General features: G+C 43.0%; 3 long non-coding RNA genes across 5 annotated transcripts; 2 read left to right on the top strand and 1 right to left on the bottom strand.

The window, feature by feature from the left end:
• Positions 1-38,639: 38,639 nt before the first annotated feature.
• Positions 38,640-44,668, bottom strand: LOC137855190 (uncharacterized). Its single transcript, XR_011095575.1, has 3 exons — positions 44,531-44,668; positions 43,836-43,937; positions 38,640-38,810 (listed from the first exon to the last, which is right to left on the bottom strand). It is a non-coding gene; the product is annotated as an uncharacterized lncRNA (long non-coding RNA).
• Positions 40,332-47,390, top strand: LOC137855191 (uncharacterized). 2 transcript variants are annotated; one of them, XR_011095577.1, is made up of 3 exons: positions 40,332-41,060; positions 45,096-45,204; positions 45,904-47,390. It is a non-coding gene; the product is annotated as an uncharacterized lncRNA (long non-coding RNA). The 2 variants fall into 2 exon arrangements; XR_011095576.1 differs by lacking the exon at positions 40,332-41,060 and adding an exon at positions 44,239-44,445.
• Positions 47,391-57,527: 10,137 nt separating this feature from the next.
• On the top strand, positions 57,528-64,582 carry LOC137855506 (uncharacterized). 2 transcript variants are annotated; one of them, XR_011095771.1, is made up of 4 exons: positions 57,528-57,688; positions 60,459-60,636; positions 62,465-62,553; positions 64,413-64,582. It is a non-coding gene; the product is annotated as an uncharacterized lncRNA (long non-coding RNA). The 2 variants fall into 2 exon arrangements; XR_011095770.1 differs by lacking the exons at positions 62,465-62,553; positions 64,413-64,582 and adding exons at positions 61,599-61,655; positions 61,772-62,128.
• Positions 64,583-67,207: the final 2,625 nt, after the last annotated feature.

Below are 67,207 nucleotides of genomic sequence, written 5' to 3'. Positions count from 1 at the left end.
GTCTGTTGTCCTCCTATAAATTTAGGTGCCTGAGTGAATAGGCTGAACTCCTTAGTCTTCATCTTCTGCCACAGGAGAGGAAAGGCTCTTCCAGAGAGTGTTTTAAAGCAACTGATACAGGCTACCCCTTTGAAGGAACCTCCAGAGAACCCAGTTTATCTCCTCTGGCTTTGGAGGGTTTTAGAAAGACCAATACTTAGCTGCATCCTGCCAAATTTTAGCCTGCCTGAGGCACTTAAATCCTCCCTTCCTCTAAATATTGCCTCATCCTCTGGAGGTGTCTGTGTGTCTATTAGCTAGCGAAAATAACTATACTGACACCTTATGCACATTGGTTCACATATCCGAAGTGAGAAAGATCAAGTTTAATTGATGACCAAAAAAGATGAGTTAAATCCTCTCCTGCTTTATGTCTGCTACAGGGACAGTCACAGTGTGTATTGCACTCCCTGGGGGAAAAGAAGAGCCTATGCAGTATACTGCATTACTGTGCAGTGTGGACATGTGGTCTGGGTGTCCCAAATAAGCTGTTAGCTCCCTCAGTCCAACTTGATTTCACTGCAAAATTATGACTGCTCAGCTAGTCATACACTCCTGGCTATATTTGCTGGCTGCCCATCATCTGATGCTGGAAAATGCTATTCTGGCCTCTCAGCAAGTCTGATGAATGTTGTATTTAGTGACAAAATTTTGGTTTCCAGCTTCCACAGACTTGAACACTGAAATGTTACCATAAAATAGAGCCTGTAGATAACTTGTTGAGAAGTTTGAAAGCCACATTTGTGCTAAAGTGGGTAGATTATAACTTTTCTGAGGAAACAGCTTGTCTGTAGCCTGACAAGGACACCGGACTCTTACCTTTATGTAACCAAAGAGATGGTAGTCACCACCATGGCAGCTGCTATGAAACAGGCAACCAACAATAAGGGACAAGCTATATGAAGAGCTACTACCTCTGTTATATGGACACCAGCAACTGAAGATCATATTCTCCCAACTGTTTTAGTGGTGCCCATCCCACTAGGTTAGACTTCCTGTGCAGAAACAGGTTCATGTGCTCCCCAAGCAAGATGTAAAGTGCCTAGTGCTTGTCTGGTTCTTGCTAAAGCATCAAATGGATTATAAGCATCACCTTTGTTTCTTGACATGTTGTAGCTCCTGCAATCTTCCACGATACTGCTAATAGATGTTTCTGTTTATATCCTAACAAGATGCTTACATGTTGTATTTTTTTTTCCTCTCCACCACATCTATTTCAGAATAAGAACCTCTGTTTCCAGAAAGCATCACAAACTTCTTGATCATCGTTGTAATTTAAATGATTAACAAAAATATCAGTAAGTAGTAATATAGAAAATGCATCTCTAAAGATATGGAGCTGATTTGATGAGACCACAAAATACTGTCACCTTATAATTAGTTTCCTCAGCTAAAATCTCTGCTCTCTGAAACTCGGTCACCTGATTTAGATTACCAATATGGAAAGGTCTCTAGCACTTGCTGGGGAAGAAACTTTGAGATAATGCTTTCTCATCATTCAGTTTAAAGTACAGAGAGAGGAAGAGAAAAACGATGGACACCAGTGTAAATCTTTCTTCCACCTGAGAACCATCTGAGTCACCAAGTTCCCCTTCCTTGGTTTTGCAGGTGATCTTGCAATATACAGTAGGTCCAAAAGGTGCATAATAACATATACTAAACAATGCCAGAGCTTCAGCATTGGTGATTTTGGAGCAATGACACGATGCAGGAGCACAAGAAGAAAGATGTCCTGAGCCCTCGCAATATCAGAGAATTTCCTAAATAAAAATACATGGATGCAGCTAGGAAAGCCTCAATCCTCTACCATGTAAAGAACGTCAAGGAATTACTCTTGGACCCAACACCTGGCAGTGAGTTTAACCCAGCGTATGCAATCCTCAGAGGTGGTTTGGTATAGATAGATATTTTCAGTGTCCCATATCCAGCTGCAACCCAGCTCTTAATCTTCAGAGGAAGGAGAAAGAAAGACAAAAAGGTCAGCCTAAAAGCCAGCTAATGTCTCAGTGGGGGACCATCTACATCCTTGTTATTAAAATATTACATAGCTTTAATACATGGACAATATTTTTAATATTTTGCTTCATTTCCTGAGGAAATGAGGATTATGCAGCTGTGCTGTAGTTGCTTGTTTGTCTGTCAGGTTTTCCCCCTGCTTAATAATTATGGAGACTGTTAGCTTATTTCAGTGCATTTTGATGGAAGAGGAAAGGCATCACAATATTGTGGCTTAAAATATTCAGGAAAATTACCTGTGGGGTACAAGACAGAGACTGGTGGGAAAGGTCACAGTGCGAGCTCAGCATAGTTATTAGACATGAGAGAATCCACATGGAAGGGAGCCACAAGAAGCCCAAGAAATATTCCCTAAGTCCCAGTGTTTAAGGAACAGCTTGTTAATGCACTTTTTTTCCAACCCTACTAGAATTCTAATCAAGCTGGCCCATTCCCTAGGACTCTTTTCAACTCCATGTTTTATCTTCCAGCAACACTGCTTTCAGTTTAGTGCACCTCTGGCCCCCATGACTCTAATCCCATAATCCCTACCTTTACCTGGGGTTTGCCCAAAATTAAACCCTAGTTTTCACCTTGCAAATCATCTCAAAGGACAAAAAAATACAGGTTTGCCTTTATCAAGGTTCAGTGAGCAAGAAGGAAAAGAAAGAAAAATCCTTTTGTTGCATTTTTTCAAAATAATTTTTTTTTTTGGCTTGATGACCTTGACACTTTTTTTTTTTCTTGCTGAAGAAACTGGTTCAAGGTGCTAATGAGCAACATGAACATGACCAATGCCAACTTTGACCTATGTAAAACAAGGCATTAAGGTCACCATTGTCATTCCAGAGTGACTCTTCATCTACTTTTTTAAAGCTGTCCAGATTGTCCTGCTTGGTGCCCAGCACTGAGGTGGTAACTCCCAGCCATGAGATATCTGTGTGCCTTAATAAGTGCTGTTTCAGGCACTGAGTCAAAAAAATATGTTTTTCACTTAATCCCAACTCTTCATTGACTTAATAAACAGGAGGGAAAGTTCTAACTGGGCATAAACTCATCAGCCTTGACAGAACAGCTCTAGAGAAATTGCTTTCTTAGCTCATGTGCACACATCTAATATGCACACCCATTCACCTGGATAAAATGTTTCAGGGAAATACCTAAAGGAAGAAGAGGCATTTGAAACAAATTGGTAGAAGAAAAAAAAAAAAAAGTACAAAATGACTGTAAGTAAGCTCATGTCTGGAAATCAGAAGATGACTTCTAATCATCTGACCCTTGAGATTTTTCAGCAGCATCCCAGTGGAAAGAGCAGAGACAAACGGGTTGTTGCATTGTAAGGCTGTATCATGGGATGGCAGTGGGAGCAGGAGGCTGTGCCCATCCTGACCATCTGAGGAGCCCAAAAAGTCTGTATGAGAAAACCTTTACTGGTGGCCAATATATTTGCCACTTGACTTAGAAAGTGTTAAGCCCTAATTTAGCCTCTCAGCAGCTGAGCTCATATTTAACTCAAGTATATGGCTAATCCCCCGACTTCCCTCCATGCAAAGCTGTGCAAACCCTGAAAGGCTTTGCAGGGATGGCCCTGGGCTTTTACTGCTCTAGCAGGGGACACAGCTGCCACTTTTAAGACTGTCTCCCTGTTAAATAGCACTGACATTTTTCTGGATGCAGGATGCCTTCCTCCACGGAAGGCATAGCATTGTAGCGTACCTTCCTCTTCCTCTGGCCTTGCTAACTTTATTACAAACATAGTTTAAAAAAATGTTTCAATTTCTCTCTCAGATGGAGCAGAACGGTGGATACATGTAATTTACTAAGCAGGTGAATAGCAAAGCCAAGCTGTAATACAACGCATGCCTCTGGCAACACTTTGCCAACAGAACCTAGACCAAACCTGCAGTAGCATCCATCCTGCATTGGGATGACTTGTGTCACACCATACCTGCGGGCTGTCCTACGTATAACTCCTTCTCTTTGTATTAGGGAAAATATATTTCTCCAGGAAGATGGAGAGTGGGCAGGGGAAGAACCCAGAGTAGAGCATAAGCTTACAATTAACTCCTCTCATCCCCTCTCAGCCAGGCAAGTGGGGCAGTGGAGCAGGACAGCTGTCTTTCAGTGCTTTCAAGATACGTTTCAAGCTCTGCACAGCTGGAGCCATTCAGTAGCTTGTGAAGGAACTCTGTACCCTTGCCAAGGCTCCGCAGCTGCCAAATCTGCCTTTATTAGCAGCAGCGCTTCTCATCCTCCATAGCTGAATGCAGAACAAGTCTGACATTATTTTTCATTCAACCTTCCCAAGCATGCTAAGATAATCATAATAATTACTTAGTGTGTGTGCCCATGTTTTATAAATGTTTTCTTCTTTCTGTATAGTTGTATGCACACACACACGTACACACACACTTACAATGGTCTGGATGCAGGGTCCCTGTAGAGCACTGAACATCTCTTTCCTATTCTGGTCAGCTGCATGTCTCAGCTACACTGAAACCTCTTGTTATTCATTATCTGTGGGCTCTCCCATGAACAGGTCTTTGTCTGGGCCATGCTGTTCTTTGTAGGTGGCATTCCCACCCGTACAGATGGCCAGAACAGCCCTTAAGTCCCACTTAAGTCCTATTTTAAGAGTCTAAGTAGTGTTCAAGTGCTCTCCATGCCTCTTCTGGGCTGAGGTAGAGCTAAGCCTGTGCAAATACCTGCCCTGTAGAAGTGAGCCAGGGTAGCTGTGCATAAGAAAACTCAGGCTTTCTTCACGCTCTGCTTCGTTCCGGATTCATTGATGGTCGCTTACTGACGTTGAGATTTTAAAGTGTCTCTCCAGTCAAGGGCTCAAAGCAAAATGAGCTGACTCAGAAGCTAGTCACGTACTCCAAATAATGGGAACTCCATTGCTTGTGTAAGGACCGTCTTGGCTTATTTTGGCACCTGAAGCCTTGCAGACCAGGGCTTGAGCAGTCTCAATACACCGGTGCAGGAGAAGGCATGAAAGTCACCTCTTCTGGATAATACAGGCTTCACAGACAAGTCACGGGCATCCCATGGCTTATCCCAGCTCTCCAGGCAGTACTTACAAGCACATTTTTGGGAATTATGCCCCATTTGCCAACAGCTGAGTATTATTTCTCAAAGCAAATTCCTGTGTTGCTGTTACTGTTTAATAGCTATTCATAGAGTGTTTAGGTATACGTTTCATAATAATACTCTAAGGACCAGAAACACTTGGCAAACAATAGTGGTGTACACTACAAAAACAGCAGAGTGATTAAAAGAATATTCTACTTTCCAATTTTCAGGTAGAAAAACTAAAACTAACTCCTGTGGCTTTCCCATCACTGTTGGAGAAGTCTGATTCAGAGCTGGGAACACAGCAAAGCTACTTTATTCCTGTTAACTGTGTAAATTTTACTGCAGTCATAGAAGCAGAGTAATGTGTGTTGGAAGAGACTTTCAGAAATCACAGTCTGACCACTTGCTCAAAGAAGGGTTAGTTTAGATCAAATTTCTCAGAACCTACTCCAGCTGAGTTTTAAATATCCCCAAGGGTGGATATTGAACAACTTCACTGTGTAAATTGCTTGAATGTCTAAGTACTCTCATTGTGAAAAATAATAATAATAATAATAATAATAATATCCTAATATCTATCTGGAATTTCCACTGTTGGAAGTTGTCTCCATGGCCTCTTGCCTACAGCGCACCACCAGGAACAGTCTGGCTCCTTGTCTTATCATAAAAACGAATTGTTTTATCATAAAAATGAATTGTATCCAGTTGTTTTACCACTTTATAAGATTTTCAGCTTTACTGCTACAATTTTAATAGCTTTGGTAAATTCTTCATTTTTAAAAAGATTACTCCTGATAACACAGCTAAGTATGACCCAGAAACTGTAGAAGAGATTGTATTTTGTTGAAGTCTGTCACTTCACTCAGTAAAGTGCAAAATCAGTGCAATACATACATCTTGTTTGGCTCTACACTTGTTTGTAAAGGTTTTCCTGATAAACCCTGGCCACACAAGTACTTTACTCCAAAAGAAGTTTCTCCTGGGATGCATCTTCTGCAGATGCAAACTGTCATCGCCCTATTAAATCATCGGGACCACGATGACAACACTTGCCATGCTACATTGAATGAAAAAAAGCATGGAACCATATAAGAAAAGATGACAAGAACACTACTGAACCTATATATAGCTTTCTTTTGGTACAATAAATTTATATCTGCTGGCTGCGGTGGGGTCTAATGTGCTATTTTATATTGAACTTGTATAGCTCTCAAGTAAGCATACGAACACTCACTAGAAGAAATCTACTTACCTTCTGTTTCCTATGATAACTCTACTCACTGGCAGTTATATCTATATAGGCATATGCTTGTTATAAGCTTGTAGATGTCTGTAAACTATATAGGTTATATCTTGCATGTTTGTGAAGGATATTAAATTAGCCTTTTGGGGATATAAAAATGCCTTTTTGGCTTGAGGGATGAACAGAAATTTGCAAAGGACATTCCATTATATCCTAATCATTCTCTTGCTAAAGACCAGGCAATAATAACAGTAATAGTAATAGTAATAATAATAGTAATAGTAACACTAACGGTAATAGTAATAATAATACACAAACTGTAGTCATATAAAACAGTAATGATACCCCAGATCTGGAAGGAATGTAAATGAATTCACAATTTTCATTTTTTATGCAACAAATTCCAATGGAAAATGGTGGCAGGGACTGGCTAATTTACAGTGTAATTCCAGAAAGTAACATTCCTGTTGCTGCAGTGAGAGGGCTGTATGACAGAAGTACCACATTCAAGCTTCATTGTTTTTTTCCCATATGTCATGGGCTAGCAGAGGCATTATTATAAACTAAGATTGGCCCTGTGCCTTTTTAGCTCATCCTCCTAATGCAGGGAATTATTCTGGCAACTAATATTCCTATGCCTGCTGAGGTGAAGTCCTCCAACAACCTTTATCCTGCTGTTCAAAATTAGTGCCACAGAGAGAAAGAATAACTGCAACAAGCTGAGCACTTTATAGGACAAGCACCTCTGAGCAAATGCTCCAGAGCTGCTTTTAATGGCAGTTCATTTCAGCTATGAAAAGCTGAGCAAGCTAGAACATCTCAGATGTTTGCAGCATAGTTGCCCTTTGCTTTTTAATTTTTGGAATAGCTTTTCTTTGGTCCAAGAAAGTCATTTATTGCAACTGATGTCCTTTGGAGTAGGAGCAAAATTCCATCAGACTTCAAATGAACTCTAATTACACTGCAAATAGGTGGCAGGAGTGGTCCCAAGTTTAACACTACAGATCTGCAACTGGGCAAAGAGAGAGATGGATTTAATTTTAGTCTGAATATGGATTGTTTGGAGTGTTTCTATTATTATTGTATTTTGCAGCTATTTCTAAAAGAAAAATTCATAACATCCAACACATCTGTGTTACATATTTTCCTTGTGTGGCACTGCAACAGCTTCAGTCTACAAGAATTAATGGACTGTAACAATATGGTTAGAATTTAAATACAGAGTTGGCGCCAGAATCAGGAAATGGACAACATTCCCTGATTGTAGAAACGTGCAGATCACCTTTTCTCACTTATGAAACATAAACCGGAAAGATATTCCTACCAGTGTCCTATTTATGTTGTCAGAATCAACCCCATATATGTACTGCATTGTAGTGCATCTGATAAGATGCACCTAAATGACTCCTGCAGATGATGACAGGATTTTTCCTCAATTACTCAAAGTGAAAATTTGTCTAAGACTATTAACTTCCAAAGAAGAGAGCTCGGCACAGTGGGAACTTCAACAGATCTTTCTGATCCAACTTAGAAATTGAAAGAAGCAGTGCCAGTGGTCTCATGCACAACTGGTCACCCAGCAAGTGATCAGAGGTTCAGGTCCCACATGGGTAAGATTTTTCTCTCCCAATAATAATAATAATAATAAAAACAAAAAGAGAAGAGCAAAGGCATAAAAGAAATGAGTGCTGTACAAAGACATTTTTTGCTTGTAACTACAGTGATGAATACGACAAGCTGTGGATTTAAATTAAGTCAAGATAAGATATCTTTTCAGGTTAAAATAGGCTTTCTGAGGAAAGGGACAGGGTTGCAGAGGTCTGGATTGTCTGGGCAGGCTGCATGCATTCTGTCACCAAAAGTCTTTAAGAGCAGGTGAGACAAACCTGTGGAGAATGACCTAGTTATAAATGATTTTAGGTAACCAGATGAGACCTAGCCAGCTATTTGAAGACCTTCCCCACCCTACAGTTCAACAGCCAAGGACCTCACTAACCATTGTGTATTTTGATAAGCTTATACATACACTAAAGGGTACCTTTTTGATTGCTGCACAGGCTTGGTAATAAGTCACAGAGTCACAGTCTCTAACACCTACCTTGGATGGAGCATTACAGAGGCACATTTTTGTGATACAGATGGATACACCACAACTCCCTCAGCATCAATATCCATTGGATGAGGGGGCAAGACTAGCAGAATGAGACACTCATTTTTATTAGACCATATGGCACAGCTGGAAAAATTAAACAAGTGTTTGGCTGTGCAAGACCTCCGTCAAGTCTGAAATAGAAGCAGCAGACTTCAAAGTGAAATGGAAATGGGCAAAAATTGTTCAGAGTTTGCTGACTGTATAATAGGCCATTTCTGAAAGAAATGGTAGCTGGCACCTGCAGAGGAGAGATGCAGAGGGAAGGAGCTTGAGAGATAGAGGTCCCAAGTCACAGAAAGACTGCAGACAGACAGGAGCACGGTGCTAACCTGCAGTGGAGGGGAAGTAAAACATGAGTGTAAGCCTCAGCAAGAGTCCTGAACCAATGTATTTAATCTGTCAGCAGCAGCAGCAGCCTTAGAAAGCACACATGGCCCATTACCACAGATCAGATGATGCCTGGTGACCAAGTTGCATATTTAAATCTTGAAAGGGATTTTGAACCCATCATATGCAGAAGACATTTATCTTTGTGATCTTGAGCATCTCCTTTTCACCGGGAAAGAGTGAATGGGAAGTGCACAGCTCACATCCCATAGGAAGGAATGATGTTAATTTGCAGGTGTGTCTGTTACTTAAACTTCCCCTTTTTTCACCCAGAAAAAGCAAGAGCCTTGGCCATAGCTGATTCTCACAGCTAAAGGAATATGTGAGATATTCCTCCCTGTTCATGGAGACCATGAAACAGGAAAAGCCAGAGATGCAGAGTGAGAGAAGTGAAGACTGGGAGCTCACAAGACCATTTGTCGTTTCTGCATGGGACTTCTGTGTTCAATTCAGTGCATTTTATACAAATAAGTGCTTCCCAGCTGCAGATCAAGAGCCCCATGGGCATTAGCTGCCATGAATGTGGCCTCCAGCTTTACAAAAATGGCCCCAAAAAGCTGGTGGGTGGGCAATAATCACATTGTCCAGAATACTGCTAAAGGTTACAAGATGTTAGTTATTCTTATGCTTTTTTTTTTTTTCATGATAAAATAATTGATAACCTTCCCATGACAGTTCAGAGCAACGCCTTATACTTGGCTGTTGGACTTGCTTAATTGTGAGTACAAGTGATGTCAATTTGTTGTTTCACTGAGCAGGGCAGCCTGCCAGCTCCTTCTGTGACAAACGGATTTTAACGCTATTAGATTCCCATTTCTACTGCAGTGCATTAAGTACTTTATTGATGAAATATGTGTAATGGCACTAATGATGGATTTACTGTTCCCCTGAGGTGTGCAGGTGGGAAAAAATACCCAGACCTTGGAGAAACTCAGAATCTCTCCTATAGCTGGGTACATGAGTATTTTGTCCTGGAATGGTCCATTTCAGGTTTGACCCTTTGGGTACAGAGTGGTCAAAAGTAAGATACTATAGGCAATGTTGAGGGGAAAGGTAGCTCAAAAAAAAATAAAGGTAGAAACATGCAAGGTCTGGCAGCTCAAGGATAGCATGTATTTTAAATAATTTATCATTCACAGTGTTTTATTTTTAAAATCTAGATACTCTGTCCCTCCCCAAGCCCCTCATTTTGCCCTCCAACATCGCTCAGTTAGCACTTGTGCATCTGCCAAAGCAAAACTCTGTCCTACCTGTCTGAGTGATGAAGACACCGAGCATCCCCAAGTAGGTGTTGGACGAATGGGGACTTCTTTCAGGAAACATTTTTAGCATGTGCATAATTCCCAGTGAAGCTGAGCTAAGCAAGTGCTTAAAGGCTTTTCTGAATGAGGACGGACGTATGACCATGTTTAAGAGATTTCCTGAATCTTTCCATGCTTTTACTGGGTTCAATAAGGTTTGACTGGAAACCAGAAACCCTTTTCCTAAGTTTTTGTGGGTTGTATATTTGCTCAAAAGTTGCCAGCATAGGGGGGTAGAACAGCATTTAAAAATGAAGAAAATGAGTGAAACAAGATACCAATTGAAAACAGAGACTCCACCATGGAGAAAATGGTCATTTAATTTTTCCTTCGTATGTTATTAAATTCAAGAAAGCAATAAAGTAATAAAAAATAAAACCTCCCAATTTCATTAGGTGGTTGAAATAAATGTATATCATCAGTGCAGATATTAGGTTGCATGAGTGTCATCACCGAGCTTTTTTTAACGTCCTTCCACTACCAAAGGGCTGAGTGTTTCTTTCTGGGTGCATAGCCCCAGCTCCATTTAATTTCAGTGGACACATGCTCCCCATCTGTGTGTCTGGGACACTTCCTACCAAATGCTTCAAAAAGGAACATTTCCCACATGCACTCTTCTAAGCTGTCAGAAACAGCCCTGTAATTTATTGATCTGACCTGATCAAGTTAAATGGGTCCAGCTCCAACTGAAATAGCTTTAATAAAAGCTGGGTACAGTGCAGGAGAAACCGTGTGTGAGGCTCCTGAAACAAGGTGCAGAAGTAAAGTAATTCTGGTGATGTGTTCACACAGATGCAAGCAAAGAGGACGGCAGGGTGCAGATTAAGGAGCTGCTTCCTGGAGCTGAGTTGCTGTAAGGGACAATACAGGCACTCAGCCCACTCCAGAGGGAAAACTCTGTTAAAGTCCCTGGAGGAGCAAGGAATGTATTCTCCTGTGGCTCTACTTGTTGAACTGAGCTACCAGGACCACTTGCAAAAGCATGAGTGTTTCTGGACTCTGAGATGTGGCTGGTTGCAGAGCAATTGTACTTCACGTGTATACAAGTACTGCTTAAAAACGAGCTCACTACTTTCTGCAGTAAAAACACACATGGCAAGAAATTCACCTTGATGAGGAAGTTTGCAGCACAGCCTAAGTGCACCTCATAATGGTTCTTTGTGCATGAAGTGAAAACCCACTTTAAGTAGTTTCTCACAGCATCTCTGTGGGAAAAGTGTTGTGATAGAGAGCTGAACACGTCAAGGAAACAGCATGTTCTGAAACCATAAGGATTTGTTCTTGAATTGATATATAGGTACACATTACATATTTTCTTGATTCATTTTTTTTGGTGCAGAGATGTGCTACAAAATGTCTCTGTGGACATGCCACAGCAATATCCATGTTTAACTATGTAATATTTTTATTATGCCCACAGCTTCCTTCCTGGCAGGTATGGAGACCTGGGCATCTGTCTGGGACATCTGTCTGTTCATTTCTAGCTGCAGATTTGGGAGTGGTACTTTGCTGTCTTTCAAATTCAGTCCAGAGTCCACCTGAGCAAATTTTTTATGATTTTTTTTTTTAATGAAGAAAAAAAGTAATAAAAAAAGTTTGTTTGTTTGTTTGCTTGTTTCAGTGTTTGTTAAAATAAACATTGCTTCTTTATTTCAAAGAGGCCTCAGACCTGGCCTAAATTTGATGCCTTTTCTGACTTGACTTCAGTGAATTTCCTCCGGGATTACATCAGAGTCACTCAGCCTCATCTGGGAAAAGGATATTTCACGCACTGTTAGCAATAAGCCTCAGCCCTAGGAAAGGGGTGAAGAAGACACACTGATCTATAAACACAGGCAGAGGACTGAGATAACCAGTGAGAGAATGAGCAGTCTCAAGCTTTACAGGGTGTATTTGGAAATCTTCCCTGATGAAGGTCCTCCTGAGGAGCCAGATATTCACTGGCAGCAACCAAAGCCCCGAGGAAAACTTAGTGGGAAAGTGCTAGCTCTTCATCCTTGGAAATGAGGGATTGGTCAGGGAGAATGACTGTCTCCAGAAAAATCATAAAAAGTCCTGCCAGATGCAGGGTGAGAGCCCTAAGTGCAGAAGACAGAGAGACAGAGACCACCTGCTGAGGGTTATTGAGAAGCAACGCAGTGCTCAAAAGTGCTGCACTTGTGTTACCTATCAAAATAAACCTATTGTGTTTTGCATTATGTGGTGATGCCAGAAGAAAAGGGGGAGGACACTGAAACAGGAGAAAAAAAAAAAAAGTAAAAATCTGAGCTACCTCAGTGGCACCTGAGTCCTGTCCCTGCATGCACTTAGCAGCACCCAGCACCTTTGAGTGCTAGTGCATGCTCCAGCCTGCCCTGTGAAAATCAATCGTTTTGGGCTTGGAGGGAGCCAGGGAATACATCCGGATAGATGAAGAAGGTCTGCTTGTTCTGGAATGTGAGGCTGATAACTTCATGAGGAAAGTCCCAAATTCCTTTATATATCTTACTGAAGTGCCTGGTAGAGCGATTAGGAGTTTGGTTGCCCCACATGGACCCTCTGTACTCAAAGTAGAGAGAGAAAGAGACGCTGTTCACTATCTAATCCATCCTCCGCACTCTGCTGTCTTTATCAGAAAGCCTGGGATTATTATTATATTAGTGTGGGATTATTATTGTATTAGTGCAGACGCTTCCATATGGATCAAAAACAATTTAGCAGTGTGGGAGAAGCTTTTATCTACATTCAAGATACACTCATGAAACTAATTTTGTCCTCTTGAGTCTATAGAGAGCAGCATTCAGGAATTCATGTGTAGCACAAAATGATGAGGTTGTTGAATTTAATAATTTACTGACAGATGTATTTAGATTCTGAGGGTTGGATTTATTTTTATTAATTAGCTCTCCCTATTGACCCACAAGGAGAGGATTCTCTCTTTTATGTAGACATCAGTAAAAAATTCTGCACATAAATAGCCAACGTGGCCAGAATTGACAGACGGCGGTTGGGAGGTGCAGAGCTCTAATTACATTAGAGATGATCTGCGCCTGAATTATTGTTATTTTTTGCTATATGAACAGTCCATGAATATGATACTTATATTTACTTGGTGATCTCATGAAAGAATTATTGTTCTTTCTTTCTGGCAGTGCTGCCAGTGGGCTCAGATCTGTACAAAGATGAAGAAATACACAGCTCTGGTTGCTGAAAGTAGCATGAATTTTGAACACAACCCACATTTTAAACTCCCAAATTTGCTTTCACCAAATAGCTGAACATTTGCTGTCAACAAACTTTCATGCTCAGATAGTTCAGCTGTTGAATATTCACAGAAAGTGGCTGTGGTCAAGTTCAAATTCATGTTTTAACCTAAATGAATGTAAAAAGTCTGGTTTTCCTCCCTCCCTCCCCCTGCATATTCATGCACTGTGCATTTAAGCAAGGCACTTCCTCATCCACCTAATTTCCACTGAGTTTCAGGTATGTGCTCATGTTGAACAACTACTTACATATGTTTTTCTTGAACGATGGAGCAGAGACTTGGTCCCAGAGCCAGAGATGGTGCAGTATGGGTGGAATTCCTAAAATTTTGCTGTCTACAAATTCAGTGGGAGGTTGTGGCTGGGCTCCCTGCATTGCCAATGGGAAGAGATGAGCTCCCCAAGGACAGGCACCTCACACGGCAGATCACCTTCTGCCTCTTGCCATGTCTGTGAAATGAGTTGAAGGGACCATGTGGAATAGATACTTGATTTCGAAGGAAACTGAGTTTAGGGGGATGAACCCCACCCTATGCTACGTTAGCACTCAGAATGGAGCAGGCTAAAGTTGGTATTCCAGCTCCTGCCCAGTTTGGGCAGTATCTCTGCATTTTCTGTTCAGTTACTTAATGAGAAAATACCAAAGCTGTAATGCTTGTGTCTTGTAGTACCATTCCTGGAAGAGAATACCGTATGCTGCAACTTCCAGAAAGGGTTTATTTTTTAAAAAACCTTTGCTTATTCATGAAGCTTTTCATAGAAATGTACCATTTTATTTACCTGAGTTAAGTTCTGGATTCTGCCCAGGTTTTTCTCTTCAGCCTCGCTAACAGTGGGTTTCTGTCTGTCCCTACAATCCATCTGTGTTCTGCCCAGAGAAATGCTTTCCCAGAGCAAGCCCTGTGTTTGTGGAAGATCTTGCCTTTGGAACTGGGGTCTATGATTTCTCATGGTTGGGTTCAGTGATTAAAACAGCATCTACTTCAATGCACCTGTGGAAACAAACAACGCTGCAGCTGTGGGTTTGCTATTAAAATGAAATACCACGCTCTCCAAATACAGGGCAGGAGGCTGGATGTTCATGATAACACTCGGGGTGAGTAGTTTCTTCTGCAAAGGGAATTCAAAACTCCTTCCAAATGCTCATTTACCAAACACACATGAGATAGACATCATAGGCCTCCTGATACACAGGTGGGACAGAGGAAAATACAAGTTTTGAAGTTATACAGGTGCTTACCCTGAGATCCATCTTCTGTTGTGAACATTAGGTCAAGCTCACACCAAGTCCCCAGAATCAGGAGCCATGTAGCTCTCTTGCTTACTTCTGCAGTGGTGTCTCCTTAACCTTGCCCGTTACACCCGTGATTTCACTGTGACCACAGTGCTCACTGAAATGCTATTTTTGGCCTCAGTAGGCTCCTACATTTGAGAGAGACTTCAAAATTGAGGACTCCTGTGGTTTTAAATTCCTTCTGCCCTTTGTCAGTAAAAGAGAGAGAGATGGACAGGTAAAATGTGTGGGATTGCAACACGGGATGCTATGGGAGTCCTTATTTTCTGCTTTTTTCCCTCAAAGGTTGCTGTGACTGCCCAACTCTGCTGCGTTCCTGTGTTTTCCACTCACTGCATGACACAGCGTAGCAGAAAAATTCAAATAATGATCTCTGTTATGAAACCAATCCTGTATTTTTGACATTCAATTTATCTAATACATGATACATGAAAGAGGAGGAGCACCATGTAGAGAAAACCTACTGTCATCCAGTTGGGCTTATTGAACATTTTGATTATAAATTTTCCTGTTATCACACTGGACACCACTAACACATTCAAATGACCAAAAAAAACCCCACAAAATTTCTTCTATATTTCAAGGACTTGATAAAATATTCAAACCACGGCAAGGAGCATTATTTAGAGGCAGCTACCTCTGAGTTAAGATATGGTCATGGTCACACTGGGATTGTACTCACTTCTTCTATGTCCTGAATTAAACAAATCAGGATGCAAAGTCAGTAAATAAATGCATTTTGACTCAGATAAAGTTTGACATTTAAAGTGAACCAGGAACAATGGGAAAAAATTAATCAGAGCTGCCTTTTATTAAGTACTGATTTAACTCAAATGTCCCTGCTATCTTTTGGCCTTATAGAAGAGCAAGAGAGGCAAGACTGGTCTAGCCTAGGGATGCTCTTCCTACATGGCCTGCACTGCATGAGCAAAGATGAATTTGTGAAGCAAGCAGCTAGAGGATGCCCTTTTGGCAGAAAACAGCTTTATTTTCTTTGGCTGGCAAATACAAAAATACAAGCCCTCTACTCCTTGGAGGAAGGGCAGAATTCAGTGCTGCAAACAGGAGCACCAGGATTAGCCTCGTTAAAAATCGGGGCCTTGTGTGCAAAGCAGTGGTAGGTAAATAACTCTCTAGTTCATGTGTTCGAGCAAAATGATACAGGGCCAGAATTAATTAGCAAAAAGTATTGACTGTGGAAAATGGCTCAGTGGCATGTTGAATATGAATACTTTATTAGTCTGCTCCGAGATGTTCTGCACTGAGAACCAATGATGTCCACAATGTTGGAACAGCTGCATCTTAACTCTGATTCTTAGGTTTACTTGAATAAATATCACCAGGGCTGAGACCTATCATAAAGGGCTTTAGAAAGCTGACAAAGTAACAAAGACGCCTCACAAAATAGGTCTCAGGCTGAATGCTGGGCTAATATTCTCTAATCCCAGAGGACTTTTCAAACAAACATATCCCCACAGAGGTCTATTTACTCAACAACTGGCATTTAAAATAGGTATATTACCAAGATCCAGCATTCTGTGCCTCTGTTTATGTTCTGAAAATCAATATCACAAGAAGAGGAAAAGGGTTTTGGCTGTTATTATCCTTGTGACTTTACAATTCCTTCTCCCCCCCAATGCCTCCTGAGATGTCTGTGAATAGCTAGGAGCGAATAATGTCTTAATTGCCCATGAAAAGTATACTTAACTGCTAATATAAATATATACTCAGAATGAAGACTTCAGGCTACAGAATGTCTTATTATTTAGGAACTGTAATTATTAACTCAGTGGGTAAATGAACTAAGATATGCTTGGTTTCTCAGATTTAAACTATCAGATTGTTGATACAAATAAAACTCAATTTTTACTTTGGTTTTAGTTTATTTTTCTTTCTCTCTTCCCTCTGATTCTAAATGTGCTTGTTAAAAGGAAAAGAAAGATCACAAAAGGAAAATAAATATATACAGTACTTCATTATATCAGACACAGATTGGATTTGGGAAACTAAAAAAAAAAAAAAAAAAGGCTTAAGTCCATAGATGATTATAACAAAGAAAAAATAATTAAGTCACCATGCTCTTCTTTTCACTTTCCAGCCATTGCTTGGGGGCTCATCTCACACAATTTCAGAAATTTGAAACTTTGGCTTTGGGGCTGTGCTTGTCTGCCCCTTTCTCTCTCAGCACATCTCCTGGCGGGGCAGAACGTCTCAGTAGGAGTACTGCGGGGGGGTGCACAGAACAGGGACGCATCCAGGGGACTTTGGCTCCTGCTGACTCCTGACATACACCTCCAAGCCCAGCTCTAAAAAAAACACGCTGTGGACACATGGGAGCTGAACATGAGTTTGGGTCTACTTTTTATGTCCTTTGATGAGCACTTTCAAGGAAGTTCCAGGCATCTTCTGATTTTCTTAGCATAGTCACCTGGATATCAGCATTGCCCTGTCCACAAGGCAGCACTGACAGTGCTGGTGCCCCAGCGACCCACGGGCTAGCAGGCAGATAAACTTTTGTGCATTTCTTTCCAGCCACCTCTCCCTTAGAGAGCAGGCAGATGCCAGCTACTCAGCAATCAGGCAGTCTGCTTGGTGGTGCCAGAACATTGCTTTTCTCTAATGTAAGAAAATTATTTATAGTGGAGTTGTTTGTTTTTATTTGTCTTCCCCCAGGGATGTGTTTGAGCAACAAAGCTCATGGTAACCATGTTATCCACTATTATCTAGCCCTTCTTGGCAGTGGAGTTCAAAGGATCTCACAGAGCTGGAAAGCATCATTACCCTTGTTTTTGTCCTTATGGAAAATGAAGCATGGAGATAACAGCATCCAGCTTCACAAACACCGTCCCCAATGCAATGCCAGTTATCCTCTGCAATTCTCCAGAAAAAAAAACAGCACAATGTAAAAGGGAAAAAAAAATGGTTGTGAAAGGCTGCTGAAAACTCCTCACTCCACTGATTTAAGCAGATAATGCATAAACTATGAACACTTCAAAATAGTCTTAATGCAGCTGTTAACCTGACAGAGGAGTAGAGCTGTTATATGCTAGAGGTCTGGTGTTGCCTGCCTGAGGAGTTCTCTGTTCTTGCACGTTTTTGTGTTTATCTAGTTTAAGGGGTAAATGAAGCCACAAGAGCATTTCTAGCATGTTGCTGTGATGGTAAGGGCATGAGATGTCAAGGTGACTCTAGCAAGTTACATGGCCAAACCCATGTCTGTGTGACCTGAATACAAAGGAGAGGAACATGCCAGAGAGAATTAATAAAATTCAAGGATGTCCTGATATGTTAGCTGAAGGGACAGACTTTCTAACACTTGAATTTGGAGCCAAAAGACAGCTTGGTGACAACTGGAGGGAGCCACCCAGCCCGAGGGCTTCAAGCCTCAGCTCAAGCAGAAGGTTTCAAAGGCAGCAGGCACATGATCACAGAATCACAGAATTTCTAGGTTGGAAGAGACTTCAAGATCATTGAGTCCAACCTCTGACCTAACACTAACAGTCCCCACTAAACCATATCCCTAAGCTCTACATCTAAACGTCTTTTAAAGAGTTCCAGGGATGGTGACTCCACCACTTCCCTGGGCAGCCCGTTCCAATGCCTCACAACCCTTTCGGTAAAGAAGTTCTTCCTAACATCCAACTTAAAAATCCCCTGGCTCAACTGTAACCCATTTCCCCTCATCCTGTCACCAGGCACGTGGGAGAACAGAACAACCCCCAACTCGCTACAGCCTCCTTTAAGGTACCTGTAGAGAGCGATAAGGTCGCCCCTGAGCCTCCTTTTCTCCAGGCTGAACAAGCCCAGCTCCCTCAGCTGCTCCTTGTAGGACTTATTCTCCAGGCCCCTCACCAGCTTCGTCACCTGATGATGATGATGAAGACCTGCAGGCCAAGCCCATAGCTTCTCACCTGTTGACACCATTCCCTACAGAGTCTAACGGTTCACAAGGCCAAGCTGAATGATCTATGTTCATACTGACAGCTCCATGAGGTGAAAAACTGCTTTGTCCTGGGCTTTCACCTCCAGATGTGCACAGGGCTCATACAGCTGTGTCTGTGGGAGCAATGGGAGGTTAACTAAAAGAGCAGCATAGCACGGGTAACTAACAGTTATATGAGCCTCCCCCCTTCCATCTCCAGGTGGATGTATGTACAATGCCTTGTGACTCAAAGTTATGTACACATCTTCACAATATTTCCCCTCATAGTACTGGGGACTCTGTGGCTGCTAGTATCAGAAGGGATAAAAATATATATATATATATTGTCCCTTCATGTTTTTTTAAGATGAATGATCTAACGGGGGGATAAGTTCTGTTTTGTCTTGTGGTTTAGAGAGTCTTCAGTGAGGTTTTGATCCTCACTGTATGGATTAGAGAAGTTCCCTGTAAATAAATGGTTCTTTGAAGAAAGCATCCCTCAGTTCAATTTATACAGACAATGTGTACAGAGGATGAGCCTGACTTCTACTCTGACTGGATCAGACTTCCTCTCAAAATGAATGTTGATGGAATAATCTCTTGCAGATACAGATTATTCAATGCAAGTTTGGAGCAAGTGAAATAATGAGAAGGACCTGGCACAAGTACACAAGGCAGAAACCCCTAAGTAAGATCATCTGCCTGTGCCTCTGCTCTACTTGATGGTTTTGTGGCCAAAGAGCAGGAGTGCAGAGATCAGGGCATCCAGTAAGGACTTACAGCATGGAGGCACATGCCTGGGAGGTATCAAAGAAATCAGCATTTAAAGGTTTTAACACTTAGTTTGAAAAACTAATTGAGAACATTTCATAAAATCAACATCTTGCTTTTATTGTTTATTCAATATTTTATTTCTTTTTTTTTCCCTTTTGTAGTTTTCTTAAAATTTATTTTAGCTTTTAAAATTACAAAAAGGCAACATAGCAAATTAACATCAGCTCCATCACCAACAATATTCCAAGCTTCTTGAATATATGAGAGTTTACAAAGTTACAGGCCACTCAGAATTTTGCCTATAACTTTGCAATATAGACATAATTTTAAAATAAATAAATAAATAAAACAGAGGCTAAAAGAAGAAAGATTTGGAAAGGAAAAAAAAAATAATAATAATTTTTGATATTTTCTTCAGTGGGAAATAAAGGAAGAAAAATAACACATAAATAAAATATAGTTATTTAGTTAAAAATAGTAACATTTTTGTGTGGCCTTGCAGCCACGTATGTTTCCTCTTTTGGCACTATGTCTTTATCAAGACACCAACATTATGGAACTCTGTTACCACACATACACAAAAAGGAAATTGGCTATACCTTGTGAGTACTTTGCACCACCTCTATGATGGATCTGACTTTTGGCTGCTTCAGAGAAATAAAAACGTTCCAGTAATTCCTGAAATTCAGTGAGTCCCCAGTGACATGGAGTTACAGGTATTGCCCATGCTGCAGGAGAGGTGGATCTCTCCTGGAGATGGATGGCAGCAAAGGAAGGGTGGCAGTGAGAGGCCACCTATATTCTTAAACTTGCTTGTACAGATGGAAAGAAGAAAATTCCCAGAGTATGTTTTGAGATGTTCAGGACCCAAAAGAATGTAAGATCGGCTATGATGAGCCTTGTCTCATAAGTAGCCGCTGCTGAGGTAGGAGTGGGATTTACCTGAGCACTTACAAAATGGCTGAACAGAAAGGGAAGACTGGGAGGAAAATTCTTCTTTACTAAAGAAAGGAAGGAGAGGCTTTCATGTTTTCATGCTGGATTGCAAACCACAAAGGGACATTCCACATTTTGGAAGAAAATCCAAAATAACAGGATTTAAGATTCGCTCATTTTCCATCTACCCCTGAAGGGACTCATCATTATCTATCACCACATTTTGAACTTCATGAAAGAACATTTTATTTGGCCAACACTGAGGAGCTAGAGAATTTGTTCAAGCAGGTGTACAGGGTTAACAACATAAAAACATGAGCATTATGGTAGAGGTCCAGAGTCCTCACTGAGCCTGGACATCTTCCAATTGCCATTTCTGTAATACCAGCTTCCATACAAAGGATACTATCAAGAAAATCTTGCCGTAGGCTTTAATTGCACTCAGATGGTCAATAATTTTATTTGTCAGTGTGAGTGATCTAGATGACACAGCATGAAATCTGTGACACCAAACACTGGAAAATTCAGATGAGGCAATGGAAATCCTTATTCTTCCTGTCTTCATGTCTGGGCACAACATAAAATGTCCCATAGCATGCTCAGCTTGGTCCACATGGCTCTGGGACCTGGTGTCCCCACCAAGCTACAGATTTTGGTGCATACAGCTCCTCCCTGCCTGCAGCCTGGCCTGAGACAACAGCTAGCCCATGGGGCAGCATCCCATGCCATCTCCTTGGGATGCCTCTCCAAGGACTGTGCAGATATACCAGAAGTCTGATTTTGACAACAGCAGGGAACTGAAGCAGTGTTACAGAGCCCATTTCATCTGTCAGGGGCTTTGCAGGCAGTTCCTGGTGTTCAGTGCTATCACTGTGAGCAGACAGCGATACCCCCCTGCCGTGCTTCATCCTGCTTTTTCAGGCAGAGCCGAACAGAGTCAGCAATGTGACTTGTCCAAGGCCACCCAGAATGAGCACTGGGCTTGGGACAGGATCCATGTCTCCTTGCTCCTGAGCTCAAGGGGGGTTTGGGGCTTTTTTTAAGAACAAGACCTTCCTTCCTGTAGGTTGCCGAGCTCCTTGGCACTGGCCACAGCAAACAGTCCCGGCTTCGCCTCTATACAAGAATGAACTGGGCACAATTTCCAAGTGATCCGAGGGCCGTCCGCTGGGCCATGGTGAAAGAGGCTTCCAATCCAAACAAAGCAGGGAGAACGTTATGCAAAATCGCTTCTCCATCCCCTTCCTTCCCACTCTTTCTCCTTGTGTCGTGTTGACAGAGGATGTTTCTCCTGGCTGTGGTCTGGCTGCTTGGACACCCTCCTCGTGGGCTTCTGCAGCCCCCAGGGGATGAAGTGCTGCTTTGCAGGGAACTTCAGGATTTTGTAAACTGGCTTTGTTCCACGTGGGTATGAAACTCAGCCTTTTCCACCGTCTTCCATAGAGGAAACTGCTCACCCCATTCAAATAAACAAATCAATTAATTAATTCATAGATAAATGTTAAAAAATACATATTTTCTTGGCCTGTTCCAAATGTTTTATTTCAAGGAAATGGGTGGGTTTTCTTTTAGATATTGAGTGTTTCCACAGGGGTCAGCTGTGGGTGAGGGCATGGGAGAGCCCCATGTGATGCCCACCTCCAGCCACATGCCCCAGCACCTCTCCACTACCAGCATTGAGATGCCACAGCCAGCTCGGTAACAAAGCCTGTGACAAGGGATAAGAGAAAATGTAAATCAAAATTTACTTCAAAAAAAAAAGCGAATGCAAATTTAATTTCAAAATGTCAAAACAGCACATTCTAAAAACCTCAGAATTTTCCCTCTATTTTTCATATCATTTGGCAAAACTTTCCAGTTGAGATGACACTCAGAACTATGAAAGACCTCCACCAAAGCTGTCCCAGGTAGCTTCAGAGGAGATGTTTACTTTCCTAACGAAACCCACTTCTAATAGATTAAATGCCATTCTCTTGGTTTTTAGAATGAAATTCTGAAAGGGAGGACAAGGGAAAAGGGATGGCTCCAGGTGCTCACAGGCCTGTCCTGGCCATAGCTCTGCCATTCATTATGCTGTATTTAGGGATGTCCTTTGGCACAGGCAATTTTTCTTCTGAAAAACAACAGAAACACCTTTTGCAAGAGCCTGTTTATGATGCTGGTAGGAGGCACCATGCTAACAAAAAATTATTCTGTGCTGCACGGGAGCAGCAGAGCTGATTCCTTAGCTGTGCCTGCAGTTGCACTTTCTGGAGGTTCCACTTTTTCACTGTAGTTTTATGTTATTATTTATTTATTTTTTAAATCATATCACACAAGTGACTAGAAATACCAGGGAGCTGAGATGTACAGGAGATATTCGGCTATTTGTAAGAGCTGTGCAGCCAGTCTCAAAAATCAGGCCCTGCTCTAGGGTTTGAAGTTTGACATCCAAAGAGAAGACCGCCATAAATCATCAACCACTTCTGGAAATCTCAGCCACTTCTGCAGAAAATGAGAAAACCTTCCGCTGGAAGTTAAAAGAACAATCCGCAAGTGGTTTTAACAGCTACTGTGTGTCCCTGCTGCACTCAGTTATTTAAACTGAGACTAAGTTTCTTCCCAGGCTCCTAGCCCAACATGGCATGTTTTCTCTGCTGGAGATTCAGTTCTTGTACATCATGTAGTAAATATAAAAAAGGAGGTTTACAGCCCAGTGAATAGAGAAATCTCTTTCCAGGTCAATGCAAGAAATTATAGAGCATTGGAAAGCCCTAGTTTTATCTCCTGCCAAAGGAGGGATTAAGCTACAATGATTCCCAGGCCCAGGGTCTTTTTTTTTCCTTTCCCTCTGCCTTCTTTGAGTGCAAATTGACAGAGACGAGTTTTCACTCCAAACAGCTGTCTGTTATTTGAATGGAGTCAGTTCCTAATCCCGCACATGACTGCCATCAGAGGCTGCTGTAGTGGAAATGTTTCTAGTATCAAAACAAAGCCTCTGGCACAAAGATCTGTTTGAGAGGGTTCTGTGCGTAACCTCTGCATTCAAATACTATCTTTTCTCCGAAGGCACTGCTCTGCTGGCTACCAAACTAGTCATTACCCATTTAATTAAGAAAAGATGCACTCTGCTTTGCATAATTATAAAGGAGGAAAATAAATATAAGATGCTCAAATGAAAATCAGTTGTTGGAATCCTTCTATTTATTTTTTCTTTTAATGTGTGCTTTTCCTCCTTGAATTTTCATTTGGAAATCAGAGTTCCAAGTGAAGTGGGCTGAAATAATGAATGGGATTGTTCTGAGAATTATAATTCCCGAAGTTCAGTTGCTGGAAATGCTCATGCCAACTACTAATACTAAGACGTCTAGAAGTTTAGGGAGAATAAACATCCAAAGTATTTCTCTAGTTCCTTGCCAATCTATACATGTTCTTCAAAAATTCAAGAAGTCATACACTGCTTATATATATAACACTTGATCCAAATATTGTCACCTTTGCTTGCCTCAAATCAGGGTGAATTAATTCCAGCAGGTGCGGTAATGCAGCCCAGTTTAAGATGTCATGGAAGAGGTGAGTTCTTTTGCTGCTCCCACTGATGATTTTCTTCCTGAATTGTGGCAAAGGACTTGCTCTTTTTCCCTCGTGTCCTATCTATAAAACAACGACAGCAACAGTTCTGTTATTAGAAATTCTGCCCACTGTTTCAGGCAGGAACTGCTTCTCGCTGTATGTGTTTGTACAGCAGCGAAGATACTGAACCTCATCTAGGTCACATTTCTTATACCTAGAAGTCCTTTTTATTGAATTAAAAACACACAGAAGGAGATTGACCTTTCATAGTACTCCAGAAGACCATTATGGCATATACTTGAAGACTTGCTGAAACCAGGATTAAAGTGGTCAGGTATGAGTATCTAAATCTGTACATTTTTGGTTAGGTGAGGCAATGAAAATTATGTCTCTGCATCACAGAACAAAGTTCAGGGAAATCAAATGACTTGGTAAGGGCTGCACAGAGGCTCCAGACTGGCAGTAGATACAGGCATCTACTATTTTTCCATCTAGTTTAGAGTCATACTGAAGTACACGCCAAGGGCATGAAGTTGATATCATCTTCAGGAATAGGAAAGTTTTGGATGCTGAAGACAGGCATTGCAAGGGAAAAGAGAGTGAAGGGGAAAATCAGTACATGAATTGTTTTTGCTCCAAAAACATGAGCAGTTTTTGATCCAAACTGCAAAGCTGTTGTCAGGAGATCAACAGCAGCCAAGGAGAAGCAGTTTGGACAAGCCCCTCATGTTGTGGTGCACCAAATGTTGGGCAAGTCCACAGAGAAATCCCCTTGGGTGCAAGAGCACAGGGAGGGATGACTTCTGCACAGCCTGTGCTATGGTTCTGTGCAAAGGCAGAGAGGCAATAAAATCAGAAATGCTTTTGTTTGCTTGTTTGTTCGTGTAAATAAATAGAAATTCCCCCTTTCATTGTTGAAGTAACCGATCCTCTTGGAGGCAGGATCCATCCTATTTTAAAATTCCCAGGTGACTTCAGCCCCAAACCACTAAGCCTTTGCCTGTGATTTTAGGGGAATTTCACTCAGATCTCTGTCTTATGTGGCCTAAGATGGGTCTATGACGGTTGGCAAAGGCAGACAGAGAAGTTCTCATCACCTTCTGCACCTTGAATGTCCAACTCTGCTACTGTCCCAGCAATCACTGCCCCATGTTGTGATGGAACCACTTTTCCTTTTCCTTTTCCTTTTCCTTTTCCTTTTCCTTTTCCTTTTCCTTTTCCTTTTCCTTTTCCTTTTCCTTTTCCTTTTCCTTTTCCTTTTCCTTTTCCTTTTCCTTTTCCTTTTCCTTTTCTTTTCCTTTTTCTTTTGCTTTTTATATTTTTATTTTTATTTATTTTTATTTTCCTTTTCCTTTTCCTTTCGTTTTCCTTTTTCTTTTCTTTTTGTAAGGCTGCTTTTAACCCAGTTTTAAGGATCTGGTCTACAGCATCTGCCTACAGCATTCTGTCCTGACACACTGGCTAATGGTAGCAGGAATGATTAATTGCCAGGAAATCTGGGCATCTCAGGCAAACCTCTCCTCCAGACCTAGCATTTCATAAAACCACTTATAAAGGCAATAATAATGAGAGAGTCCTCAGATGGCAATTTAAACTTCAGACCTTACTCAATATCACAAATTTAGAAGAGGGTGATTCTCTTGAACAGATGCTTTTTTAACTGACAGGAAGTTTTTCTATCAAAGTAAAAAACAATTCTCACTATGACAGTTACTTTTACATGTAAATTTGGGATGTTTTGGTTGTTAATATTTCTCAGAATTTAGGCAGCAGAGGGTTAAAAACAACAAAAAATGTTTGAAAAAGAAATATTAACAAAATCGTTTTGGGACCTTTCTCCATCTGCTTTCCCAGAGAAGACATACTTTCACCTACAGTGTTTCCAGGCCAGAAACTGATTTAAGCTCTTTGGGTTTTTGTGTCACTTAGAAGGACAAAAAATGGTCAAAGCCTCTGTGCAGAGTGGGTAGGCAGAGAAAAACTAATCAGTGTCTGTAATCTAAATTACACAAGACAATAAAGAAGCACGTGCAATTCATCCAAGTGATAGACTGAAAGATTGGCTTTTTTATTTATTTCCTTCCCAAGCAGCTTTACTGGTCTGCAAACCTCTATAGGTCGTATTCAGAATGGCTGTTACTGATACGTGGGTCAGTCTGTGGAGCACTCCCTTGGCTCAATCTACAGAGTTGATACGTGGGTTTTGCCCTTTCCTGGGCTCTGCTGGTAACAGATATGTTGAGACAGAGAGGATAAAATGAAATGCTTCAAACAACCACTTTGGTTAATGCACATCCCACAAGCCATGAATGCTCCAGGGGACTTTTGCCAAGGGTTTTTAAGTGTCTCTTCCGAGAAGCACCATCCTGACCCCTCACAGCCCAGCAGAGGGTTAAGGAGGTCTGGGAGGCACCACACTCCTGATGGCACCAGGAGGGAGGAAGATGAAGGACTGGAGATTGCTGGCTGGGTCTTTGGGTGACCATACATGAGCAAGGAGCGGTGGGAGGACCCTATGTACACAATACCCCCAACCATCCCACATAAGGGGATGCATTGCAGTGGGTACGTGTGGAAAAGCAGGTTTCTGCAGCAGCATCCATCAGATAAGGGTGTTCTGGCTCTGCTTTCTCCCCCAACTATCAATCCGTGTCTCAGCCGCAAGCCTCTCCCTTACTTTCCCCTGCTTTGAAACAAAAGGTCCGTTCAGGGAATGCCAAAGTGCAACTGGATAAAAACGAAAAAGAAAAAAAAAAAAAAAAAAAGCCATCCTCTTTCCCTCTGCTCCTCTTATGGTGTCTGAAAGGGTATGCTCAGCATGCAAAAAAAACCTGCTGACTTCACACTCTGCTGGAGAAGGCGATTTGAAACCAACAAAAATAATTGTCACTGTGTTTAGCCAGAGTCAATAAAAGCACTAAGGGCCTGGCAGTGTCAAACTCAGGAGAAAATAAATTGCCAGTTCATGAGCACTCCCTACAATGTATCCTGAAAAGAAGTTTTCTTTCCCTTCTCCTCAGAAAAAAAAATGATGGGGAGGGAGAGGGAGTGAGCTGAGAGGGGGGAGAGCCTGACAACATATATTTCATGTCTAATGATATTGTTTTAACAGTGAGCAATATACTGTGGGGTCTTGAATGATGGCATAGGAAAGAATAAATAAAGGCCCTGCTCATACTGATTGCCTGTTGGCTCACATAGTAAATCTGAAGTAAAGTGTCTTATCCTTAGGGACAAGAAAAAAAAAAAAGTTGCAAAAGCAACAGAGTGACATGATCTACCTTTTCCAAAATGCCTGTGATTTTGGGTGCCCAGCCTAAGACACTGTCAAGAGGCTGGATTTCAGAAAGGGGAATTGCTCAACATGGTTTCAAAATTACTAGCATGTTTTAGCCTTGGAAAAATGAAGATGCCTAGTGCTACATCTACAGTGAATCAAACACAAGTGGCTGTGTCCCCATAACTATGCTTGGTTTTATTCCCTAGTTCTGCCAATCTGCCAAATAGCATTGCCCACTCCACAAATCTTGCCTCACCTAAAGCCACTGTCCAATTTTGAAAATCAGAGCCAAACCCAAAGTTCTAATAGTTTCCAGAGATCATGAGTGCATGAGGGAAAGCTGCTTCCAAGTGATCATTTATGTTTTAATAAACTTAAACAGAATATGGTAAAATGCAGAGACGAAAAAGTCAGGAAGAAAATAAACTTTGCTATTTGTGTTTCCTTTTCTGTGTTGTTTATCCTCATCCTGGTAACCTTCTATTTTAACCTTGTTTGTCTTAACATGACTTAATTTGCAACCTGAAGCAATGTCCTGGATGTTGTTAGACATCCAGGCAGACCTTAGACTTGTGTGGCATTTATGGACCCAAATGTGAACAGCCCATTTGGTGCTTGAAAGGCATCTTCTTTATGAAGAAGGACACAGCAACCTAGTGATACTGACCTGTGTCATCTTTTAATTGTCCTAAGCACTAAAAGCTCATTCAGTGAGTCCAGAGAGGTTTGGTGGTATGAAAGCAGTAGGTTACCCGGCGAGCTGAGAAGCCCCAGAAGAAAACTGACAGCATTCCGAAGCAGGGACAGCTTGAAATGGGACAGCCAGTGACCACTTTTTCTTTGGAAAGATCCTGGTGGATGGAAAGTGATGGCCAGTGATCAGTGACAGGACATGAGTTTATGTGTACTGTTGGCCTGTCTGCAACAGAGATCTCGGGACCCAAGGGAGGGAGGAACATCCCCACCAAGGATGTAGAGGTAGACACAGCACTTTCTGTCTCCCAGGGCAAGAGACCTACATTTCTCAAACAAGGTGGCCACCATTTGCATTCACCTCCTGGATCTGTCCTGAAGAAGATAGAACCAAAAAAGCAGGTTGTTTTCCTCCTGTTCACCTCTGCCATTCCTTGGCTACCAGCCCAGGTGGGTTTCACATAAGCAAAATGAGTTTTCATAGAGAAAGGCAAAGGAAGGTGAAAGGCCCTAATGAACACACAGCTGCCCAGCACTGGAAAATACCCGCTGCTGCATGCTAAGCCTCATACCACATTTTTAATTAGATGTGACAGCTCAGGGTTCAAGCATGTGAGGAATTCCAGGCTAGATGAAAAGGGACTGGGCAGAGATCAATAGGGATAAAGAGGCAGCGATAAGGAGAAGGACCTGCTTAATCTTGTTTTTATCTCTGTTTATTTATCCTCTGTCAGCGGTGCTCTCCTGATCAAACACCCAGGCATGTAGAATCCAGCGCACTTACTCCTTACAACACGACAATAACAACAGAGCCAGCTTTCACATCCCCGCCTGCCCCAGCCCTGGGCAAACAGGGTCCTCTGCCTGCTGACATGCAGCACTTGCTGCCCGTGTTTGCTCCCCAGTGCTCATCGGCTCGTCAAGGCACTCACTGCTGGCGTGTCTCCTTTCTCTTCCCTTGCAACTGATAACAAGTGTCACTCCTCTCTGACACCTTGGCATTTGATAACTTGTGTAGAGGCTGGGCTGGAAACCAGCAAGACGACTTCACGAGGTGCTTGGCCATCACCACCTGCCACCTCAAGAAGCCGAACTCTTCTCGAGCTATTTTTACTCCACACCTCATTTTGTTGGTTTTTAAGGTGTAGAAATCACAGTTTGTATTCATACAGAAGTGCTCTTCAAAATAGGCATGCTGCAGAGGAGCGGAGCGAGTAAGGGTGCAGGGGGGCTTGTGGAGCTCCACGGGGAAGCAATGCATGCAAGTCGAGCCAGAGCCGGGCACTCACTCATTAGACCTCCTTGTCAGGGTTAAGTGGGGATTTTGTCTTTGATTTACACCCTTTCTGACGGCTCTGCTGTACATCAACTCCAAATTTGGGCCCCAAATATATCTCTCTGCTCCTTGGGGTTTCACCAGCCTGTTTACACAAAGCAGGGGCACCGGGCAGCCTCTTTGGTAGAGAAACTTGTAAGAAAACGTGGTTGGGATTTTAATGAAAGATGGGGTCCAACATTCCTATCTGCCCATTCCCTTTGCACTGCCTGAATACACAATCAAACTAAACCCCAGGGCAGTTGCCTGATTTAGAGCAGCTGAGCATATAGCTGGATTTTTGGAGAGCACACACACTGTGACTCCTGAGGAGAAATCAGTCTCTAAAGCACAGAATATATGACAGCCCATACTTAGCCATATATTCTCTGAGCTATTTCCAGCCCCTAGGCTTGTTGAATAAACCTCATTCAAGCAGGGCTATTTTAACATATCAAGTCTATTTCCAGGATGATTTGTCTGCCAAAAGTGTAACATGCCTTGCCTTCCATACAAGGCTTTTCAATTGAAGACTGTAAGGTAAAATATTCCCGGCATTATTCTAATTACCAGCAATCCCTACCTGCGAATTAACAATCTTTTGTAAGGCACTACACAATATTAATCATTATAATCATTAGCATCTCAGAGGTGTAACATCTAGTCTAGGTCAATGTAAAAGAAAGGCGTTGATGGCATATTTAAGTACCTGCATTGGCAGTGACACTACTAAAGAATGAATACAGCACTTCTACAAACCCAGATTAGGTATTCCAATGAAATAACCAAGTTAAATTTTGTCAGCTTAGACTGTTGCTGTAGTCTGCAGAGATGGCCTAGAGAGTGAGTATTTCCCTTGCTTAAATAACTAGTCTTGTAATAGATGAATCAGGCCAAGGCATTTTTACAAATGATTTGCTAATTCCCTCAGCACCTTTGAGATAAACAGAGGCTTCACAGGTGTTTTATACGAAGAAAAAAATGCTGTTTGTTTTATATGTTTCCCAGTATCTTCTGGGAACCCAAGGTGTCTTTGAGATGGGACAACCAAGATGTCTTTGTTTGTTCAGAACTGGCTACAAAAGTCTTGTGTCAGGATCACCAGCCAACAAACAACTGTTTGAAGAACATAGCACTCCCACAGCTGCTTCCATAGGTGAGGCTTGCAGATGACCCAGCTGTAACTGCTCTGTTGCCATCCAGGATTGTCCATATACATGTATCTGAAGTACTAGCACAGCTACTGTGCTACCAGATCTCCATGGATGCCCTTCATCATCCTCCTTAAGATGCACCAGGCCATGGGGCTGCTGAGATCTCCCTGGGTGTCTCCTCACCTAGGTCCTGCACCATGAAGCCTATAACTACCTCTTCCAGGCAAGTCCACTGAGCATTATGGTATGTTACTCCAACCAGGGACACCTCTGCTTGGTGGGAAGACTTGTGACAGGGATTGGCTGTAGCTTTGGGCAAATTGCAAATTCCCATCCCCATCACGGGTACTGAGACAAGCTGCTGCAGCAGTCTCTTGGGGTTAGCTCAGTGTAGACCCTCATAAGAAGAATATATGGGAAAAAAAATGTTGTCCAGGGCTTATTGTTCTCTACAAGGAGAGTGAAGCTTCCTTTTAGGCACTCTTTCAAGGATTGTCCAAGCAATGGGATGTAAATTCTCCAAATTACCAGCTGATTTTCAACTGTGTGTTTAGTTTCTTGTTAACAGGTGTTTGACATTTTTTATGATGTGTTCAAACCTGGAAAAACTCCAGGTGTTCCCTTCAAATCCTTCCCTAAACCTTGCCCCTACCATGACCCTTGTGATGAACCATGCAGTTATCAGACAGCTGTTGACCACTCCTTATCATATCAGTCACAGCTATCTTCATATCACCTTGCTCCCCTGTGCCTAGTTAGCTATCTCCATCTCCTCCCAGGTAGGCACAAGAATCAAATTTCTTAGATGTTACCTTGATTTGAATTGGGGAAGGGGGGTCATGGGGGTGGCTTGTAAGGGCTGCAACACAGAATGGGGTGAGTGGTATCATTACTGACCTGCTGAGCTACCTGTGATCTAGCTGGGCTTAGGAGGAGCTGGGGGATTTAGGCTTGGGCTATTCATCACTAAGATGCCCTCCCTATAGCTCAAATAAATAAATAAATAAATAAAAATTTAAAAAAATAAAATAAAGTCATCTTCAGTATTATTTCGCTCTCATCAGAAGAGAAATATAAGCACACAGGCTCAGAGGTAGTATGTGTCCCCCCACAGTTTGAAGGTATTTGCTTGAAGAATCACCTGTTAGAAAAGCAAAGAGATAAGCTGTGAAATATGGATCTGAGTTCAGCTTCAGACCCAGTACTCCCGGTGTATTCAGATCTGAGAGATGCAGAGTGGGAAGTTATACTGCTTATACCTTTTCAGAGAGAGAGAGAGAGAGAACAAAAAGGAAAGAGAAAATGAAGGAAAGGAGAAAAAGCTGGGGAAAAGAATTCTTACGGATTCCTGAAGAACACAAAGCAAGGCACTTTATTAAATATGAATGATATTATTTTTTGGCTGAATTTTCTTTCAAACCTCTCTTCTAACTGCTTTGACCATGTCATTCCTTTATTGGAGCTAGCTATCCCTCAAGCTGCTAAAGAGTTATAACTTCTCACTGCCCAGTGAGTGTAAGGTGCAGCAAGCACTGCCTACCAACTATTTTTGCTTTAACCAGAGACCCCAGTGTGAGTTAAAGCAAATTATTTTCTCCTCTTATCCATGGCTGGTTCCTGTGGATGTGACAGGCAAGAGAAGTATGCACTTTTGCTCAGCCATGTCCTCTGGGCCTTTTTGTCCCAGTGGCTTTGCTTTTTTTTTTCTGTTTTCTGATCTGGCATCCTTTCTGATACCTTGGCCAGCTTGGAGAAGAGGGCAGCCTTTCATTACAGACGAGTGGTGCAACATGCTCAGCACAGAGCAGAGCACAGAATGGGCAGGAGCATGCAGGACCGTCTCTCCTGTGGAACTGGAGCCAGACTTGAACTAAGGAGCCATTATGTGTCTTTTAAGAAGTATGTTTGCATTACTGATGACCTTTCAGAAGAAATGACTGTCCTGCCCCATTTCTCCAACCAAATTTGGCCTGCCTTGCATTGCACAGGCTGGATGAGTGTGCAGCTGAGTTGATTGCTTTGCATCCAGTGACAGGAGCACATCCACAGCAGGCAGGAGCCTGACAGCCCACAGTTGCATATGGCTTTTGGAGAACTCATTTCCTTGTTTTACTGAGAGGTCCTATATTTTCCACTGCTGGCTTGTGCAAGTGGAGTCAGAGAAAACTATTTATTTATTTATTTATTTTATTTTATTTTTAAGGCTGCTCTGCTCACCTGGTGCCATCAAGGAACATAGAGTTTTATCAGCTGGTTTCTGAAAATCAAACCCACAGATCCCTCACCAAGGCTGAGTTCACCTGCAGTAATCAAAATGCCTCCAAGCACAGCTATGATTACCGTATGAGAAAGGGAGTGCCCATGTTCATACTTGTGTGGATGGTCCACAGATGATCCCTGGTGGGAAAGGCGAGGAGCTTGTGCATAAACACGGTGACTTCATTTTGACACCCACCACAAGTGTACTCATATCAACATTATCAAGTTCCTCCAAGATAAAGCAGAGCTGAAAGCAGGGGATTTCACTCACACTCTCACGTGGGTGCTCTGAAGACTGACTCATTTACAAAGCTCCTCAAATTAACATTGTTTGGGGTTTAGGAGTCCTGGTTCTTCACTTGTCATTGTGTTCCTCCCATGTATATCCAGGATTGTACCTCCAAGACAGCTCACTTCAAGCCCAGTTCTAGACCAAGCAGCGTGCTGCCTGGTGCTGCTTGGACAGGGATAGAGACCTTGTGGCAGAACTCCATACAGAGGAAAACCAATATAATTTTAAGATGTGACATAATTTGGCAAGCATGGTTCACCTGCTGTCATGTGGACACTGCTTTAGGATGCTCCAGAGGTGTCCACGGGTAAGGATGAGTAAGTAGCTCAGGCACAGGCATTTCCATGGCAGGAATCTAAAAGGAGGTGCAGTTACCTATTCACCTGTGGCTGTTACTCTGCTGAAATACCTGCTTACATTTAGATTTTGAGTTCCCAGGGTAGGGACTGCAGATATGTTCTCTGTCTAGCAGCAGCACCTGACAGGGAATCAGATGTCTATAGAAGGATGCTAGGCACAGATTACAAAGTATAAAGAATTATTAAAAGTATTCAGGATGGTTCATTTTTTTTTCTTTTCTTTTCTTTTCTTTTCTTTTCTTTTCTTTTCTTTTCTTTTCTTTTCTTTTCTTTTCTTTTCTTTTCTTTTCTTTTCTTTTCTTTTCTTTTCTTTTCTTTTCTTTTTTCTTTTCTTTTCTTTTCTTTTCTTTTCTTTTCTTTTCTTTTCTTTTCTTTTCTTTTCTTTTTTCTTTTCTTTTCTTTTCTTTTCTTTTCTTTTCTTTTCTTTTCTTTTCTTTTCTTTTCTTTTCTTTTCTTTTCTTTTCTTTCCTTTCCTTTCCTTTCCTTTCCTTTCCTTTCCTTTCCTTTCCTTTCCTTTCCTTTCCTTTCCTTTCCTTTCCTTTCCTTTCCTTTCCTTTCCTTTCCTTTCCTTTCCTTTCCTTTCCTTTCCTTTCCTTTCCTTTCCTTTTAATTATTTTTCAATTTTATTTTGAAATAGCTCTCTGATAAGCAAAACAGCTTTGTTGTCCTGTCTCTGGAACCGAAGGCAATATTTGAAAAGCTACCCAGATATGTCAGCTGGGCATAGCACTCTGACAGCAGTGATGCCACAGTGAGCAGAATGATCCTGAGAAAGTGAACTGATACAGCGTATAAGAACTTTGCTGTAGAGATAAGGAAGGATCTGCACAGTATTCAATAAATCTCAAAGTCCTGGTGATCCAGATGGTCCCTTTGCTCTCGTACTGATGTGTGATCATTAGCAGAGATGTGTAGCCCATCAGTAAATCAACCTAAATACTTTGTTATAATAATCCTCATTACAAAACATTGATAGATTAACTGTGCTCCATTTCAGTTTATGAGCAAAGCTCTTTGCTCTCTCTGGCAGCGTGATTAATGTGAGGTTTGCATACTTAACATTAGAGACCAGTATTTATGGCCTTAAAAACATCAAGAAAAAAGGGAAATGTCTGCTGTGACAGCTTATATAGTACAAGTGTCAAATCTTATCAAGGATCCTCTCATACATTATAGCTTCAAGAGGTGCTATCATTTACCAAGCTGACCTGGCAGACCTCAGAGCCCCTTGTAACATTCTTTGTATGGTAATCCAGTTAAGGGCAAAATACAGGCTGAGACACAGCTTAACACTTTCATATTCTCAATAAAGCTGTTACTATGAAAGAAATCATCAGCAAGCCAGCCAAAGTCATTCTCCTCTAATGGGGAAAGATGCAGTCAAACTTCTTAGCCAAGTAAAGCGATTTTCTCTCTGCCTTGCTGTACAAACAATTTATAAGCAATGGTGCCACTACTGATATGTGGGTGGTGCGAATTCTAGGGGGTCACCATAGGGTAAAGGCTGAGGAATGTCCCAGGCTAAGACATCACACTAACCTTTGCAGTGATTAGAGCTGTTTTCAGTGATGCTACCCTTTAATCAAGGGGGCTGAAACTTAGCAGGGTCTTGAAAAAGTGGTGTAATGGGTTTGACTTCAATTCAGCTTGAAAGCTTCAGTGAGCGCAACACTTACTTATGCTGACTAATTTCTCTTATGTGCCTCAGGATCCAAAATCTTGAGTGAGGGAAACAGATAAAACGATCCAGTTTGGACATCCTGTTGCAAAGTCAATTTTCTCAAAAAGACTTGAATTGCCCTCCACCTCCCGCACACCAGGGATGTGGCTGTAATAGATACTGTCTGCTCGAGGAGCCACACTGCTCAGTGGTTTCCATCACAACATGTTTCATAGATGAGCTAAGAGACAGCTTGACCTGGTTGATTTAATACTTTCCTACAATAGGACAGGTGCTACTGAATGACTAATACTGTCCCTATTCATGATAGTTAAGCACTCAGAGGCACTTAAACATGCATGTAATCACTGATACACCTCGGTATCATTTACTTCAAGTAGACATCAACATGAGGTTAGAGTCAAACACATATTTCAGTGCTTTCATGAATCAGGGTCATTATTTGATTAAACTACTCATGGTATTTGTGAAAATACTGATGAATTGCAAAAGTTTCATTGACATAAGGTTGAGTGATTATTTGTCCACAAATAAAAATGCCTATCATCCAGCCTCCCCTCTTTGTCTGAACTGGTTCAAAAGACACATCACTCACATACTGAAGATGAGTAATTGCAAACTGTGTAGCAATAGATCCAGCTTACTTTGTTTTCAGTGTACATTGCAGTGAGTTTAAGGCACACAATGACAGGAAGGTTCAGGGACTGTCATTTCTGAACATGTTTTGTCACATCTAAAAGCAGGAAAACCAAGACCAGGTTGTGAACCTAAAACATGTAAAATAACAGAGGACTAAATCTGGAAGGAAACAGAATTACACTTAATAATTCAACCAGCTTTATCCACAGGTCCATGCACCAAATGAACAGGCTATTCCTTATAGAGGAATTCATTGGACTTCTGAGAAGCCACAGTTCCTGGTTCCAAGGAGAGAGCATGCCAGTGGGGCATCAGGAAACACGTAACTCGCATGCATCACTTCAAGCAGAGATACACTAAATGGAAGTGAGAAGAACTGACAACATTGGGAATTTTAGCAAGGGATCACTGTACTTCCAGCCAACAGCAGATTCCATGCAAGAGCCTGCAGACAGCAGTGTCTCACATCACCTCCGCAATATGAGGGTTAAAATGCTATCTACCACTAGCTGGGAAAAGGGGATTTTTTTTTATTATTATTATTGTATGGAGTAGTTTCTTTTTTTATGATAAAGAGCTCTCAAATTCATCTCTGAGTTGTAGTTAAACCACTGTCTCTAAATGCCTCTTGAGTCAGTGACAGCTCTTCTAAGCTGTGCGGAGATGGGAGCTTACAAAATGTCTCCACTTGTCACAAGGAGAAGGGCTTGCTTAGGAGTTCACATTTACCCAGAGATTTATTGGGGGAGAGGGCGGTTTTGTGCAAGACTTGAAAGAGAACATGCTTCTACGAGATAAATTCATTTTCATGTTTATTTATTTAGAGTAGAAAAAACGGTGCTGCCTAGTAGAGCATATGCTGGGCGTAATGAAAGACAAACGTCAGCTTTTGAAGGAAAACACCCATTCATCAAAGGACACGGAAGAACAAACAACATCTTCATTAAAACACAATTGAAAGGTGGCTTCTCCCCTCCACTCCACCTGCTTTCCCAAGTTGGGGGTTGCATGGGAAACTGCTGCTCTCTTCACTTTCTAGTCACTCTCTGTCTTGGAGAAGATGAAAGGCTTTTCCCATCTCAAAGGCTTCTTAAAGCTCAGAGATAGGGAAAGAATAATAATAAAAAGTGTTCCACAGTACTTCAAGAGATTTATCTTCACTGTTTTGGAGAAGGCCATGTCTGCATTCACTTCAGCCCTGTTATGACACATCCTAGCTGAAGGAGGGACTCCATACCTGGGACAAATTCTGCCAGGCATTCTGTGCGCTCGACACGAGTTCTTGTGGTAGGTACTTGAAGCTGGTAATATGATACATCCCCAAGATCCCACTAAATAGGAGGAAGCAATCAAAATCTTCTAACTTTTCCCAGGATGGAAAAGCAATTTCCTCCTCCAGCTGTAAGAATGGAGCAGACTGAAAGGTCTCAGGGAAAGTAATTATTGTGCTTTGATGAGTCTATCAGGAAGCCAAGACTGGCTCATTGGTGTGGATAAACATTTTCATCTTTGACCTAATTGTCTGTGTAAATCTAACAAAAAGAAATCATCTTAGTGTGTTTGTGTTTATGTTGTGAGATGTTAGTTTGTTTTGTGAAGTATCACATGGATATATGGCAGTAAATAAGTAATAAATACAATAAGAACAATAGCCAACTCGTGGTTGTTATCCCAGATAAATCCACCAAGGTCTGGGTTCTGGCTGGTCTGTGTTGTTGCCCACTGCTCTGTTCACTCTCTGTGATTTTTCTGGCCAGCCCTCAGTGAAGCTTTTGATTATGTCTGTCATGATCAGTTGTCTGCCTCTCTGGAAGCTCTAATTAATTAATTTTAGTAAAAACATGAAATATGACTGAGAAGTACAAATGCTGCTATGGCTATGCCTCAGGTGGTCTTTTATTATAGCATCAGACATAAAAGCTAGAGATTAGAAAATGACTGAATTACTGCTTGATTTTTGCAAACTTTTAATATGAAGTCACAGTTCAGTTCAGCCTTTATAAAGAGGTCAGATGAGCCCAAAAGATCATGTTTACAGTTCCCAGTTGTCAGCAATGACTTGCTGCTTAAAAAAAAAAAAGGGGGAGACTTTGAGACTCCTCTTTAAGTGTAGATTAGATATAAAATGGAATGAGTAGAAGAGAGAAATTCTGCTTTGCACTTGAAATCTGCACATTGGACCCGAGACGGAGCAACACTGCTTCAATCTAGGAACACCCTGTAAAACCAAAGCCTAGAAAAATGTGGGTAGGTAAAATTACTCACCATCCTGATCGCACATCAGTGCTGACTGTTCTTTGGACGTAATTGGAAACTTATAAATGATGATCCCCTTTAGCTGGGGATTTTCTTAACCTATAAAGTTCAAGTAGCTGTTTCTTCCCAAACCACTGCTCTGGCTTTGCTGTCTCTGAGACTAAATAGATCCCTTGTGCAAGTGACCTTATTGACAATGCTTGGAACACAGGCTTTTATTTTCAAAATGCTAGGGAGCAGACACCTAGGCTTAACTTGTGACCTATTAATATATTTAGCTGGGATGTAGCAAGGCCACAGGCATCTAAAATTGTACATTTGCTTGTTTGAATAACATATTACTTTGTGCCCACGCACAGCCCAAGCCTAAGGAGTTTTGCGGGCCAAGAGGGAGGGGCAGTGTAGGCTGAACTACCTGAGGAAGACCTGGGACATGAGGGGGCAGAATCCTCTCTTTTTCTCTCTCTTCCTTCCTTCCTTCCTTCCTTCCTTCCTTCCTTCCTTCCTTCCTTCCTTCCTTCCTTCCTTCCTTCCTTCCTTCCTTCCTTCCTTCCTTCCTTCCTTCCTTCCTTCCTTCCTTCCTCCCTTCCTCCCTTCCTCCCTTCCTCCCTCCCTCCCTCCCTCCCTCCCTCCCTCCCTTCCCTTCCCTTCCCTTCCCTTCCCTTCCCTTCCCTTCCCTTCCCTTCCCTTCCCTTCCCTTCCCTTCCCTTCCCTTCCCTTCCCTTCCCTTCCCTTCCCTTCCCTTCCCTTCCCTTCCCTTCCCTTCCCTTCCCTTCCCTTCCCTTCCCTTCCCTTCCCTTCCCTTCCCTTCCCTTCCCTTCCCTTCCATCCAGGAAGAGTAATCTGGATGAACCCTCCGGTTGTACTGGTCATTGAGTGCTAGGTCACAAGCTCACCCTTTGCATCCATATGGACATTAGTAACAGCCCCTTCCACCTCTCTTCAGGTCATCTGCTGATCTCCCAGGACCCTGTTAGGGAGAGGGAAGAAATAGCAGCTGTGATATAGATGAAAGTAAATGTGCTCAGACAAGAGAAGTTTACTCCACTCATCTTTTCATCCCATGTCCTGTAACAGTTACACAGAGGGTCCATACCACGGCATTTACCAGTCTACATTCACACTTCTCATAATTATGTTGCCTTACATATCTTGTTTAGATAGTGTCAGAGTGAGTGGGGGACATCTCAGCTTCAGCAATCAGAAAGCTTGACATTTGGTCTAACAGAGTCCACATGACTGGCAGAAGGAAAGACATTTTCCAATAAAAACTGGTTTCCTCCTCTCTCAGGGTGCGATGAAAGTACCCATCTCTTTCTAAGAAATATAAAATGCCAGAAATATAAAATTTCAACCCTCTTCCAATAGTAGATTTTCATTTTTATTTTTGGCAAACACAACAGGCTTCCAGCTTTTCTAGCTACACTGCTAGAAAACACCCTCCCTAATGACAGTTTCTAGCAGCCCACGACCAGGGGTAATCTCCCAGCCCCATCTGCAGAGCAGTTCATGCAAAAGCCATGTTGACCACCTCTAGGAAAATTAGCCAAGGTGGCTGATCCAGCATTTTCAATTACTGGGCTCAGCTAACATGGCTCATCTTACTGAAGTGACATAGGTGATGTTTACATGCTCCAATCTGCTGGCAGAAGCCAGGACATGGCAACAGTGTAGAGAGAGAGAAAAACGATCAGCTGGTGATAGCAGCCTCTTCCAGAGACACAGCTGGGGCCAGAGAGGTGTGTCTTGGTAACAAGATAGGGTAAAGGATTTCTGTTATTTTCTTCAGTTTATCAGAAACTAAAAACTATTGCAAGACCTCGAATGATTTGAGGACTACAGCTTGTCTACTTTAGTACCTCTGTGCTGCTTTTTTGTGCCAAGAAAAATGAAAATGGCAATCCTAGAGATAACCAAGCAGTCAAATTATTCAGGCTAGAGATTTGTGCATATCTAGTTTTTAAAGTAAGACAGGAAGTTCCACTCCTTGGAAAAGAGATTAGGGATATGTCAGGCAGAGCAGACACAATGGTGGAGACAGCCACTTAAAGGCAAATAAATGAATAAGGAAGGTCCAAGGAAGCAGATATTACACTAAAAAATCACTTCACTGAAAAGATATCAGAAGTCAATGTTTCTGTTAGCTTTCAAGAGTCCTGCACACGGAGCATAGCACTGAGATGACTGAATTGTCCTTGCTCCATGTTGGAGCTGGATCCAGCTCTGGAGCAAAACCAGGCACCTGCTAAAATCACTGTGTGTGAAGCTGCCTTTGCTGAACTTTCCAGCAGCGGAAACAGCACAAGAAGGGCCTTTCTGCTCCCATCCACATCTACCCATCCTCTCTCTCTTCTCTTGCTGCAAATGATCATCCCTGCTGTCATGTCTGTTTGGTTGTCATCCCAGATTTAAACTGGGTCAGTAAAAGTCCAAGAAAATCAAGAACTGATCCTTTACCCCAAATAGATGACGTGATTTTTGGAAGAAAAGGTCTGATTCATGTTTACCTTTTTGAATCACCCTGTTCCCTTGCTCCCTAGGTGTCAGCAGACTAGAGGAGATATTGTGAAATATTTCCCAAGCCAAGTGGAACAGAGAGGAAAGGTGGACAAGTTCACAAAAAATTTTGGATTACATTTCTCACTGGAGCTAAACTGCTGATCTTGCCATTGCAGTTGAAGAAGCAAATCTTCAAGGATTTATGTGGTGTTTTGGCAAGCTAAGAACCTCTTGTCTTCCAGAGGAGTGCTGTATGAGAGTGTTTAGGTCACTTAGCAAAGTGTGGCATGTCCCCTGCTGCTTCTGCTGCATGAAAGAGGTGACATGCTCCTACTGAGCCTGTTGTCACAGCATTAATGCTGTGACTCAAAATGGAAGACTCTCAATGCAGCAATTCCCTCAGTAGTGAAGGTTAAACTCGTTGCATGTGGGCCAGGCTTGAATCAGCAGGCCCAGCTAGGCCATGCTTGCACCAGCAGGCCCAGCTGGGCAAGGTTTGCTCCTGCAGGACACAGCAGATGTGTCTCCACCAGTGAACCCAAGAATACCAGCCCCAAAGGCAGCAGCTTTCAGGCCTTTCCTGTCCTGGAGGCCAGGAGAGGCAAGACGAGCTTTCCTATACCAGCTGGTGGTAGGGCCTGGATCACTCCCAAAACACATCAGATCACCAAGGATAAAAGTAACCAAGGAGTGCAGAGTGCTGCCAGTTCCTTAAGTCAAGGTAAGCTACCAAAAGGCACAGATCTGTAATTTAATTAATCCTTCGACCCTCCCCTCAGCAGTCTAACAGCTAAAGAATTTTACATGCACAGGACACAAGGAACAACTTGTAGAATCATAGAACTGCTCTGCAGATTTTCCTTATCCACCTTCCTCCTTGATGGGGGACAATTTTCCTTTACAGTAAGTTTTATGGGTGGATTTTTTCTATCAGGAGTGGTACAGTTTGAAAATTTAAGAAGAAAAAAAAATACCAACATATCAGTATCTACACAGGAGCTCTTCCTAATCTCCCACAGAAATTAGTAAAGGTCTATAGCATGATTCAATTGCGTTAACATAGACATTTATTGACCTTTCTGATGCTGTGGAGCACCAGACCCAGAGCTGGAAGGTGTGACACAGTCCATGAAGACCTGTGCTCCAAAGGCAGCCACATGGGACAGCAAGAGCTACTGAGATGGCCCCACGCCTTTGTGAATTGTGCCTTTGGTCCATGTTTTAACATTTAATTTTTGTGTTGTAATCCATGTGCTAAATCCCACCCCAGCAGCCTGGTGAATCCTCCCCCCCCAACCATTTCAGTGCTTGATGTTGGGATGATTTGTCCTCAGAGCAGCAGCGAAGGGGTCAGGAGTCAGTGAAAGCAGCTGACCTGGAGCCACCAGCATAGCTCCTGCTGGGCACAGGCTGTTACACTAGGCAGAACGTGACAGCTACACATGGATCCAAGCCTCCAAAACCAGGTTAATTTATTTCCACAGTCTGCAGTAACTGGTACTATGCTCAGGAGAAATGCTATTAATTGCTAGCCCATAAAAGAGGAGTCAGAAATTGGAGAACAATGGGGGCACAGAGTTTAGAAGAGGAAGTCCCATGGACATAAAATACTTAAGTCCCACAAGAATATAATGGTCCCAAATCTCCATTTTTGACAAAATCCTCTTCAGTTTATTTGACTTTGGAGTGGAACAAATGCTATGTATTTTCAAAAATCCTTGCATCTCCTTCAGTCTCCTTCCATGCTCTGTTCCAAGTATAGTTAACCCTTGTTTTCTCGTGATGTCCAACAATGTGTTTGACACTGCTAAAACACTTCAGAGAAACTTATCAAAGCTCATTTGCATGAATTCAAACTCCAGGAACAACAAAAAGGAAAATAAAATATTGCAAAAAATGCATGCCCTTGAGGAGAGAGAAACTCTAACCTCAGTGGGTGGGTATGTTGGGGGGTTAAGGATGTCTGGGTAGTCTCTTACAATCTGTGGGCACTTTGGATCAATTTTCTACAAGTTTGACACAGCTTTCTTTCTCATTCTGAGTCTGCAGGCCCAAATATGTCAAGATTTCTATATTTTCTCTGTTGTTTTTCAAAATAATCAATTCAAAAAAAAAAAAAGAAAGAACTTGATAATGGTGAGATGCCTTGAAAAGGCCTTTAACAGATACAACTGGATGATTATACTGCCTGCACATGTCTGTTTCTGTTCTTTTTTTTTTTTTTTTTTTTTTTTTCCTGAGGTTTTAGTTTTCGTTTTCACAAGGGGGAATTGTGTGGTAAAGGGCTGTCAGATTGCATGTTCACACATGGAATGGAAGAATGGTATCTGTAACAGCTAATGGGAATTGGCATCATGTTGTATTATGGTTATTCATATTATCAGTATTATTGTACCAGAACATACATATATACCAGATTGGGATTGGGGCCATAGGAACTCTTTCAGTAGAGTCTCTAATTTTGGCATACATCTGTCTATTCCAAATTCCTCAGGCTGCTTTTATAAAATAAAACAATTACAAAAAAAAGCTTTCTTCATTGTTTTTAAAAAGAAGTAACTCTGGCAAACTGCCACAGACTTCACAGGACAGGATTGCTCCCTTATCATCTGTGTAGCACTTTGGGCTGTCACAGACAGAAAGATCCATTATTATTTTGATGTAAAGCTGTTTGCATTATCGCATTTGAGTTTCTTCCTCCAGGTGGAAAAAAATTTATGACAGAACTATGTTGTTTATGACATGAGCGCAACACAGGTGGCATATTTCAGCTACCTCCCATGTGGGAGGGTTGTCCTCAAACCACTTCACAGACCTCATAATCACTGTCCTTGCTTATCAATGAGAGCATTCCAGTAATGGGAGGCTGATGATTTGTCCTGTGGGAAAAGGATGATAAAGCAACACTAGAGTCTAGGCTTTCTCAGGATTCATTGTGCCCCTTAGTTTTTGGCTTCTCTCCTCCTTTGTATCACAATATCCAGAACATACAGGGAAAGATGCACACTGTGCAGTAACTCTTTGTTGTGACACACAATTTTCTCTATGTTTCCCATCATGGCAGACTGGAGCCTTCTGAGCTGGCAACAAATGTATTTCCCTCCAGCCATGGTGTTAGGATTTGGTTTGTATGTCCAAAGAAAAGTTCAACTCATTATTTTCAGTATAAAGTTTAATATACACAACTAGCCTGAGTTCATAAAGCCAGAAATGTATGGAATGAAACTAGAACCATTTCAAAAACATTAAAAATATACATTGAATTAGAAGTGGATCAAGATGATTTATTTGTGCAGTAGTGTTGAGAATACATGTCGGGGAATACTGCAATACAGTTTGTCTTGCTGCTAGAGGTGAATCTGAGTTTCCATGCTTGGATCTCAGAGTGAACTTTCCCAGAACTTGAGAGGAAGCCTTTAGATCTCACTGGGGAGCATTAACTTCAGCCTATGAAGGTTTTGTTGTTGTGTTACTTTTTTTTAAAAAAGTCTTTTACCTGAAAACATCTTGGACTTAGGTCTATGCAGCCTCCTGTTGGGGCTTCCAGCTGGTCTCAGTACAGTAATGCTTCTCCTCCTTCATATTGTGCCAGAAAAGGCTGGAAGAAAATAGAAGAAATGGCTGCATGCCCACTAGAAAGAAGGCTTGACTCCCTGTCACCTCCCTCCCTGTCCCTGTCCCTGTCCAGCCACCTAGGACCTAGAAGGTCTTCTTACGTGCCCCATTCCCACTCCTTCCCCCCCAGAGTCTTTGCTGATGTCAGTGATCAGCCAGCCTGTGGAGCAAGAAGGAACTTATCTTGTCTGCAACAAACACCCCAGGTGTTCACACCCTCTCGTCAGACTCCTCCAGCAGCCAAATACACCCATCTCAGCAGACAAAGCCTGGCCATTGGGTGCATTGTCCAAACCAGCCCTGTTTTCTCTGACAGAATCTATTTCCCTGTCTTCCATTTCTGCATGTTTGAGCATGTAACCTAGTAATTTAAAAGACACCCTAAAATGGTATAAAGCAAGCTGCTCTTCTCATTTCCATCTCCCAGGCATTTCATCCGTCAGACACAGTTGTGGAATGCCAGATAGCTACCATGAGAAATTAGACATCAGGTAACATTTGTTTTGGCTTAGCTTGTGTTTGTTTAAATGTTAAAATCTCAGCCTATTCTTTATTCTAACATATTTTATCACTTACCTATAGCCATCTCCAGTAATATTTTATAGCAGGCTTTTTAGGTCTTGAGGAAAAAAGCAAACTGGTGTGGCTCGGTGTGCACTCTGCTTCCACATGATGTGTGAGCATGAGGGCCAGGAGCCAGTTTTGAAGGGAGACTCATGCTACATGGGTTCTGCTAAGTGGATTCCATGGAGATTACTTTAAATCACATGAGAACACAGCATTCACAGGCTATAGTTTCTCCTGAGCCTATGCCAGTGTGGTGCCAAGAGCAACCTGATACTTGAAGATAGTCTCACGTGTATGTTCAGTCACTGCAATTAAGACTTTGAGGGAGTTGTTGACCTGGGGAGATTTTTATACCCTTGCAAGATTTGGACATTTAAAAGTTCCTGCTCCACATCATGATAAACAAGAGATCATTCAGAGCAGTGAAAAGCAGCACTTTATCTGCAGAACAAGCTTTAGCCTGGCATAAAGTAATGTTATGGGATGTGAGACCCCAACACACAAACTCTGCCTGATTTGACCAAAGGTGTATAAACTAATCCCATGTGTTTCTTGTCATCTCCTTCACTACCAGATCATTGGTGGTCTACAATGGATGAGCTATTCTGCTCATGACATGTCACCAGGTGTAAGTCACTGGACAAGAGAGAATCTGCTCCTAAAGCCCAGCCTTTCAAGGACAGGTAAAAGTTTCACCCTATTCCCTCTGACCCCAAATTCAATTTGTAGGAATTTGTATATTCCTATGAAAAACTACAGTACTCTAATGTTTTCATACAGAAATATGAAGTTGTCCAGTAAGCACTATTAAAAATCTTTAAACATAAGTAAACTGTTATTGTCAGCACTCACTATTTGAATATTTCATTTTCTGTCTGCCAATATTTTTATTTAAACAATAATTCTGCAAGATATGGAATATTATGGCTGAATTCTCATTTGTTATGTTTTCTCTCTCCTTTAAATGTAGAGTGGTGTTTCAAAGAAAACAGCTTTTTGGCTTTTCTACCTATGATAGCCAGAGGGCAGTAACAAAGGAAAAAAAACAAACAAAATAAAAAAAGACAAAATAGTTTCAATTTCCCGACCATGATGATCATTATATCAGAACGATAGCATCATTGTGATAATTGTTACTATTATCAGAAAATCAGAAGCTACCTTTAAAAAAGGCTGTTAGCACCATTACCCATGCTTACAAGGCAGAAAAGACGAGGCAAAGGAAGATGTGACTTGCTTGTCCCAGGTTGCCCAACAGTTAAGAGCCCATGTCTTTTAAGGCTCTGTTTGTACTGGCAAGTGCCTTTCCCCAGCAAGGAGCTGGTTGGTAAAATGACCAGATGGTGCTAAGGACTTGATACCCACATTTCTGTGTATTTCAGGAGGCTTCAATTTGGACTAGCTCCACTCCATGCCTGAGGACTGAACGCTCCTTGGCTGCTGGAGAGCATGAAGTGCATTCCTGACCCACAGCTTGCCAAGCCATGCCCAGCATTTACGCAGAGGACGGCTCATCGCCAGGGCTATATTAGGGCTGCTATGATATATGAAGGCTGAGGCAGCACTTTGTGCTGTCTCCGGTGTGGTATTTACTTTTTTTTTTTCTTCTTTTTTTCTTTTGTTGCATTTCTGTTGATTTTGCTTCTTGTGTTTCTTGATGGGCTGTGTCAGCTGCCATAATCATTTGTAATTTGGAGGAGGAGGGAGCTCCTGGGAAACCGTGACCTGTGGGGTGGGCACCCAGGAATGTCCTGCAGGTCAGTGGGCTGAGCAATACTCCCATGCTATGGCACGCAAAGGCCAGGAGTTTTCCTCATGAAACCCAGAAGAGACTGTTTTAGCTGTGAGAAAGAGCTGCTTCTGCTTTATGCTGATGAGTATTGTACAGAAAAGGGTTCCTGAGTCTCGTCTTTTTCAATGTTTTTTGTTGTTGTTGTTGTTGAACTGCAACCTCAGCTACCTACGTATAAATGAAAAATGCCCAGGTCTGCCTATCCAGTAAATAAATAACCCATAAAATTGAAACCAACCTTGATATACACAAGACCAACCATGGAAGGTTTCTCTGTAAAGCATACACGCTGCCATAACTTCAGGCTAAACAAGTCTGAACCAAGAAGTGTTTTGTCCCAGGTCTGTATATTTTATGGGAAGCTGATGCTTATTTTCCATGGGAAACTAATTTTTCCAAAGGACAGTTTCAGCTTGGCGGCTCAGCACAGCGCCGCTGTGACAAGCTGCTCTTTTAGCAGTGCTGACAGATTTTTGAGAAATATTTATTTTTTCAGCTAAGTCATGAGGCCAGTGACAGGTACATTCTGGAATGAAGCTGAATGCAGGGAAGCATGCAAGAAAATATGGAAGTTGGAGCACAACTTTTTCACTGACTTAGCCAGATAGGACACAGGTTGAAGCCACATTTGTGTAGCTCTCTGCAAAAATGCATTAATTATGGAGTAGTTTAAGTTTGTTCACCAAATTAAAGAACCTGAATGGAAGATTTTGTCAAGTAGACTCAAAAGATATTTTTTTTCTTCTTTTTGCCAGTATGTAAAATATAAATCATTTTGCTTTAACCTGCACTTTGGTGCTTGAAAAAAAAATCAAGTGAAAAATGCATTCTAGTTCCAACCGTGACCTCGATAAGAAAGAAGTTTGATGCCAGTGAAAAAAAATGTTTCTGTTTAGCTCTTACCCCATAACTCTTCTGAAGTCTTACTGCATCTAGAGGAATCATCAAACGGAACACAATCCAAATGGCATAAACACAGTTTTCTCTAAATTAAATGTCTTCTAGAACTAGAGTTTTTTCAAAATATCATTCTATCAAATAAAAAATTAGACATCTGAGCTTGGACAGCTACTCAAACCTGTGCCTAATAAAATGGATTTCTCACATGAATCAGGCCATGGATATCTTTTAGCACATATAATGGTGTTTTGATTCCTGCTCTTTCAGTCTCCTCTTGTATCATGAGGCATCAGCCAGTGTCAGCTGTGGTGATGCTCTCTGGGAAATGATGTCTAGAAATAACCTTTTTTTTTGTGGAGACCTTCCAAACAGATGGTTATCGATCACTGAAAGCTGCCCAGAATAAACAGAAAAGGGGTATGACGGGTGCCTGGTCGTAAAGATTGCTTCAGAATATCAGCTTGTCTCAAATGCCTTCCCATAAGCCGTCAGTGACCTGAATCATTATTTTCCTCCAAAATTCTTCCTTGTGGATGGAAACTGGCATATAATTTCTCCTTCTTGCCTTTGTTATTGAATACAGTCAATTCACCCACAAAGCCCTCTGTGGGCATAATAAACTAATTGCATCCAATGTTATACTTTCCTCATGCATTGCAGACTATTTCAGCACTGAAGAGAGTTTGTGCATAACCACAAATCCTCAGGGAACAGAATTCAAGCGATACCCAGTGATCATGAATCTCCAGAAAATGAGCTGGCTTTTGAATTATTGGCTTTTAAGCAAATGTTTTGTTTAAAACAAAAAAAAAAAAAAAAAAAAAAGAAAGTTCTACCAACTTGTCATGTGGATGAATATTAATAAAAACAGCTCTCAAGTCTTTTCCAATTGTAAATTTCCTTATATTTCTAGAAGCTGTGTAAAAGCTGTTATTTGACAATATAGGCAAACACACAAATTTGGGGCTGGATAGTCTATGAGGACAGACGATTTTAACACAGAAAGCATTGATCATGTCAAGTGGTAGCTGGCAAATTGGTTCATACTACACTATACTGATTTCATACCACTGCTATGTGGAAGGTCACTCAAGCACATTGGAAAAACAATGGTTGAACACAATGCAAGGTTTATGTGAAACATTGATTATAGAATTATAGAATATCTGAGCAGGAAAGGACCGACTCGGATCCCCGTCCAAATCCTGGGTCCCAAAAGGACCACTGTCAAAAATAAAAATAAATACAATATGAGTAAAGTAACAAAACAAACAAACTACAACTACAGCAAAACAGATCTTGTATCTGTGAGCATTGTCCAAATGCTATTCAACTCAGGCAGCCTCAGTCCCTTGACCACTGCCCTGTGGAGCCTGTCCCAGTGCCCAACCACCCTCTGGGTGCAGAACCCTTCCCTAACACCCAGCCTGACCCTCCCCTGTCCCAGCTCCATGCTGTTCCTGTCGCTGTCCCCTGAGAGCAGAGCTCAGTGCCCGCCCCTCCACTCCCTTGTGAAGGAGCTGCAGGCAGCCATTGAGGCCTCCCCTCAGACTGCTCTGCTCTGGGCTGAACACAACAAGGGCCCTCAGCCACTCATAAACCTTCCCCTCTAGACCCTTTACCATCTTCGTTGGCCTCCTTTGGACGCTCTCTAACAGCTTTATATATTTCCTATTGTCCTGCAAGGAGGAGAAGACCCCCAAGAGCCTGCTAGGGACTGCTTTTGACTTGGGAGTTACCTGGACAGAGGGCTGGCCAGCAGTGCTGGAGATGGGGAGAGCCTGTACAACTTTGTCCTGCAGCCTCAGAGGGGAGCATGAGGGTTTTTCGAACCAACCCCCTTGCTCTACGTGCCAGCGGCTGCGTGCCATAGGCAGAGCGGCCTGAAGGGGCCCTGGGAAGATATGGCCAAGGCCTCGGGGGCTAATGTGAAACACCAATGCCAAGCCCACAAGATGTGGCAGATAGAGTGGGCAGTGACACTGCAGAAACCCCAGAAACATGTGCCAGGGCCTAAGCACTGCTGGAGAACATGCTGCAGGTGAGGACGGCCCACTGTGATATTGCAGTGATGGACTGCGACATCCCTGTGACGATGTCCCCAGCTGGTGGGCGACGAGGTGCCTGGCTGGTGGGCGGTGGTGTGCCCAGCAACTTTCTGTGGCATCCCTCTGATGCCCTGCGCTGTCTCCAGGCGATGCTTTGTGACTGCATGGCCCTCACTGCTTAAATACGGTCACCGCAGCTCAGTCCAGTGCCTTGTGCCTCTCCTCCGGCTGAGCGTTTGTGCGAGGTCTCGAGTGAGAAATTAGGCGTGCCTCGGTGCTGGGTCGTGATCCAGCAGGGTTGCTTCGTGCAGCTTTCAGAGACTCACGTCCCCAGAGCCACTTGTGCCTTTCTCCCAGCCCTGCTCCAACCAGGCAGCTGGGACATTCCTGAGGTGCACGTGCAGCAGCAGAGGTGGGTAGTGTGGGGACATCTCGCGCTGGCAGTGGGGGGGTTCTTCCTTGAGGGACCCTCCCCAGGCCATATAATGATGGTGGCTCCTCTCTTCCTCTTCCAGAGTGACACCCGCTGCTGCAGTGCCAGTACCAGGGAGCACATTGTCATCCACTGCTCCCCCCAGCCCACCGCAGCTGGTGGAAAGCATGGATGCGGCACTGGACAACCGCTGCCCCATATGCCTGGACACCTGGGGCAGCGCCGCTTATATTCTGCCATGTTTCCACCAGTTTTGTTGCCCCTGCATTCAGCGATGAGCTAATAGCAAGCCAGAATGCCCACTCTGCAAGCTCAGACTGATATCAGTTGTGCACTCGGTGCAAGCTGATGACCAGTTTGAGGAGCTGGTCATCAGTCCATCAGCAGCAGCATCCATTGATGCCAACAGGCCCCCTGCCCAGGCACCCAGCCCTCTGGTGGGTGGCCTTCATCCTGGGGCCAACTTTTCCGCCGGCACCCTGCTCTACTCCAGCCCCCGCTCTCCTGGATACACCGGGAGCTGAGGAACATCTTCCGGAGGCGGCGTTCAGAGGCACTTATCTTCGAGAATGCCATCATGGAGACACTGTGCCTCTTTGGACTGGAGGAAGACCTGCTGGCCTAGCTGTTGGAGCTCTACCTTGGTGAGAACGTGGCGATGTTTGTGCAGAACCTCCTCAACGTCACTGTGCAACAGTGCGGCAGGGAGGCCCACCGCCTGCTGGGTCTCCACATTCCACCTGCGGCCGAGCATCGGGAGGACATCCCCATGCCAGAACCTGGCCCATCCGACCCTGAAGTGGTGGCTCCTGCACCCAACCCAGCTCCCTCTCACCAGCCTGCGAGCTCCAACGGGGATGAGGTGCGCGGCACTTCAAGAGCCAGCCTTCAAGAGAGTGCCAGCCACCCTCACTCCACCCCTGCTGCAGACCCAGTGGAGCAGGCAGCTCCTCATGAGGAGTCAGAAGAGGCAACAGCAGGTCCCTCCACTGCCAGGCAGGGCAGGGCGTGCCCACCTGGGGGGTCCCGGCGAGCCCCCAAAAGGAAGAACACCTCATCCCAGGCCTCTTCACCACCCAACAAGAGGCCACCCCGCCGGCGACAATAGAAGATCTGCCAAGAAGAGGGCCGGACAGCATCAGGAACACATGCCGGCACCAAAGGACCCAAAGGTCATCAGGGTCCTATTCCACCACACATTGTACAAATAAAATCACATAAAATATGTCAGTGTTGTGAACTGCACAGTGGTCATTGCCATCCCCACCCCTACTGCTTTCTCCTCCCTTTCCTGATGCCGTGCCCACTCTTAGGCCTGTTGTGTTGCTGCCCTGACAGCACCCGCTCGTTTCCTTAGCCACTCCCGGGAAGGTGTTTCTAGCCTGGGGGGCTCCAGCCCATGCTCCGGCCTTGTCATCCCAGCCTGGTCTTCTCCTCACCACAGCCTCTGACCCCGCGGCTGGGTCTATGCCCTCCTGCCAGCCTGCACTGCTGGTGTGGCCTCACCATGGCAGCACCCAGATACCGCCCGCGCAGTCACCGCCTGGTGCTGCTGCTCTCGCAGGGCATCTGGGGAGAACCCCAAGTTGCTCAGCGAGGGGAAGGGCAAATTGCTGCACCTGGGGAGAAACAAGCCCAGCACCAGGACAGACTGGGGACATGTGCTTGGAAAGGACCCAGGAGTCCTGCCGCACACCACCTTGCCCATGAACCAGCAATGAGGCCTGGCCATAGAGCAGGGAAATACTGTCCTGGGCTGCATTGGGAATGGCGTTGCTGGCAGCTCAGCAGAGGCAATCCAAGATCTTCTTTCTTGCCCTTCTTGAAAATTGGGATCACATTTGCCAGCTTTCAGTCAACTGGGACCTCTCCAGATCCCCAAGGTCATTGAAAAATGATTGAGAGAGGTCCTGCAGTGCCATCCACCAGCTGTCTGAGTACTCTGGGATGACTCCCATCAGGTACCATGGACCTCTACGCATTCAGGTGCAGCAGCAAATCCCATACAAGTTCAGGGTTAACTGGGAGTTTATTGTTCCCACCAGCTGAAGTCTACATCAACAGCCTTCCCCTCATCTTCCAGTCTGGTCACACAGTCATAGAAGGAGATAAGGTTAGACAAGCACAACCTGCCTTTCATGAACCCATGCTGGCTAGGCCTGATCCCCTGGATGCCACGTGTGATCTCACCCAAGATGATTTGCTCTGTAACTTTCCCTGGAACCGAGGGCAGACTGACAGGCCTGTAGTTCCCCAGGTCCTCCTTACAGCCCATTTTGTAGATGGGAGACACATCAGCAAACCTCCAGTCCTCTGGGACCTTATGAACAGCCAATTCCAACTCTTGTCTGTTGTCAGTGAGATATCTGGAAGCAATTAACTTCACTGACAGATGAATACGTTCATCACCACTCAAGAAGCCTAATGTGCCTGACATGATCAAACTTTCTGTTGGCAAGTGTGCAGAAATGGTGGCAAGAAGGTTCCCATATCTTTCAAACTTTGTTGCAGCTAAGGCCGCTTGCTCTGACTCATGGCTGTGCCTGTTTTAAGTGAAACACCACCATCCACCCTGTAAAGCCAGCAAAGAGGTCCTTTGCAAACTTTCACCCTGTGCCAGCTAAAACTCCCCTGGGCAGTGCCCAAGCAAAGGTTGAAGTGCACCAGGAACCATTCCCAGCAGGTGGCTGCTTGTGGGACCAGAGATGTTCCCAAAGACATTTCTTTCACTGTTATAAGCACAGCTTCAGTGTGCAAATTTCCCAGTGATGTATAAATGCCATGCTGAGGATCACAGGGTCCTAGAATTGCAAAATAACACATTTTCTACAAAATTACTTCCTGTCTTTCTCTGAGCTTCTCTGATTGTACCAGGGAACAAGGGCAGGTTGTACTAAGTTAACAAAACATAATACTATTGTTGCAGTGACCCCCTGGGAGCTCTGAAGTGCACATCACTCTGCAAACATATTACCAAAAGAAAGTCCCCACCATCAAATATTTATAACATAAACAGGACAAGAACCAACTGGGGTGTAGATGGACGGGGAACAGTGAGATGATCTTGGGCAACACGACAGGAAACTACTTGGCTGTAAGCTCTGCCACATTTTTGGTAGGCATGACTGGGTCTTTTTGAAAGTGTGAAAAGACATTTTCACATCTGGGCAAGCGTATCAGGATGCTGCAGATCAATCTTCACCCATTTTCCTGAGTAAGGCAGGTCATGCTGAGATGCACTGAAGATCGTCTAATGCAAAACCCATCTCTCCTCCAAACGGCAACAATCAGGACACCTCTCCTGGGACTCCGTCTTCCTAGTCTTTCCCTTCATTTTGTAGCAAATGCTTTATGTTTACACATTTTTTTCCCTCTCCTGGCAGCCCTGCAACCTCCCAGCTGGATTCATTCCCTCTTTTGCCTCATCACCACCAGTGAAGGAAGCCAAATACTCTTCATTATGTTCAACCTCATGATGTCCAGATTCAGTTCTTGCTGACATTTTATCAACTCTGTTACTTCAGATGTGCTTAGACAAGTCTGTCAAACTCTAACTGTCCTCTCAGGACAAAATCATGACTAGAGTTTTTGAGAGGAGAAGAGGACTCAGAGCCACAGCTTTTGGAAAATGATAATGAGATCTGTGGCTGGTTTTTAAGTATATCCCTAATGCATTTGCAGAATAAGGTTAAACCTTTATTTTCAGAAACTTTTGCTTCTAAGCCATCTTTGAAGCTCAACTCAGTATTTTTTAATAGAAACTTGAGAACCTTTGAAATTGTAAATTTTACTGGTTCGTCTGTCCCAGGAACCATCTCAGAGGTCCCAGACTCAAACAAATCCTCCTGGCCTGACTGCAGAAGAACCAGCCTCCCTCAGCTCACTTTATGGTCCATGGAGAAAAATAGGAGCTTCCACAGTTCAGGCTATCTAACTTCATATGGTGCTTTCCAGCAAAATGAATCTTGTCCTAGAAAAGGACAAAACTTTCCCTAAGATGAGCCAAGGACAACTCACTATATAGTTTACACCTAAAGTTTGGTTAAATTAAGTTTATCCAAGAAGCACCACAACTTATTTTTGTGATTGAATTTCAGATTTATCCCTTTAAAGAACATTTCATTTTTGCTGACTGGTGATGTGACTATCTGGTGGACATGCTTGTGAGCACAGATGAAGAGCTTTGCCATCCAACTAAAACCAGCTGAGGTCTTGCACTGTGCTCACACACTTTGACAGTTTTCAAATCTTGTAACTCTATTTATCCCAGTCCAAGAAAAGGTCCAAGACCAGGTCTCCACCATATGAAGGAGTCACCTTTACCCAGGAGTGTTTCAGAGTATAGCAGCATTTTAGATTACCTGTCTGGTCAGTCCTCCAGAAAATTAATCTGCAGCTAACTCTTTCTCCAAGATTTTGGTTGCTTTCAGGTAGAAAGAGTTTCAGTCTACCCACTTCTTTGTTCAGGGGCAGTAGTTAAAACTGTGAGGCACTGCTGAAATTAGGATCATGATCAACCTCTCTCATGTGTAGACTCCCCACTGCCTTCCACAGAGCTCTGGTGCTTATATATGCAAACAAATAATCAAAAAACAACAAACAAACAACACTACAATAAACATTGCAGACAGAGGATGTCCTAAGGCCTTGAGTGCACCAGCACCAGCTCCTCCACAGCAAGGATAAATCACCGTGTTTGATGCAAGTTTTGGATGAGATACTGTCTAGCAACTCCTGTTATCAGAGGAGATATGCCCTCACTGTACAGCTTCTCCTCCCAGGGATTGCGGTGTGGCTGGACTCCATCACCAAGAGTCCAAGTTGTGTCCATTTTCCCTTTTTGCAGCTGTGCTCTTCAACCCAAAATATTCCTTCCTTTCTCTCATTCTCTTCTTGTTTTGTTCAAAAATAAAAGTTTGTGATGTTGCTTATCCTGGTTAAATAAGGGATAACCTCATGCGCAGCTTTCCACAAGGTTTGCACTGTTTTTCTTTGCTCCTCCTTTGATTACCTGATGAATTCAACAAATTGCCTGCCAGGAGCTAAGAGGGAGAAATAGCTCTGGGCAAGCAGGAGCTGTGAAGGCAGGCAAAACACACCAAAGAAGCACAGTTAGTGCTCTTTAACAGGAGGGGATAGCTATTCCTCTGCACACATAGTTTCCATCTCCTTTAGGGGACAACATGGGTCAAACACTATAGCTCAATTTATTATTGAACCATGAGGGAAAAGAAAAGCACTGAAGGTCATCACTGTGAGTAATGACACTATGTAAGGTCTGAAGATCTGCCTTTGAGATATCTCTTGAAACCTTCCTACTCTCTTCCTAAACAGCCATTGAAGCGTTCAGTGAGGGCACCTGGGGAAAACGAATGAAAACCAGATGAACCACAACAAACAGGGGTCAGCAATGCATGAGCCAAAGGAGAGGGGATTACTCTCTGTCGATCATGCTGGATTGCTGGCTTCTGCAGCAGCTGGCCATGCACTGGACACTTGCACCATTGCAGCAGCAGCTATGGTGTCTCTCTTTGGGCATGGTGACAGGCAGGGTTGTGCTTACCCCAAGTTGCAGGACAAGTCAACTGTTCTTCACAGAAAGGCAAGACAGGAACACAACTACCTTCTGCGGAAATACTCATCACTTTAGAGATCATGTCTTCTTTAGTTGAGGGTACAAATAGAAGTCAGTCTGAAAATTTCATAAATAAAAGACTTTAATCAGAGTTCTTAATTTCATAATAAAAGTGCATATGATCAGAAGACATGAAAGTTCTACCCCCACAGATATAAACTATATGCTGAATTTTACACATAAGAATATATTTTGTCAGCTATTTTTTTTCTGAGTCTCAATCTTACTTTTATTCTAAAATAACTTTCCTAAGTGACATCTTTTATATAAAATAACATATTGACTTTCTTCTGAATTTAATCCAGGATGCAGGATGCCTTCATCTGGTTTCCCCCAGAATTCCCTTAAAGCCCAATAAATCTGTGACTATTTCCTCTCTGAAGCCTCGGAGGATATAGAATTACTTCACAACTCCTCAAGCCCGGAGCCCTCAGCATGGCTGATGGAGAGCCAAAATCAGAAGGGAGCTGCTGAAACAGGGACATGAAACAAAAATAGTCCCCTGGAAAGGAGCAAAACATAATGACAAAAGCAACTCCCTTTTGGAATTACATCATGATGATAATCAAAAATCACACTTAAGTGTTAAAAAAAAAAAAAAAAGCAACAACAAACCAACAATGATTCTCTGTGTGTTTGTCTCTACCAATTGTTAAAACAGTAGCAAAGTGTCATATGTTTCCAGTCATAGCCCATCACGAACAAAAAGTCTGTAACAGCACTTGATACGGTCATGGGCCAATGCAATTTAGTTTTATCATAGTACAGTCAGTAGTTCTTTACTTCTCCTGTAAAGGGATAAATTATGTTTCAGCTTTAATTTTATATAGTGTCATTTTTAAAAAAGCCACTTACACTCCCCACATTGCTGTTTTACTGCATGATCCATGTCATATTAAGCTCTATCTTGGCATAAGTTTTATTGAGCATTACATTACTGCTGGCTTTGAAGTACAATTTCACGTGCACATTATAGGCTCGGGCTAAGGGAAGCAACAAACTGCTCTGGTTACAGCCCTGGTTAAAATGCATCATTCCGTGACTGCAATGCACGATGCAGTGTGAAGAATTTCAGTCGCCAATACTGAAAGAATATATTTTTTGCCACTTTCCCCCACATCTTTCCAACAAGGTAGAAATAAAAGCAGTGTGTCTGGCCACTATTTCGTTTGTATTCACATGAGGATCAAAGCACAGTTATGTAAATCCAATGCCTCTGTAAAGCCACCTGCTCCATTTCTCCCATGCAGGGAATTTCCAAGGGCAGAAGCTGTTTATTTTATTTTATTTTATTTTATTTTATTTTATTTTATTTTATTTTATTTTATTTTATTTTATTTTATTTTTTATTTTTTTCTGCACATGGCAGGAGAGATGAAGTTCAGCCCCCCCCCCCCCAAAATCTGTGGCAGAAGCTCCCATATATGTGCCCTAATGGTCCACATATTTTAAAACATATCGCCCTGTACCTATTTGCAGACAACCCCCTAATAGCATTTTGAGGAGAGAACGTTTCAGTGGCATGCTAAAGAGGTTGATGCTTCTGACTCATCGTGATTTTAAAACATGATAGGGGTGGGGAGGGTGGTCCTGGGTGTCACAGGAATGGCTCCACCAATATCAGAATCTGCCCCACGATTCCACCATCCCTGAACATCCTACAGTTAGGTCAGTGGCTGTATCACATTAGGGACTCTTCAGACATTTCAGCATCTCGCTGCATACCCAGATGATATTGCACAGATGCCTTGCGTTACAGGACCTGTTTCCTATGCTCGACTGTGCAGCTTTTCCTCTGAGTGGGGCAAAAATCACTTAGCAAGATGAAGGAAGATTGTTCGGTTTGAGCATGTCCTTATCAAAATGACTTTCGTTTCCGTCCTTGTAGTTTCAAAGCAGGATTTGTAGGCATGTCACTGCAGTTTAATGATCCCTCTCCTTTCTGCTGAGTGCTCCTAGCATTACAGAAGCTAAACCATTAAAATATGTGTTTCTCTCACAGCATGGACACTTGGCTCTAAGTATTACTTAAAAGACATGGGTAAACACAGGAAAAGATGTCTCAGCAGGAGGGAAGTGATTGTGGGGACAGTATGTTCTGACAGCAATTCAAAATTACCAGTAGGCTACAGAGTAGGAAGTCATAGATAACAAGTTGTTTTATTTAAATAGCCAGCGGGTCTCAGCCCAGAGAACAATAGAGTCTGCTCCTACAGATGGTGCCATACCCATGCTGGGAACTTCATTTGGTCAGGCTGATAAAAGCAAGAAAAAGGCAGATAAAATCACTGAGGAATGGACCAGGCTGAGAGGTTGGCTCTGTTTCTCCTTTTGCCCACAGCAGAGAAAGTCACATAAGGTGAGTGGCGGTACCACCATGGTAAAGCTGAAAGGCAACAAGGCATGTCTGGGCTTTTCCAGCCTCAGGGTGGTTTTTATTTTTTCATTTAAACACCTGTGAGTTTCTCAGGCCAAGTTCCACAGCCTTGCTGAGTCGGGAGGGGGATGCAGCACAGAAATTGGAAGGGGCAGCAAAGCACCCAAGCCCTGCTGGGGACCCAGCCCTCAGCCATGCAGGGGTACAAACCAAGGCACAGCAGCAGACAGACAAGAAGCAGCATTCCTAGGGAAGAGAGGGACTACTTAACACCTTAGCTTGAGCTCTGCTTTCTTGCATCAGCAAGGAAGGCATCTTCACAACCCAACAGAGGTGTGTTTTGTGATGGTATCTGGGTCTCCTCTGTGAGAAATGATGATTTGGAAGAGAACCAGCTGCAAAATTCAGGGTTTAGGGGTGGCTCAAACCAATAAGTGCAATTTTGCTATGTTTCAAACAGGGAAAATTATGTAAAAATGACCCCACTTCATGACACTTAAAGGGATAAGCTGAATTTACCCAGGGTCACTCAGCAGATTACTGATAGCACTTTGAAACTCCCTATTTGCACCTATAGGTCCACTACTCACACAAAGCTGCCAGGACTACATACAGGAGACGTACACACCTCATCTTTTCCTTCTATGCATCTCTTGCAACACACTGAGCAAAAGTCTCCATTATCCAAAATTTTATTTCCATGTGAAGCAACTTTAAATTACTTTTTAATGCAAACAGCAGTGAATTGGGTTCCTTTGATCTTAACAAGAGTAAAAATTACTCCAATAAGTAACTAAATGCTCAGGTTTTCACTCACTCTCTTTGTGGTACCCAGGAAAGCTCATTTAATTACAGGCCGTAAAAATAATGTGTTCCTTTAATATAGAAAGGAAGAAAAAACTCCCATCCTAGGAACCTGCTGTGGTTCTCTGTGCCATGGGGATGTGTATGTTATATTTTCCTGATCGTGGATAAGCAGTAAGCTTTAGGATGTCCACTTATATGCATCAGTGGCAAAGATATTCATATGAGAATTAGGGAGATATCATTACCTACAATAACTTGACTACCCTTTAATGGGAGCCTAGGTTGGTATGGGACATGGCATCCTCTGTGAGACCAGCAAGTTTCCAGGAGCACTGAAAGGGGGCTGGGAGCAGTTTAGCTTAATTATGCAACCGTGCCTATGGTATAGGAAGACATTACACATACAGGGAGAGTGTGTCAGATCATTTCCCATCATTATCAGTTGACCTTGGACTGAAAAAAAGCACTACCTCAGGAAAGCAATAAACCATTGTCTGTGTTTCCCTGGGCACAAGAATAGGGGTGCTGACACTGCAAAAAGAAATATTTCATTTAGACATTAGAAAAAAAGCCTTTCTAACTAGAAGACCAGAGGAGGCCAATGGCTGCGTTTGGGCAAGTCATGCAGTGCCCATCATGAAACTAGGCACATCTCTGTAATGACTTGGCCAGGTCTCAAAAATCTTGCCTCAGGACAGGGAATGGATAAAAAGCCTTCTCAAGTTCTCTTCTAACCTTATTTTCCATTTTTCCTCCTACTAAATATTTTCAGTCAACTAGGATGTCTTTGTTTCTTATTTTCCCTTAAGAAGCATTTGGGAAGCTGTCTGTCCACTCAGCAGAAAGCTTTCTCTTCAAACCCCTTGAACGTATTAGCTGGCTCCCATCCATTTTGAATAAAACTCCTAAAGAGGAGCTGGGTAAGTTGAAGTCCAATGAGATTACCAGTTACCAATGGTGTTCTTGGATGTGGGGAGCATTCCTCCACTTGGGGAATGAGAAACGTTCGTGCATTTCACGTATACCACCGAAAAAGCCACCCGAGGGGAACAACTGTGATGTTTATGATTGGGCGATGCTTATTGTTGGTGATGATTGGGGTGGTGTTCAGAGCAGAAAACCCAAGATGAAAGATTTCATATCACATTACCAACCACCCAACCCAAGTGTGCCAACAAAATTAACAGAAACCCTTTGGAAACACATAGAATTTAATTATTTTGGCTATATTACCACATCCATGGCAAATTACAGGCTGTCTATTGGAAAATCTCCTCTCAGTCTTGCCATTTTTTGTTCTTCAGTTCTGTTTATGTTCCCAGCATTTTCACCTCCTGGCAAAGGCTCAGTGTTTTTTGGGAAGGACTAAAGATAGGCTTTTGCTCCACAGAACGCTATTTAGTGGTTGGACAAGGTTGCAATTAGACGGTGTGGTCTTCGATTCCTCTGCAGACCCGTGATATCAAGCTTGCGGTGTGACCTAAAATACTATATTCAGATACAAGCCCTGCCAGACCAAAGCAGCGCAGTAAATCTGATGGGTGTTTAGAGGGGAATGATAAGGGCTATGTAGTCACAGGCTTTCAAAAGCTGCTTCTTATCTGGAGTGTCTTCAAGGGGCTTGGAAAGGGATAGTGGAATCCATTGACTTTAAACACCAATTGCATCTGCTGCAGAGCCCATTTCTGTCAGCTGATGCATGAAGAGCCCCAGGGAGAGAAAACTACAAGTGCCCAAACGTAACAGTTCACTGGCACCAGCTTGGACTTCGAAAAGAGTACACCTGCATTAGCCTAGCAGCTCTACTCATGCAGAAATTAGGAGGGGGCTTCAAAACACTCCAACCTTTCCAAATATTGTAATGAGGTTAGAGGCGGAGCCAGGGTTTCTCTCCAAAATTTTAAGCAGAGATTTAAGTTTCTGCTCTTTTTCTTATTTCTCACAGGCATTTGAGATCTGAGATGAAGTATGCTTCAACCTGCAGGAGGGCTGCATGGCCAGAGGGCACTCGGTGTGATGCACATCCCTCAGCACGCACTTCACAGCCCGGAGAAGTGAGCTAGGAGCTCACATTCACAGCTGGAAATCATCAGCCTCCCTTAGCAAAATCAGGATATCTCAGGGTAAATGCTGTGCCACTAACTGCGTGTTTCTGGTGTCTGTGCTGTGAGTTGTTTTTTGAGTTGTAGGCAGGGGGCAAACGCACCTCTCCCAGTATTGTAGTGTCTAATCATTTCCCAAATTTTAATGTGTTTATCATTGCAACGACCCTCTGAGATATGGGATTAGAGGTAAGATTTTTGAAGCACAAAGTCTTGGGTCAGGTTTTGAAAAGATTACAAAAGCATAAACATCTTATTTGTATTTAAAAAAAATCCAGTTCCACAAAAATGACCCAAGATGACTCTGATAGAGCTGGGACTTTGTGTCCCGAATCTCTCTCTAAAGGCACAGCATTCTTTCTGCCTTTAAAACACTTTTTGTTAATTTTAATTCAGACCCTTTAAGGCACTAAAGTAAAAATACAATCCTGGATTTACAAACAATTTTTTTGTAACAGCTACAAAATCATATAAATATTACTGAACCTAGCGACATCCATAATCAAATTAAATAGAGTTTTCTAATATTGTAGCTAAAGTTTCCTTAGAGCACATGGCACTATGGTATCTGTCTCTCACTGCATATGGAAAGGTCTGGGGAAAACCAGACAAATTAAACTAGAGCCACAGAATTATTTTGGTAGTACTTAAACTAAATTACATTGCATATTGAAAGACTGCTCCTTTTATTTCTTTTTTTTTTTTTTTCTGCACAAGTAACAAGGTTTTCCAACATCCTAACATGGGTTCACTATAAATCAGCCTTCCCAGTGTAAAACAAGCTAGAAAAGAATTGATCAAAGCTATAAAAAAAGATAAACTTTTGAATCCATACTCTGTGCAGGCGATATTATTTCTTGATGGCTACTGGTTTGTCTGGAGGCATACAGGAGGGATGAATGAACCCCATAGAAAGGTTTCAGTTCAATCAGTTCAGCTTTCAAAGCCAGATGAAATCTGAAAAAAAGTTTCTTTTACCCCAGGGAATTTGTGAGGAGAGAGATTCTCACCAACGTCGGCGATTTCACATTAACCTTCAGGTCAGACCAACGTTGCATTATTAGCATTATTTAATTAACAAAATTCATGCTTTGAAACCTTAAATATTTGCAAATTCATCCCCTATAATGACTTTCATTCATTATTATTTATCTAGGGCCAGAGTCAGCCTGTAGCAGCTCTCATTTCCCGCAGCGGGAACAGCTGGGGGAGACAACCCAGTCACTCTCCGGAGGTGTTTAGATGGGAGCAGAGCTCCTCCAGAAATCTGGCTCCAATTACGAGCACTACGTGCTTTAAAAATCTGACCCTCGTGCTCAGTGTCGGCTAGACATTTTACAAACAAGTCTGATGATAATGGCATAGTCATACAGGCAAAGTGCTCCCAGCGTAGACGCAGCCCAGGCTTGGGGCTTTGCCAGCGCAGCTATTCGGGGATGGGCTCGCACCCTACAAGTGGGGCTCTGCTGTCCAGGTACAGCCCGAAGGAGCTGCCAGCCAAGGAGCCCGAGATTACCATCACATCTACAGAAATGTGCCACTTTGCTGTGAAAAAAAAAAAAAAATCAGGTTTCCCAGATTGCATCAGGAGAAAACCAGGCGCTCATGTTCGATGGTTATTTTTCAAAAAATCAAAACATTTTACTTAAACTCTTTAAGGAAATGTTGTCTTTGTTTGTTTGGTTGGTTGGTTGGTTTTTTTAAGATTCTTTTCCCATCTAAATTGTTTTAAATTTCATGTTTTCATTATCAAAAAAATAAAAATAAAAAATCACCCTCAAAATATCTCATTGAACTTAGAGTATTTTTTTCTCATGTTTGCCAAGGTCTGCTCCACCTTTGTCATCAGCCTGCTGGATGGCCTGAATCAAAACACGTCACCTCCTTCCAGATCTGTTCTGTTGCTGGTTAAAGGGGAAAGTGATACTGACATGCTTGGTAAGTGCTTAAAGATTAAAATGCTCACACTCCTGATAGATGGAGAAAGTCTATGGGTATATACACAGGAGCTAATAAAGCTTTCAGTACTGCACCCTACCACCCTGTACCTACAGCGTTGGTAAAAATATCCACTGATGTATTTTACACCACTTTTTCTCATATCCATCCCTCTACCTGTCAAGTCCTCACACCCATGAAGTAATTGAAATGTGTGTGACTGGCGCCTGTAAGCCCAGCAGCAGCAAGGAATTAATCTGAACGACAGCATCTGCTAAACACTCTTCTAGGCACCAGCTCAAAAATGATCATTTTACTCTCCCTTCTCTGTGCCTCTGCCCTGGGACCCTGGGACTTCTGGATTTGGTATTTCTGATGGGACTGCACTTGCCCTTGCCATCACCCAAGCTCCCAGGTAAGCCTGCGTGGGTATGTGTCTACACACACCAGTCCCTCGTCTAGATGCCAGTGTGAGCTCAGGCTCTGGTGGTCCTTGGTACCTGGGCTGCCCCTGCATCCATCTCCACACAGGGCTGGCCATCCCACCTCTGGGGTCCCTGAACCCTGTCTCTAAGAGCCAGCCATGCCAGGCATTGCAGTGGAAAGTACAAGAAACCCTCTAGTGGACGATTAGAGGGAATGGGTTTAGGCTCCAAAGTGTGAACATTTTTATTGCTTATTGGATTCAATGCCAGGTTGATCTGGCAACCACTGTTCTATAGGACAACTCCTGGCTCTTTTTTTGTGTGTTTTTCTCCTGGTTTTGGCCACACCTCAAGCCAATGCCCTGAGCTGGGCAAAGACTGTTCGCACAGGTTTTGGAGGCTTTGCCAGGGGTAGCAAGGGCAAGGGACTGCATTTATGCCAGCTGGGTGGCAAAAATACCTCCATGAGGAGGCCTGGGCTGCTCTCTCTAACTGCATGTGAGGTGGTGGACTTTAGAGGTAATCAAGCATGTAACTACCTAAGTACCTAAGATTTCCCCCCTGCATCCCTGCAAATCCAAATGCCTTCGAGGCTTTCCTGAAAGTCTTTGGGTAGTTTAAGCCCTCTGTAGCTCATCAGGTACTTGGTAGGAGCCTTGCCAGAGTCCCAGGGTGAAGTGGTGTCTCTCTGAGGCCAATGGTAAGAGCTGAGTAGGATAAGGATTTCCTCACATTAAGTTTCTAGGGTTGCAAAGTCCATCTTTCCTGGCCCTTTGTATTCCTGAAGATTTTATTTTTGGCTGAGCAGTATCTACATTTCTGTGAGATATATTTGTCTTAGCTACTCATTCCTCAGCTTAAAATCCACCTGGAAAAGCTGTGGCTATCAGGATGCTTTGATGCTGAGAATGAATGCAAAGCCTGCTCTGATGTGTGACTCTGCCCTGGTCGAGCCTGAGAGCTGGCGTTGAATGTCACCACAGCCTGGCCCTCTTACCCTGTGCAGGGATGCTGCAAAGAGCCAACCTCTCAGACAGTGCAGGGACTAAGATGTGCATGGATGTGGATATGACCAGGTCAGTTTTAGCTCAGGCTACCTTGGCTACTTGTTCAGACTCTCAGTCAGCTCCACACCCAGTCCATGCCGAGTACCTTATTTCCAGTGCCCAAACTAGCCAACTGAAAAGTTTCTTCAGCTCCACTTTTGTTTGACATATAATATGTGGTCCTTGAAGTGTAGACACAACCAGAGGCATCCAGATGGACAGGGCACTGGTAGAGCCTTAGCACGGCCCAGATATGTCCTATGCACTGGGGATGCTGTTGGAAACAGAAGACTTTGAAGTAGAAGGCACTGTATGATCAACATGTAGCTTTAATTTGTCACTGTTGGTAATCTTCGGTGTCCTTCTCTCTGTTTTATGCCCACTTCAGGGCTAGTCACTGGTACCAGAGTCGTTCAGTGATGGGTCTTCGGCTTGAGGCAAAAGTGCAAGCATCCTCCAGGGAGACAGAGCTGTTGTACAGAATCGTGTCCTCCTCACAACCATTAGAACACAATCCCCAAAACACAGCCAGGAATACTTCCTTTGGGAAGTCATCCTTCCTCCTCTGCCCTTGCTGCCCATCCTTTGTGCATCAGCTGAGCCCCTTCTCAGGAGTTGAGAAACCCATGTTCAGTTCCTTCCTTTGGCTTAGAGAGTGCAAACACCTATTTTCCCATCTTGAGGGGCAGTGCCTGCCTCCCCCACAACATGTGGAGGGTGACAAGGGCCCGTTTCAACTCTCCTGCATACAACTGCTCCAGTGTGGAGGAGAGCATTCAAGCTGTATGGTGCTGGGGAGAGCAGAAGCAGTACAGCAGAACACCTCTGTGCCCGGATAGCTTGGGTTCCTCTAGGGGAAGCAAAGCGTGTTTTTTCCTCTTGGAGTTTGTTCCAGAATTTTATCCTATTCCTATTTAAAACAAATACATAGGCTAGTTCAAGTAGCTGCAGCAGTCAGCAGCACCGGAGCAGACTTCAACAGGGGTCTCTCAGTTTCTCACCGGCGTTAAGGTGGAGAGCGAGCTGCCATGGCTCAGTGAGCACCTTAGAAAGGATGCTTGTCAAGTATAAAATAATGTTCACAAATTAAAGCAATTAAACTTAGGATGTGGTATGTCAGAAGTGGAAGAAAAATGCAGTCGCTGGCATCACGCTGGGGTGCGTTTGTCACATAATGTCTGGGGGAATCCCAACAGATAGAGGGACCTTTCACTGGATGCAGAAAATGAAACTCTCATGGTCATCCTAGGTTATAAATGGGACCGTTGTTGATTTTCTTCATGCGAAGCTTGTCTGTCCCCAGCAAAACATTAACAGTCCTGGAGAAAAATTCACACAAGCAGATTTTCTCCCCATTGAGCTCCCCCTTTCAGACACAGCCACGTTTGCTCCCAGCTCCGACCACAGCTCAGCCATCAAAGTGCCTTTTGTACGTCCCTCCAAAATAGTTTATTCTTCTCTGGCAAACAACATCATTTAGCACTAGCTGGAGGAGCTGAATGGGCTCAAGTTAGGAAAACCAGATGTATTTGAATCATCTGTCAAAATTAGAGGCCAGCACTTGATCTATGGCAAGGTAATGAAAAGAGTCACTCATACATTAATAGGGCCAAGTCATAGGAGCACTGCAAATCACGGAGCGGGATATTGTATGAATGTGTCAATGTTACTGATATCCAGGGGCCCGTTACCGAAACACGCACTGATGAAAGACTTCGTGTGTGCACGCAGAAACAAGCCAATAAAGTCCTGCTCGTTGCACAAAAACAAAAACAAGATCTCAAAAGGCTGCACAACATTAAAACAACAATCTCCTGTTACCCTGTTACCCTCTGTGCTATCACTGGAGCAAGACACTGGACCTGAGAGACTTTTTAGTATTTTTCTAAACGTTTTTTACAGACTTAACAGCCTAGCTCCAAGGTCATGCCATCGAGAGGGAGAAGTGATGACTCAGATGCCATCGGTGAGTTTAACACCCTGTCCTGGTCTGCTGTTATTTATTGCTGGTTTTATAGCGGGGCCTCAGTGCATGAAGTCTTATACAAACATGTAGTGAGGACAGCCCTGGCGGAGGGCTCACAGTTGATAAAAGGGGGCTGCAAACTGTGCCTCATGCGTTGCTAGTGGTGTGCCAACCACCTCCAGGGTGAACACAGGAGCATCTCCCTGCATTTTGGGGGAGATGCTTCCTTCAGGCACCAAGAAATGTCCATCATGGGTCATCTGAGGGTGCTGGTGAGAGGGAATGCAATAGGAGGGGAGGTTTGCAGGAGTGCTTGGAGCCATCGATCCAGAGTCTGAGCTTGGAAACCAGTAACGTATGTGGCAGGGATGGATAAGGTTGGATACAGCCTCGTATTTGTGCAATGGTTAGTCTTGAGCTAGGGCGTCTTTTGCTCTGTGTAGTGACCTGAAGTTTGATGACTCTGGTCTGAATGTTATGGCTGGTGGTGAAGGACATGCTCAAGGTCACACTGAACATTAGGGGCTCAGTCAGGAATAAAACCCAGACTTCTTCAGTCCCATCTAGATGCCAAGGCAAATGGGTGCTGGAGGAAGCAAGTGGCCCCTAATAAACATCGCCCTTATGATATTCTCATAGCATTTGAAAGGCTTCCTCATGAATAGATTAGAAAATGTGCAGAATCAGATCTGCAGCTAGCACCATCAGGAAAAACAGCTTCTTTTGACTTGATTTAGCTGTCAAAATTTGACACCAGTCTACACCAACTGAGGATTCAGCCCTCTATTCTTGGCAAGTGATTTATAATGAAAGAATGTGGATACACTTAAGCAGCTTGCTCTTTTTTATTTTAAGATCATGATTCGTTCCAGATTGGTAATTAAATTTAGTTCTTTCGGTGATAGGAACTGCTCTGACAGCTGCAAATCATAATAATATGCATTTGTGTACGTTTGTGTCTACATGCTTGTGCATTTTTGCTGTTGTAGCAACGAGTACAGTCACTGACTTAAGAACATTACACGGTATTTTGAAATTGTTCTTGCAAACAGCCAGTGCTTGCATGATCAGGGCAGAGTGGTGCTCAGCTAACGACACCTTCGCCTGCCTCCCAGAAAGACCTGTCTCCAAACAGCAACATCTCCACCTATGATGTTGGTTGGGTCAGCCCCAGATTAGCCCAGCCACAACCCCCAAATTAAGTGCTTATTTGTCCT

This window comes from Anas acuta, chromosome 4 (assembly GCF_963932015.1).
Source record: "Anas acuta chromosome 4, bAnaAcu1.1, whole genome shotgun sequence".
NCBI lineage: Eukaryota > Metazoa > Chordata > Aves > Anseriformes > Anatidae > Anas > Anas acuta.
Note: the sequence above shows the minus strand (reverse complement) of the source record. Positions and strands in the feature narration are given on the sequence as shown.